This window comes from Hoplias malabaricus, chromosome 10, assembly GCF_029633855.1.
Source record: "Hoplias malabaricus isolate fHopMal1 chromosome 10, fHopMal1.hap1, whole genome shotgun sequence".
Lineage (NCBI taxonomy): Eukaryota > Metazoa > Chordata > Actinopteri > Characiformes > Erythrinidae > Hoplias > Hoplias malabaricus.
In genome coordinates this window covers 25,441,898-25,504,155 of record NC_089809.1, presented here as the reverse complement: position 1 = coordinate 25,504,155, position 62,258 = coordinate 25,441,898, and the positions used below count along the sequence as shown (strand labels likewise).

Here is a 62,258-nt window from a genome sequence, read left to right as displayed (position 1 = left end):
ATATGTGGTGGTCTGTGTGCTTTACATGGGATGATACAGTAATGCATAAATTGTGATGTAACTTAATAACAAAGCCTCTAAACCATAACCAAATGAACAGACAGGATATAAACCGCAAAGCATTAAGTCATCTCCTACTTCAGGAAAACATGCGCCATGTTATTAAACACACATTTTGGCATGAAGCAGTGTATTCAAGACTAGCGATAAGTCATGAGTTATAGAAGGTTTACATTCAACTCCACAAGATGAAAAAAAAACACAATTAACAGATGTCCATACAGTGTCCTGCAATTTATGATTGGCTACTTTTTCTAGCACGAATAAATGCAGTTTCTATTACACAAAATAAGACAGAAAGTTTCTTGTGTATTGCCAGATTCTTAGTTCCAGAGATTAAACCTGGGAGATGGTAATCTTTGAGGTATGAAGAAAAATACAGAGACACCAAAGGGGAAAAAAGGGGGAAAAAAAACCCTCTCTCTTGCATGAGGCTATGTTGGTTCTGTCAGCATTTTTCAGTATGTGCATTTGTGTGTGTGTGTCTGTGTGTGTGTGTCTGCTTGCAAGGTCACTGTCTGTTTCCTCTGGATGCTTCAGGATTAAGGTGTGGAGGAACAGAAGGATTAGTATAGAAAGAGTGCAGAAAGATAAAGATGCTTGACCTGTATGAACATGAAGATGTCTCCTGTTTACTGACAGCTGTTTTTCCCATCATCTGACTTTGAAGGAGTGGCCAAAGCTAATCAAATCCAGATTTAGCTGACTGCTACCATACTGACTGCTAGCAAAGGGATAATTTTATGCTACTGGGAAAAGGGCAGTATGTTCCAATGCAATATTTACATTAGATTATCTACTGTAGCTAAGTCAAAACAAGAAATTATTTGTCAGATTGTTTACCGTCTAGTAGTGTTCTGCATATGGCATCAATAGGTGAACTCCCTCCTCCCACAAAGCTTTAAGCCACCGTGTAGCCTCCAGACTCCTCCTTTCAATAGACAAAGAATCAGCTGAAAAAGGGTCAGGCAGAACACATGAGTGAGTTTAAAAAGCTAAGACCTTCCAGATAATGTCCCTACCCTGAATTCAATGAATACAACACTTGGAATTCTTGGCTGCCGCATTATGCAAAAGCAAAAATATAACATGAAAAAGATTTCTGACCCTAGTCATAAAGTAAATATATACAGCCTTAGCAACGTAACAGTCTTCGACTACATACAAAGACTATTATAGAGGAATGTGGTCTAGAATTCACAGTTAAAATATACTGCATAATTCTGCACTGCAGCTTTAAATCTCTCCATTTAATAGAATTCAACAAATTCTTTCTCCCTAAAAGAAAAAGCAGTGCTTAAAATGTTTTATTTTGCCAGTTTTGGTTTTAAATCTCAGGGACAATAAATTGTTTGAATCTCACAAAAACATCATCATCGTCATCAAGAAAAAAAAACCATAGAGCAGAACATCAACTTAACTTAGAACATACATACACAGAATACACAGAGCACTGTATAATTTATGTTAAATATGTTTTTAATAAAGGGCGGCACGGTGGCGCAGCAGGTAGGGACCTGGAGGTTGTGGGTTCGATTCCCGCTCCGGGTGACTGTCTGTGAGGGGTTGGTGTGTTCTCCCCGTGTCCGCGTGGGTTTCCTCCCACAGTCCAAAAACACACGTTAGTAGGTGGATTGGCGACTCAAAATTGTCCATAGGTTTGAGTGTGTGTGTCTGTGTTGCCCTGTGAAGGGCTCTGGACCCACCGCGACCCTGAACTGAATAAGCGCTTACAGATAATGAATGAATGAATGTTTTTAATAACAAGTATTAATTATGAACATATTTTCTCATTTAATTCTGAAGTTCCTTGCATAAGAATATCAGGCTAAAATGGAAAAAAGTCAGTAGATGTCATCTGAGGCCAGAACGTTGTGTCATACTGAGCCACAGCCAAAACTCCCCTTCTGTTTTTATATATAAAAACCTTTAAGGGCTGAATATAGGCTGCTTGTTCGCAGTGTGGCTATATCTTAGTCTCTATTCTCTCATTTGTCACACTATTTACATGTTAATTTTATGGCAAAACAATGTTTGTTTTTTAATGTAAATACTAGGTTTTAACAGTGTATAGCAGTTTTTTTAACAGAGAGGTATTGTAAACAAAAAGGTTCTTGAATGAAAAATTTACGTTTGCAAAAAAATAAAAACAAATAAATAAATAAATAAAATACTGCTATATTTTACACATTTCGATATATATTTACGGTGAAATTCTGTCAACCACAGCTGCCGTTTTTTTTTAACCGTAAATGGTAAAGGTAATATTGCGAACCATTCCTTTACGAGCCTTCAGTTTTGTAGGCTTTTTAATGTACACGTTGTGCCCTCTGGTGGACAGCAACAGTCATGTGAACCCTGAACTCTGGCAGGCCAGCAGGCAAGTTTAGCCTCAGGACTCTTGATTTTGGAGCAGAAATCTATCCCCTGACTTTGGAAGATTACAAGCGTAGTGTGAGGAAATACAGAGCAACGTGTATCTAAAAACACGGTTAGATGGAGTATTTTAAAAATAGCAGTCCCTCAGCACTGGTGCAGATGTTGACTTACAGTGTTCATGATCCTGTTTGTCCCATGTGGATATCTAACAGCTGTAACAAGGATACAAACAGGAGGTGCCCTCTCATGTGTCACTGAAACATGAGAATAGCACACACCTCACGTTTCCAAGAAGAAAATATGATGAGCTAGCTCGTGCTTATTTGCTGCATAGCAGATTTGTTTGATGATCATAGAATATTTTATTAAGAGACTAAGACTGTGGGTACTACTTCCATCTAGTGTATTCTCTCTCACCTTTACAACATTATTTAATGATCAAGCCCAGTATGAGCTGAATCAAGTGTACAAGCAGGAAAAAGTTATATGTGTGTAAAATATATATGAGAAAAATGTGTGTGTGTGTGTGTGAGTGAATTCCAGATTTAGAACTGGGAAGTGCTGCTTTAGGGCGGCACGGTGGTGCAGCAGGTAGTGTCGCAGTCACACAGCTCCAGGGACCTGGAGGTTGTGGGTTCGATTCCCGCTCCGGGTGACTGTCTGTGAGGAGTTGGTGTGTTCTACCCGTGTCTGCGTGGGTTTCTTCCGGGTGCTCCGGTTTCCTCCCACAGTCCAAAAACACATGTTGGTAGGTGGACAAAAGTGGCGACTCAAAAGTCTCCGTAGGTGTGAGTGAATGTGTGTCTGTGTTGCCCTGTGAAGGACTGGCGTCCCCTCCAGGGTGTATTCCCGCCTTGCGCCCGATGATTCCATGTAGGCTCTGGACCCCCTGTGACCCTAAAATTGGATAAGCGGTTACAGATAATGGATGGATGGAAGTGCTGCTTTAGAGAACTGTTGTCCTCATTTTGCAAGGATTTATAAATAAGTAATTATACTAGCACTGTAAGTATATCACAAGTCCATTTATAAATTTTGTGTGCTCACAGTATACTACGCAATCTCTCTCTTTCAAAAATGTTGTTTTTACTACAGTTTCAAATTTTCTCTTGCTCTTTCGCTGTGTACTATTGCTCAACCCTTTAAACCTTTGCGATGCAATTCAGGGAAATAACAGTTTTCTCTCTGTCATTTTCTCTGTAGCTATAGATACTAGATACTAATTATGTAAAGCTGCGTTGTGACAACATAAGTTAATTTCATTTGAATTAATTTGATTTTATTTGTTTTGATCCTAGTTTTCTCTCATTTTCTCTGTAATTTATTTACCTCCATTCTCCCCTTATGTTTATAATTGCTAGAAAATGAATCATCACTGCATACTCCTCAGTGTTTTGTTATTTCTGCCCCTACTTATAGCTTCTATCTCGGAACTATTTACGTGCAACACACACACACACACACACACACACACACACACACAGAGGAGAGAGAGAGAGAGAGAGAGAGAGAGAGAGAGAGAGAGAGAGAGAGAGAGAGAGAAAGATAGCTCCTTCAGGAATGTGGGCAGCTGTTGCTTTAAGAGTGAAAGTGAAATTTGAGTCTGAGAGCGAGGTGGAGAAGGAGGAGGAGGCGCTTTGCCCTGCAGTAACCTCCTCCAGCATTCTCTCTCTCTCTCTCTTGCTCTCTCTCCCCGCGTGTGTGTGTGCGCGCGTGTGAGACTGTGTGTGTCACCGCAGCATCCCGCTCTTAGCGCTGTCTGCTAACATCAGCTCCACTGCTCACAGAGCTATTATACCCGCGGAGAGATGTCGGAGACTCCTCCTCGCTGTGGATGGAGGAGGAAGAGAGACTAGAAGTGCCCTCTGAGGACATATTTAGTCTCGGTGTGGTGTTTTCATCCATCATCAACACCATGACCGACTAGCTAGACTACAGCAGCGCTGGAGCTAGCTCTCACTGTTGATGATTGACCGGAGGTGAGTTAACGTTTCTGTCTTCTGTTCATCTGTTTACCTCGCAGTAACCGTCTTTAAACCTTTATAGCGAATACTGTAGGGGCCGTTAGTCTAATGAAGCCCCAACGTTTTGGTAACGGAAGACCTAGGTTCTTTTATGGAGTGTGTTTACTGTTTGTCTTTACCTGGTATTTTGTTTATATGTGAGCATACATATAGCTTAAATGGACAACTTCCACATCGTAACATGTCGGCTGAGACTGGAGGAGCGAGTGCACCTGGACTCAGTCTCTATCGCGATATCCTCTGAATAGATCTCGGTCCGGTAACGTTACTGAAGACACTATAAACATATACAGAGTCGACCTGACATCAAAGTGGATGTTCTTTTTCTTATTGGTTCTTGTCCTGAGTTGTATTAAATCATTTTCATTGTGCCATGTAAGGGAAAACAAAGAATAAAAATATCTTCATCATTTTAAATTAAGGTGGAGCGATATTTTCTTATTGTAAAACTCCGGGGATGTAGTCTGCAAGATTCTGTGGGCGTGGAAACTTAAATCCACCAATAATGTCACTAAATGAAAATCCCGCTTTTCACCATCCAATCAAAAGATGGTAACTGAAATCTTGTCCCGCCCATTGTACCTGCCCAAATGTCCTCTTTCACTAGGAATTACACTATGTCATTTAAGTAATAAGCGTTCTGATCTCCGTAAGGATTTTTAAGTAAGTTTCCTAAAATAAATATTATTGACTTTTACACTATTACACACTATTGCATGTTTAAGGGAATGGTCTAAAGGAAAATGCTCATACTCTACATGGATAGAAACTATGTAAACCTTCTATCTACTAGAATATATCCAGGTTTTTGCTGATGGGATGTTAGTGTAAGTTTTTCTACTAAAAATATTCTGCCCCAGAGAATGTATATCTCTAATGGTAAATTTTTTTCTAATATCAATGTTATTGCATTTGTTTGTTAAAAGTATCTATCCCGAGGGGCACGTTGGCTCAGCAGTGCTCCGGTTTAGCAGGTAGTAGCTCCCTGGTCATTCATGACATCCATCACAAATATTACATCTATATCTACACCTGACCTAACGTATATTATTATTTTTATTTATTCACTTGATATTTTAGAAACCTATGGCCATCACTTTTATTTAACCCAAAATATAAGTATAACCACTGAAGTTTATGTTTTAAATATTGCTAGTTTAGTTTGAATTCACCATTTATTAAATGGAAAGCTTTCTAATTAAATTTACCTTTAGAAAATATGGAAGTCTTTCTTTTAATATATTCTACTTTATTTATACTGATGGCTTTAAAAATATTAGAGCCAATGTATTAGTGGTAACTATACCTTGAGTCTGGGTAGACTAATTTAAGATTACCCTCTACCCTAGATTGCTGTGTACAGCCATAAACAGTAAGGTCAACTTTTAGCCAAGGGTTCAATATAGATTTTTGAAAATTTTGAGTTGTCTGGTCAGAAACTGCTTATCAGACATGGGTTCCCAAATATTTAAAGGGAACTTCTATGATTGTGTGTAAATGAAGTTCTCTGTAATTGTTTAAATTCAGAATCTAAGCGTCTGTTAATGTGGAATTGTGTGTTTGAGGGGAAACGTTGACTAACGTTTAACTTGTCTGGAAGTTTTTATTCGCAGTTTAGTTTTGTAGCATCTTCTGTAATGCAGTTAGCTGTTTCTTGAAATTTGTAGACATTTCCAACTTAAGTGATCTGAAACAGCAAAAATAAATCAATATTAGCCACCTATGGAGCAGGAATAGAGCAACCCTCATTTCGGTTTATGCTTTTCAATGTTTTGAGTTTTTCTGTTGTCAAAAAATACTCCAGATGCCACTGTCAAGCGTTGAGAAATAGAGAGTGAAAGCCTAGCATACCAAACCACGACAGGCTGCTGTTTTACTCGTTTTCTGACACTGGCTTCATAAACACATTGGTCCAGTTTCCAGCACATAACCAGACTGGAGAGCTAACAAATGGTGAGGAATCTTTTGAATTTTATAAAAAAGTGTTGCTTTTACAAACCTTTTAACTTTAAAATGTAAACTTTTAATTAAAATGTGTTTTTGGTTAAATAACTAAAACAAAAATAGCATAAAATCTACAATAATGGGCACTTGGGGGTCATAATTATTGCCAATCATTAAACCTTTAATTTCCAACTGTAAGTTCTGTTGCCGTTAAAAACAAGTATGTTGAAACAAGGCAACCTTGTCTTAAACCTCTGCTAATTATCAGTTGTAAGTAACTTTTCCTACTGATAAACTCCAATTAATACTTTTATAAGTGTATGTGTTACGTTAATCTGTTGTTTCCAGAAAACAAAATTTGACTTACTATAGTTGCGCAGCAGGTAGTGTCGCAGTCACACAGCTCCAGGGACCTAGAAGTTGTGGGTTCAAGTCCCGCTCCGAGTGACTGTGAGGAGTTTGGTGTGTTCCTGCCTTTTGTTCAATGATTCCGGGTAGGCTCCGGACCCACCGCAACCCTGAACTGGATAAGCGGTTACAGATAATTAATGAATGAATGAATAATTATGATGGTTGCTGGTAAAAATTACCTAACAGCCAGCATGGTGTTTTTGAAACAAGTCACAGCTCATTACTTCTGAAATTACTGGTCTGTATGACAACTGTTTAACATACTTTGTTAATATGCTTACATTTGAGATATCCTTTTTTTATTTGTTGAAGAAGAAAAGGTATCAGTCCTGAATGATGTGATTAATTTATTAAGTATCACAGTTATAACTGCTGCTGAAAAGTCTTTTTACGTTGCTAGTAGAAGTAGTATTCATCTGGTAGGAAGTATACATATGCAGATTCCAGAGATTTCAGACTGCTAGCGTAGAAGTGTACTAAATGTTTTTTCCCTGTGCTCCTAACTCACACAGCACACAGAGAGAAGCCAGGACTGTGGTCTCAGTTCTGTGTTTTTTCCCTAGTTCATATTTATATTCAGTGACAGTCAGTCATGATAAATGAGTCACTTAACATATTTACTTAGGTTGCATTTTTTTGTAGCACATTTTGTGTTCAGTCATTGTTGACGAGATAAAATATGTTTAAATCCAGCTTTAAAGCTACACTTTAAGGAATCTGAGGGTGAAACTGAGACAATGCCCATTGGAATGACAATCTTTCAACTGAATCAAGGCTTACAGGTTCAGAAATCCAGACATCAGACACTGATATGTAATGTTTGCCCACGCATATACTTTCACATAATCGTGTGTTTAAGATACAACAGTTCTCCAGCATTTACTGTATACAAGTCACTTGAAAGATTAAGTCTATGTTGCATGACTGGTTTTAGATAATGTTTTACTCAACCGCAGCACTGCCTGCAGTGTGTTTCTCTGTATGTTGCTTTTTGACCTCTCTGGTTGCTTACCCTTGACAGATGGCATGTGTAGCCCTTTATAAGGAAAAACTTTAAATACTCCTTTTGTGGCACTAAACGGTGCACTTTAGGCAGCCTATAAAGCCTATATTAAATGGCCAGAAAAAGGATATGAAGTTGTGAGTTCTGTAAAACAGACACATTAGTCATATTTTGATGTTTTGTCAATGTCTTATTGAGGACAAATCTGCATATTTCAAGCCTATGACTTGACTCTCTTATTTGTAAACCTTTAAAAGCGTGTGAGTAGCATTTTCTGCTCACAGAACAAGTCGGAGCATGCAGGGAGAGTGATTAACAGTCTGAGCCACACATCACACGTGTAGGCGTAGAGATAAGGCTGTCTAACTGCTTGTCAAATCTGTGAAGAGTAAGGCACACAATAAAGACAGGTTGGGCTGGCCTGCGCCATCATAGGCTGGTGGAGTCAAGTCAGAATCTATGCAAATCTCTAAGTGCGACAGATTGCTTGCCCATGTCCTGGCTGCACACACTGCAGTGCTGTGGCGTGCTCTATTCATCCTCATGGTAAACACACAGCATGCCTCCACTGAATGCCTGTGCACTGTACTGCACTGAAGCTCTCTTGAATGAGTGATGGACTAGTGCAACATCCAGGTTGTGTTGTTGTTTTGTGCCCAGTGATTCTGAGCAGGCCTATGTTGGTAAATTTTAAAATTAATATATAATTAAAAAAAAAAAAAAAAAAAATATATATATATATATATATATATATAATATACATATATTTTTGAAGCATGAATTTAACTGTGAGACAGATAGGCTAAAGTACAGCTTCCAAACGATGGGGTTAGTCATATCACAGAGGAACATCTTATTTTATTTTGAAGAGATCTAAAAGGTTTAGGTTTATTTTGTTCTCTTCTACCACACCCTATACCAGGGCCATCACTACAGATTAATGATGGGGGGGCTAAGCTTTAACCAGGGTTTGTAGGGGTAATTAAATTAAAGCAACAAACGAGTTACAGATTATGTAAAACCACAAGGAGATGCTGCATTTACAAAAACAGTTTTGAATATCTATCTACAGGTAGAAAAACAAAACTGAGTAGTAAACAACTATTAACTCATTACATACAGGTATCTGTAAAATACACAGTCATAATGTCAGGAAAGAACATAACCATCAATTCAGTCTGCCCTAAATACTTCAATGTTTAATGCATGAACATTTTAACTGGATTTTTCAGCAGGCTTACTTTACGTTCATCAATAATCAGGTTTCCTCTGCTAGCATAATGCTATTTCAGCTAGTGCATCAGTGGTTTTTAAATTTGGTTAATTAAAGATTGCAACATGCATTTTTCTTTATTTTTGTCTTGAAATAACACTTGCTGTCAGGAAACTCAATACACCTTCTCCCCACATACATTGTGTGTGTATTATGTCAAGAAAGCAATACAGTCTGTTAGCCAACAGCGTCAAAGGGATATGCAGCAGGTTCCCCAGGTCTGCTAAAGAACATTTATGCTACAGCCCCACTAAAACAGGTCTAATGATGTCCATGCCCTATACACTGCATACAAACACTTTTGAGCACTTATAGTCCTAAGTAAGAACACTCTTAATGTTTTCCATTAGCTGTTTGTGGTTGTGGACCACAGGTTTGCAAACTAGGTCAGTCAAAAGTGTGTGTAAGTACAGAGGACTCAGACATCTGTGAGGAGTTTGGTGTGTTCTCCCTGTGTCTGTGTGGGTATCCTCTGGTCCAAAAACTAACATTTTGACCATGTTGGCAGGTGGATTGGTGACTCAAAAATTGCCCATAGTTGTTAATGTCTGAGTCCAGGGTGTGTTCCTGCCTTGCGCCCAGTGATTCAACCCCAAAAACATCTTTTCTGTTTACAAACACAAAAATGGCCCATTTACTACTGTAATGTATTTTACAATCAAATAAGCCCAATATATAAACTTAGCACAAAAAGTAAGGGAATTTGTGTTTGGTAGACTATGTCCTTGTTGCTTCTTGGCAATAAATCTTATACCGTTGGAAAGCCTGTTAATTTCCCTTTTAAATTGTGCCACATTTGGAAGGAACATACATTGGTGTGCAAACGGGCCTGAGGGTGAAAGGCAGTCATGGCAGGCCTCCTGGCAGCCCGATGAGACTGTAGATTGACTGCTTGCAGTCAGTTCCAGATTGTCTGGGCAGAGACCGGTCAGCCATATCATTCAGCAAACCTTGAGTACAAATCTGTGGAAGACAGATTTAGGAAATTATCTTCTTGGGGTGTCGTCTTCTTGGGACGCCCACTTCTCAGCCTGTCTCTGACATCTCCCATTATATGGAACTTGGCCTTCAATTTGGAGATGGTACTAGGGCTCGCTCCAAATAATGCTGAAACTTGGTTTTAGGGAATCCACATATTCAGCTCTACTGCTCATCCCACAAATGCATGTTTCTTACAAATGTGTTTCTTACAAATTGTCAGCGGTATGGGATATATTGGCAAGAAGCATTTTTTTACAACAAAAAATAATCTACCAAACACAAATTTCCTTACTTTATATGCTACGTTTAGTTACAGTTGCAATAGTCTCACAATGCCAGACACTCTAGGGAGAGTCTGGTGCTTTTTGCCACTTAACATGGTCAAGAACTACCTACTGCTGTAGGAAAAGAAGTTTGATTGACACACAGAAGGACCAATCACAAGTCTACTATTTTGGCATGACCAATACCAAAGCCAGTACACAATGATAAAAGGAAGTGCATATATGCATATGTACAGAGAGCCAATCAGAATGCAACTGTCAGAATCCTGACAGTGAAACCAAAAACCATTCATGCACCGAAGATATCAAACTCTCTGTCAACTTGTGGGCGGAGCATCTGTGGCAGTTGCAATAACCATGTAGAGAATGATGTTGATTTTAATTTTTGACTTTCAGAAATTAAACTAGAAATTATTAAGAAGTTATTAAGAAGTCTGTTCTTTTTTGGAAGCAAAACCCACATGTAGACTAGTCTGAAGCTATTCCCAGTTTTAATTTAATCTAAATCATTATTATACATTAATCAGATTAATTGACCATTGATTGGTCTGATGCCATTTTCTAAAGATGCCTTTGGGTACTTTCCTAAGCATCCAGCATCCACAGATTTGCCAGGACCAATTAAATTTTTAGTCTCTGAGTAATATGTGAGTATTAACCTGACCTTGATTTAAGTTTCCAATTCATTAAGTCATATGGCAGAAACAGTATAGCAATAAAGGCTGTCTAATTGCCATAGGCATGTGGTGGCCTAGAGAAAGCTGTCACTTGCATAGTCACTGACTTGCATAGTCAGACATTTGTGTGTCCTTCTTTCTTTCCCTCCCCTTTCTTAAAAAATGCATCAATAATTTTTGACAATGTCACCAAAATTATTTTCATTTTTTTTACCTAATTTTATATATTCAGGATCACTAGTTGCCCTATAGTTTGGTGTGGACATTTCATTTTATTTGTACAAATAGTAATGGTTAAAAAATTATGTGAAAATCAATCTTAACTACACCAAAGTTGTATAATCAATATTATATTACATACTAAAAATATTTTATTTATTCTTCTGAAAATTTAACTTACCACAGTTACAAGTGGCTCATTATAGAATATGTTCTCATAGTCTACTTGTTGTTAAAAGAGAGCAGCAACATTTTAATAGAGAGCTCCAGGGTCATCCTACAGAAAGGCATTAAGATGGAGGACTTAAGTACTGTCCGACTATGGTGAAGGTCAGATCCTCTGGCTCAGTGAACCCTCTCTGGAGGAAAAGAAATATCTGTCCAAGCAGATATTTAGTTGATCTTAAGCTACCTTTAAAGTTCAGCATGTCTCATTAGACACAAAATATATAATGTAAAACAAAACTATTTAACATACATATAAAGGGAAAATCTAAAACTTTGACATATATCAAAATACTAAAGAGAATTTGTTTTTGAAGAAACACTTTCTTTTCATGCAGATGAAATGGGTTTAGTGTAATATTTACTGAATGGAGCTCTGTGGCTCTCTAAATTGTGTTAAAGGTTTGTGTTCAGTTGAACTGGTATTTTGGATTCAGCTCAAGGCTGGAGTTCTGTGGGACGCTGTCTTCCAAATGTAGGTTAGTAGTAGACTGTTCCTGGGTGATTGACATCCAGTCATGAATAAATATTAGACTAGTTCCTGCGTCACACACTGGAGACTGGCTGATTGGCTAGATATCCTCACGCTAAATTTAAGGAGTACCTTTTGCAGATGATGAAAAAAGTAAATAGTTTCATTTTCGAAAAACAACAAAACGGCCCTGTTTAATCTGTGTCTTTGCTGGTGTTTGTGCACACTGGTGAGTTTAAAAAGCCTGAATCTTAAAATATATAGGCTTACTCTAATAAGCCAGTTGATGTGATTTGCTAACAAACTTGGGACCTTTGATATTATAGGTTGTGTAGAATAGAATAGCCTGTAATATCTAATTAAAACTTCATAGTGTATCAGGTAAGACTGACTTGCTTCATGAAAATATGTCTCTAATACTAATGTCATCTAATATGAAATATGTTTAGGTAAAATGCATGAGCCCAGAAAGAAGCTAGGTTATGACCATGTTTAATTGTATATTGCATGTTGGCAAAAATAAGAATTACTCGAAAATGCTAAGGGTAATTTTATTATATATATCTAATAAAAGAAATAGGGAATTTCACCCTTAAAAGGAAAGATTGAAATGTAAAGTTTTAGGCTTAATCCTCTCCAATCGACCAATTGTCAGCATGGACCAAGAAATTAGTGTTGTAATGGTTCCATTTCTATAGAAAAACCTAATATTAATAGTAATACATTACTGTAAAAACAAAATATTATAATAATTGTTTTTCAGAGGGTGAGTTTAGTTCTGCCTTGTGGTTTTGATTAAAAATATATCTGTGAGGATCACTGACCTCTGTCTCAGTATGTGTCGAAGTGGAAGGACTCTGTAAAATAAAATAATGGAGTTAATGACAGGAGGTTTCTGCATGCCTCTGATTTGTGATTTCAGATTCACACTTACTGGACCACCTTCCTGCACAAATATGTCATTGTGATTAATCTCAATCATTTCACCAGGAGTGGTGCAAAGATTATATTTTACTTATTTACTCCACCTCCATTCCTCCACTCAAATGAGCTTTTTTTTTTTTTTTGCTAGAGAGGCAAAGCTGTACTATAGGCCTCCATATAGGTTTATGGTTTTCAGTTGTCTAGCAGCCCACAGCATATTTTGGGACATACATGATCACAATCCCTAACCAGAGCTTTAAATAGTAAAGCGTCATAGCATGTCTGACTTGTTTATACAGTATACAGAACTGGATGTCCCCCAGGTGTATTTGTATAGCGTCTGCTGAGACTAGACTTCACTGCACATATTCCCTACTGCTAGAATTGTACAATCCAAAGGTGAAGCCTATTAAACATTTACTCTTCTCTTCCTCAGCAACTGTGTCATTAGGAAGAGCCTCCCGAGTGGTCTGTATTGGGCCACAGGCACTGTTATACTGTGTGCCACTGAATGGAGAGACTAATTTGCTCTGTTCTTTCTGTTAGTGGGCTTGGTTGGCCATGGATGCCTTCACCCAGCTGATTCTGCTCATCGCAGTGGTGAGTTTCTGCTTCTTCCAGTGGCTCTTCCACAGCGTGAGTCCTTGGATATCATCCAGAATCAGCTCTGGCTTCCAGAAACTCAGTCACAAACAGCAGATTGAGTGGAACTCAAGGTAATATAAACACACATTAATAAACTACTAACTCTGTCTGTTTTAAATAGGGTTCTTAGTCTGTAAGAAAAGTCTGTAAGGGTTTGACTTTAACCGTTCCTAGTTCCAGGATATGATAATTACTGGAATCCAAAGCTACACGGCAAGGCAAATCTGATAGCAGTAGAGGGCACACAAATAAGGCCACCCACACATTTGCCAGTGAATGTAGTACTGCAATTTGAATAATGAAGACGCTGAATCAAGCCACACTGATAAGACACAGTTTTGTTGAGTGCACACCTAAATCATAAAACTGTTTCCCAGCTATTTCAGGGAACATATTTAAACATTTTGAGGTCTGGTCCCTGAGATATTTTCAGAAGCAATTCTTACACCAGTCTTGATATTCTTTTAATAATTGTACTTATAGGTTGATCAGAATAAACGTACCTTCACATTAACACTATATCAAAACAGGGTGGTTCAGTTTTACAGTCTGAAACTTTGAATAAAATCTGGATGTGTGCATTTGTTTCATGTGAAAAATATGTGCTGGAAGCAAAAATATTGGGTCCCCTTTAGTTAGATGGATACATGGAAAATGAACCTATTGCTTGTTCTGATCATTTTAATTTTAAAACATGTAAAGCTCCATTTTTTTTTTAATTTTATGAATCATATGATTTGTGTACACAAACAACTGGTGTTCTGGAACACAAGGTTCAGGCGTTCAAGCCTCAAGAAAAAAGGGGGAAAAAAAATCTCCACCTGATTTGCTCCCAGTTTCATTTGTTTAGTTTTTTAAGCCAGCATATGCACAGAGAAAATCCTGGCAGTGTTGGGTCTCTCTTGTTGGTATATATGCCAAGATATCAGCTGTTGAGTTGGCTGTAAAATTGTATGGTTAAATAGCATAGTGCGAAGGGCATGTTATAGAATGTAATTTCCATGTTTCATCACATTAAAAAGAAACTTAACTCCTCATACACACCTTTGGTAGTACATGCTTTTAATGTACTTTACAGTTAACAAGATTCAGAGGCCACATACACAAATTTTTCCGTGAAGGAAAGTGTTTAATATTGAAGCCTTCATTCTGTCCTTGTCTTTTGGGTTGTGATCTGCCAATAATGAATCCTTATCACGTTAACTGCCTGCACCTTGTGTAATTGCAGTTTTAATTCTCACCACACTGTTAAAACAAATCATGGTTGTCAAAATATTGAACAGAAACTCTGGCATCTTTCTGCTGCTTTAAATGCTATCCTGCCAAATGTGTTAAAAGGACAGTGAAATACTCTTTCTCTCAGCTGTCTCAAGACGCCCAGATTACACAGAGTGAGCAGGCTGTAGACTGCCACTCAAACTTATGCGTAAGTGTGTGTGTTTTTTTAGCAACAGATTTCTTGTCTGTCAGATAGTAATGCAGGGGTTAAATTTGGATTTTGTTGGAAGCCGAGTGATATATTTCCACTAGTGTCAGGAATGTATTGCTGTTTTTCTTGAATGTGGAACATATATAGAATTTTCACTACAAATACCATAAAATCTGATTTTGCCATTATAACTTCTAGATCTGTCAGACCTACCATTAAAATTACAATAAATTATGATTCGTATCTGACCAAAGGAAATTTACAATAAAGCCTTAAAAAAGCAAAACAACTAATAATACAAATAATAATGCCACCTATCAAGTGTCAAGAACCTTTACTTATTACTTATTTTAACAGCTATTCTTGTTATTAGAGGTAACCTTTTTTCAGAATATGTTTAACCCTCTCCAATAATTTACAACCAAATAATCAAAGCCATTTAAACAAATTTGGAAATTTGGGAGTGAAATATTTTATATAATATACAAGACAAAAAAGACAACAAGTGTCAGCCAAGTGCTGCATAATAAAATCAACTAACAAACCATAAACAGATAAAGTTACAATTTTACAGTTGTACAATTACAATACTAACAAGATACTGCAATTTGCTTCGGCATCAATAAAGTGTTATCTTTTTTTTTTTTTTTTTTTTTAACCTTTAATTTAACCAGGCAAGTCATTAAGGACATATTCTTATTTACAATGGCAGCCTGTTACCCTATAAATCTGTTGATTTATTTTCATGATTTCTTTATTTGGCAAATTACATTACAATGTGAATTATTTATGCTTAGAATACCTACAATCCATGTTCTGAATTTTTTTTTTCATAAATTCAGTAGTTATTCGGTAGCTCTTTTAATGAATGTGATTACAGATTTTTTTTATAAACCACTTATGCCTTTCACATGTTTGTTTTTTTCTAGAACAGTGTCCACACTCCATGCGTTGCTGGTTGGGCTCTTCTGCCTCTACATCCTCTGCTTCGATGAGGCTGTAAATCAGGATCCTGTGTGGTGAGAGCACTCTGCTGTCAGGCCAGGACTATCACACTGCATGCAGAAAATGCTGGGAGGATGTTGTTCTGCAGGAATAAACATAGATGCAGTGTTGTCTCAATCTCACTACAAAGTCATGACAATCTTCATTTACAATATCTTTAACTCTACAGGGGGGATCCAACACTGGTGAAGATAAACGTGGGAATCACAACAGGCTACCTCATATCTGGTGAGAGTTCACACACATGCTTTTTTCATTAGATAAGGAAAACTCAAAGGGCATTTGAGTGTGCAGGAATTATCCCTTGTCAGCATTGTGTAAGTAAATGACATTCAGCAACATGGTAATTTATTTTTGAGCTTATAGAATAGTTATTGATTGTTATTGTACAACCCAATTTCCAGAAAAGTTGGGATGTTGAGCAAAATATAAATAAAAACAATGCAATTATGTGCAAATCATTGAAACCCTATGAAAATAGAACAATGACAATGTGTTGTAAAATGTTGAAACTGGGAAATTGTATTGTTTTTTGAAAAATGTTTGCCCATTCTGAATTTGATGTCAGCAACATGCTCCAAAAGGTTGGGACAGGGCAACAAATGCTGGTAAAGTTTTGTAATGCTACAAAAAAAACCCAAAACAAACAAAACAAAAAACAAAGCTAATTGGCAACAGGTAAATGACTGGGTTTAAAATGAGTGTGACAGAGAGGATGAGTCTTTTAAAAGTGAAGATGGGGAGGGATTTACCTCTCTGTGTAAGACTGAATGGGCAAACAGTGAAAAAGATTCAAGGATAAATTTTCTCATCTTAACACAGAAAAGAACTTTCATCAGGCAATTTCATCATGTACTGCACATAATACCTTTAAAAGTTTTAAAGATCCGGAGAAATATCTATAGGCAAGGACAATGAGTGGAAATCACCACATGGGCTCAGAAACACTTCACAAACCATATTCTGTGAACCGAGTTTGATGACGATGATTCCTAAGGGCTAAAGTGGAGAGGGATCCTCAGGCTTGTTATAGTGCATAGTTCAAAACAGAATCCATGGTGGAATGAGAGGGCCTTAGTGCATGACATGGGTGACTTGCATATCTGTGAAGGCACTGTTAATGCCGAATGATGTATACAGGTTTTGAAGCAACATGCTGCCATCCAGACAATGTCTTTTTCTGGAAAGGCCTTGTTTATTTCAGTAAGATAAGACCAGTCCTCTTTCTGCACGGATTACATCAGCATTGTTCCTTCCAGACCTGTCACCCGCAGAAAACAGCTGGATCTTTATGTAATGAAAAACATTATAGTGGAGACCACAAGCTGTTGAGTAGCTGAAATCCTATAACCAGCAATAATCAGAAAAAATATCACTTTCAAAAGTACAGCAACTGGTCTCCTCAGTTCCCAAACACTGAATGTTGTTAAAAGAAGAGATGATGCAGCACAGTGGTAAACTTGCCCCAGTCCGAACGTGTTGGGAAAATATATTTCAAAAAATAAACTCGATTTCAACATTCAAAATGTTGTTTTTGTAGTATTTTATATGATAGGCTTTGCACATTATTGGATTTTGTATTTATGTAGCTTCCACAAAGTGCCAAAATTTTTTGAAAAGTTCTATGTACATAATGCAAAATCTGAGTGGTTTAGAATTTACATTTTTCCCCTGTTCTTCTTTCTTTTTCAGATCTGCTGCTCATATTTTACTACTGGAGGGCGATAGGGGACAAGTTTTTTGTAATTCATCACCTGGCAGCATTGTATGCTTACTACTATGTACTGGTGAGTTCCCTATTGTCCAATAGCAGAATGTGCAGGCAAGATGGGAAAGAGATGGCAAAGGGTGAACAGCAGTGCCGCACAATGGGAAGTTGTGGCTCGAGAGGTGTAAAGTTGCTGTTAAAAGCTCTCTATTTTCCACTAATGCTTCGAAGTGTTACCAGCTGGAGTGTTCAGCATGGTGTTAATTCATTGTAGTGCAGTAGAGGCAATGTAATATCTGTGAACTACTACTCTTACAAAAGTGTAGCAGCTAAAGAGGAGAAATAATTTGAAAGTTAAAGCTTTTGGCAGAGGGTTAATGAAATTCCTGAACACTAGGGGTCTGCAGTGACACAAGCTTGATTAGTAATGCCCACTCTAACCATGCCATGCCCACTTACATTATATCTATTTTTGGCTGTGGTCCTTGTCCACACTCGTATTTAGCCTTTGTAATCAACACCACTTCCTTACAGCATGCCCATGTAGCCACTTTGATACAGTGAAATATCCTTCAGACCCACTGTATCTCCACAATCTCTGCATCAGATACATTTTGTGCCTAGATTATTACATAGGGAATATGTAGCTTCCACAAACATGCCTTTAATTTTCCAAGCTTTCATAACTAAGAAAGCCAAAATATCCACCCATTTGAGCTTTCCACCTGCTGACTGTTTCCTCACTGTTACTGCAGTGACTTAAAAATGCATCTCACCTGCAAATCCTGATCTTCATTATATGCGGACCTATACATTTGAGGTGTTGCAATAACTTTGAAAAATATATTTTCAGAATAGAAACACTAATCCTCACCTCTTATAGAACATTCTTGTGAGTCAATACCTCACCATTCATAAAACATCCTTGTGTCACAGGAGTGCTGCATTAATTAGGGACTGGGTAGAGAAGCGGTGTTCAGACGTGGTCCTGGAGGCCAGTCAGTTTGGTGATTTCGGTTTGAACAAACCTATTTAAAAACCAGTTGAATCACTAAGCTGTATTGGATACCAGCTTTCCAGAACTGGGATTAAATGGCCCTGGAGTATTCAGCTTAGATGCTGGTGTAGAAGTGCTGCCGATAGAGTTCTGTAGTTAGCTTTAGTTAATTTTACAGGGCCGCACACTCTGAAGGTTGCAGCTGTTCACCTTTGGCTATGTTGGTCTGTAAGTCTCTAGATGTCAAGGGTTTCTAAGCTGTATATGGCTATAATGATAATGGTACTTTTTGCATGGAATGCTCATTGATGGTAATGGCAGAAGCCCCCTTCCTTGTCCCCTTTCCCCCTCCACCCTGCTTCTCTCTCACAGCGCTCTCAGTAAGTGCTCTTGCTCTGGTGCTGAGGCAGGCTGGGCTGGGTGCATGCAGAGCCAGCCTGCAGCTCTAGTACTGCTGCTGGTGGAGGGGCTGCTGTCTGCATGCTCTGATTACCTTCCACTCCTTTGTGCCAGAGCTGAGCTCTCTTTTTTTATTCTTTTCTCTATCTTTGTGCAATGTTTCCGCCTTTCACTATTTCTTGTGCATCTATTTCAAAACCTAATAGCCACATCCTGGCAGGCAGGGCTGACTTTACTGCAGCATAGCCTGAAATAATCTGAGATCACTTTGCTCTAGTTTTTGAAAAAAAAAGGATGAAAATAAGCATGCAGTCCTTGAGGAGATTGATATTTTCATTGTTTTTGCTCTGGAGAGAATGCATTTCCATGCTTTATTTGGATGCAGTGTGATGCAAGCTGCCCACACTCAAAACTTGCACAGAATATGCATTATATTTTCATTCCAGGAAAAAAACACATATGATTTTGGGACTGTGGCTGAGAACGGGCTTGATGTTATTGATCTGTCAGGACACCTGAACAGAAATGTTAAGCCGCACACTTCAATTGTACTCCGACAAGCAGTGAAAACTGCATGAGAGGAATTGCTTAGTCTGTCAGAAACCTCTTGCTCAAAATAAAGATGCGCTTACATAAGGAGTGCTCAGCTCTGTGGCATAATGGTTTTGCTTTTCATCAGTTGTTCCTAGGGAGGATTAAAAGTTCTGTTTATAGAAAGCAGCAGAGCGTAAACATTGGTAGGTAAAAAAAAAACAAAACAATGTTGTAATCTACGTTTGAGTCCAAATATATTCTGAAAATCTGAAAATCCTCCAGAAACATAAAGTGAATGTTGTTGTAGGGCCATACTGTCACTGGACACATTCATGACTGCCAACCCAAGCCAAGTAGAACATGAAATCCCTAAAAATGGATTCATCCTCAAGGTTTTAGTTATTCAAATTTGTTTTCATTTCTGTCGGTATGAGAATATGTTGTTCGAAAAGTCATAAGCGTTATTTGTTGTTAATGTTTCCTGTGTTATTTATGAGAGTTTGTCAGTGTTACAGTGTTGAACAGATTTGAAATTGACGTAAGGCTGTATTGTTATGTATTTTTTTGAGTATGTATTTAATTTCCCAGTGGGCCAGTTAATATTAATAATCATTTATCCCATACCCTTATTATTGTGAGTTATTCATTTTTGTATCTTTGATATATATAATTAATTGCCATGGTGGACCTTGATAAGGACAAGTTCAAATTAAACACAGGCCTCATGGCCTTTAAATAGCTAGTGTCCTGTTACCTATAGTTATTAGCTTATGTGTGTTGTGTGTTTTTTATCCATAGTGCATGTCCAACCAAACTTTAATGTTGGTGTTGCAGCTTTTCTGTTGTTGTTTTTGCTTTCAATCTGCACTTTTTTTCAAGAATCTGTCTGTCTGTCTCTGTCCTCACCTAACATGACTTCTTGAATAATGCAGTCCCAATTCTTCTGACCAACAACCTTCATGCAAAAACTACCAGTTTACTACCTAAGTTAGTTATATATTTTTTTAAGTATAAAGGGCCAGGATTTAATGTAGATGGACTCCTTCCTGTCTTGTCTGCTGTTGTGCTGTTGCAGAACCCTGAGCAGCTATGAAGCCCAGTTACAGTATGGACTTACCAGTGCCTAGGGGTACTAGCATGCATATGCTGGTGTATTTCTTTTTTTTTCTCTTTTTTTTGTCCTCTGTATTCATTCTTCAGTAAGTATTCTAAACTGTATTTCTTTTCAGTCCCAAAGGTAAGTATGGTGTTGATATTTGCCAGTGTTTTACCAAGAATTATGTGTTATGTGACACAGACAGCCAATAGAATTATGGGCCAAAAATGCAAGAATCCAACCATATCCCATTTCCTAATTGCTCTTAATCATAGGCCTTTAGCCAAGACTGTATTTTTATGTGAAAAAACTTGGCAGTGTTCTGTTCCTCTCTCTTTAATCAAATCTGAAGCACAGCAGAGTTGAAGGCAGATTTGAACTTAAGTAAATAACTGGCCAAAAGTGTATGCAAATTCATGCTTCTTTTCTTTTTTTGTTTGTGTGCAGTTTTAGAGTAAATATAGATTGTGGATCCTTATAGATGTTTCTGATTATTAACAATATATTTGCTTATTACATGATAAGTAAGCCCACCCTTCTCCTAACAAGGGCACACGCCTCTTTGATGTGAATCACGTAAACGCCCCCCTTGTGGAGCAGTCCTTAAATGTAAGTTAGTGGCGACACCTTGTGGAGAATTTTAGGCTTACACTGTTGGAGTGAATGAGTTATAAGACAATTCAGTGAGATTCTTTGCATCTAAAGACATAAGCTGGTATAAAATTGATATTACATTTCAGGTGTGAAATTTTGTTACAATGTTAAATACAATTATCTGAGGTATAGTGTTACATTAAATAACAATCTGAATTGTCAGTCAAGTAAACTGTCTGTTCATATTTGTTGATTTATGTCAATTACTCGGGCTTGGATCACTCTGTCTTTTTTATTTACATTATGCAAGTTCTTGCAAACATTGTTGGTTTTGTATATGTTCATGTTGTAAAACATATCTATGAACTTATTAAATAAAGGCACAGGAAAAAAGAGAGCTAAGACAAAGACAAGACATAATTTAGGTTTTTGTGGATTCTAAATTCATTTTGATCTGAAAATGAGACCCATATTTAGACTGCTTCACATACAAAATGGTGCATGTTCAAATGTAGGATCAGGATTTTCATTTGGGTTTCTTTAAAGCTAGACCTATTTTGTGTGTTGGTGTCGACATGATGAGGCTCAGGCTGTGTTTTATTTTTTCTGTCATTGTCTGTTTTTTCTTCACTTTTGTTTTTCCAGGGTCAAGGAATGTTGCCTTATTTTGCTAACTTCCGTCTGCTTGCAGAGTTTTCCACCCCATGTGTGAACCAGCGGTAGGTGTTCCGCTGGTTCAATTTAAGAACCCTGTAGCCCATTTCAGCTAATTATTGTTATATATAACATATAATTATGTTCATAAATATTTTTATATGTATAAAAATATAGGACTGGTTACATATTTAAAAAGTGCAAGAATACTGCTTACTGCATACTGTACATTTACAATTTTTAAAATAATTATAGTTACTTTCTTAGTGTTTTATATAAATCGTCTGGTTTGAAGACAGTTCCTGTGCTGTGTCATGTCATCATGCTTGCCTGTGTTTTACAGCTGGTTCTTTGAAGTGTTAGGTTACCCTAAAACCTCCAGGCCCAACCTTGCCAATGGGGTGCTGATGGCGGCTGTGTTTTTCATGGTACGGATTGCGGTCATGCCTGTTTACTACAGTCGTATGTACTCTGTATATGGTACGGAAGCATTCTACCGCGTCCCGTTTGGTGGCCGTTGTGCCTGGATATTCTCCAGCATCTGTTTGGACATTATGAACATCATGTGGATGCATAAGATCGCTCGCGGCTGCTACAAGGTCCTGCGCTCCAGCCAGCGGCTCAAAACCCAGATTCAGGAGAATGGAAAAACTGACTAAGTGTGATGAGACATTCACTCTGCAGTGGGTGGGAATCAAGGAAGTCTCTTTGTTTTTCAGTGCACTCTGATGTTGTTTTTTTTTGTTTTTTGTTTTTTTTCCCCCCCACTTACAATTTCTGAGTCAGCCAACAGAAGCGTGTGCTACTGTCAGATGTTTGGACGAAGCATGTAAATGAAGCTGGACATCATGTGACAGCAAAGTTAAGTGACTACCCTTGAGCAATACTTACAAACATGGCCAACACTTTGAGCAAGATTTATGCTGTAACAGGACCACTGATGTCACAATGAAGCTGACCACTGCTGGGAAATTCACTGAGCTTGTGTCCCATGGTGATTTACTCACTGTAGTACAATAAATTGCTGTCCAGGTGCTGAAGTATTCTTTTCTGGAAAAAAAAATGTGCCACATGATTCTATTTTATTCATCAGAGTCACTGCCTCTCTGTAAAGTGGCAAAGAGAAATGTTCAGAGTGTCAATGAGCCACCCTGTTTACTTTGAAGATAAAATTTGAACGCTGACTTTGAGAGATTGATCCTCTCATCTGCACTGCACTAAACCTGGACTCGCTCAGATCACAAGCCAGACCTGAACAGGACCCAGGATGCCCTCCATGTGTCAGGATGACGTTTGGAAGGTTTAACTGTGTATCTGCACGCACATTTTACATTTACATAAAGTATTTTATACAAAGATTGTAGTGATCAAGAAGAGAAGTGCACTTTGCTGGTGTGCTGGAGGACACACTGCAGATATTTGCAGGCAACGAAAATCATGTCTAAAGGAACTTTGCGTAATGTTTGTTAACTAGCCAAGCTATTTTCACCACAGTTTTGGTTTGTCGATGTTAGATGTAACTGGACAGTTTCTCACTTCACCGTGCCATGACGATTACAATATGGTTTAGATTTTTAAATTTTTTTGTCTGAGATCGGGATGTGGTTTACATGTAGGACAATTATATTTGAAAGTTGTACAGTCGACAGGTGCACACTGCAGCGTGGTTCTCTGAATGTTTGTAATGTAACTAGAGATGTTATTGGAAATACAAAAGTACTCATTTGAATAATTTTATGTACAGTATATCCAATGTAGAATTTAAATGATCTAATGTTTTGGAAAGGGATTTTTGGATGTCTGTGATTTTTTTTATTTTTTATTTTTTGTTAGGGATGGTTAAAAGTTTTTGTGCACACACACACACACACACACACAAGCAGGAGTTGAGAACTCTTTCTGAATCATATTTATTTATTTGAACCTGTCCAGCACTGTAACAGCATGTACCTGCATATTTATTCTTTTTAATGGAAACTTATGATAAGTGGATAAAAGCTGTCTATCTAAGTAGATATATACAGAACCAAGAAGGAGTGTAAAACACAAGGACATGTATAACAATCAGTTTAGTCTGCATCATGTATCACTTTGTAGGACATTTTAGTACATTTAGTAGAATGTTCATAATATATGCACTCTTGCATCCAATGGCAACTCACCGTCACAAATAATAGAAGTAGTGTATGCCACACGTTATTGTCTGTTTCATAAAGTAAAAAAAAGTATTTATTATGTATGGATGTGAGTAGAATGGTGTGAGATTTATGAGAATGATTTACTCTTTTAAAAATTGCCAGAAGTTCTATTTTTAAATTAAATATACTACTTGAATACTTGCTGTACCTTTATTGTAAAAGGCAGGCACAGTGAATTGTTTTAATTACAGTATGTGCAAGATGATTCCAGTCATAACATTTTGCCTTTACTTGCTTTGCATTTACTTGTTTTGCAGACATTTGTTCCAGATGCCTTTTCTAGGAATGTTTCTTTTCTATTTCTACCACTTTCCCTCGGTGTATGGTTATCATATCTTCTTTGATCACAATATGCTTGCATGTCAGTTCTTCCTCTTTTAAAAATAATGTGCTTGCCATAGCCCTAATCTTGGAACGTTGACCTGAAATTTTGCCTTGGGTGTTTTTAGTGTGCAAATGCATATTCAGGTACACCAGCATAAGGCATGGTTTAACATAATTTTAAACCCTTGCCAAATGATTACAAGTTTGCCATTCTATTACATGTATAGAGGCCATTGTAGCAGATCCTTTCTTTGTTCGTCCTCTTATAAAACATGAACCGTTTTCAAGTAAGATGGCATTGTAGAAATTATACTTTTTATATATATATATATATATATATAATGAGCTTATCTGGCTCCTTAAGACCAAGTTTTCATGTGAAACCTGAGAAGGTATTTAATTACTCTGAAAATGAGTCCTCAATGTGTAGTCTATTAATAAAAACATGGCTTGTAATTTGTTTTTCCACTCTGGGACTATAAATTACTAATTACATCTTAATTTCTGGACATTGTAGACATCTTAATGGATTGATTGAGCTCTTGAAATCTAGTAACCTACTGAAAATCACATTTAATATGTTTATTTGTGTTGGCCCGTCTAATGAGCTGTTTGGCTTTTGGTGTAATCTCCATAGAGCAAACAAACTCAGCATGTGATAAGGCGCCCAGCCACCTCTGTATTACATTTGTCACATGTTCACCTCTCCTTTCTTCATATTTCACATTTCTTCAGGTGTAATGTTTGAATCTGTTGACCAAAGTGTGTAGAACTTGTACTCATTGATAAGGGATTTAGGAAGAAGGCCCAGGAATTTTATTTATGAGTGTGAAATATATTTATTTTTAAAATCTTCACATCTGTCTTAATTTTCATCTGTCATAATGCTATTTGCCTCAATAAAGCAATACATTCATTTTGATTCAGCAAATACTTTCTCAAGTGGTGATCATTTTTCACGGTTTAAAAAGTCACTCATTAAAGTTACAACAGGTACCTCAGAAACTAAAGCAAGTATTGAGTTTCCCCCCACAGTATATATTTTAGTTTAGTTTATTTGCTGATCTTGGGTGGTTTTGAGGAGTCCCCTTTAATATTTTAAATAACGTTTTGAATTCCAGTTTGGGAACCTTCAGTTTTTATCCTCTTAATATTATAAAATGTATATCATCTCTTTAAAGAAAGAAAAACAGCCTGGTATCCAATGGCTTTTGACTGGCAATTAAAAAATTGAAGGATAGTACCTGATCTTAGTACTCTACACACATGGTATTCATGTGGAAACCATACCATTTAAATGTCATATTGCTTATAAAAGTTATTTAAATTCAGTGCTAAATTGTCATCATATTTTAGTAGTATTTTTTTGAACATTTATGAATTGTGAAATGTGAAGCGACATGGTTAACGTATAGCTGTCATGGCAACTCAGATTTTGATGGTCAAAAATGTCAACATACTTTGCCCATTATCCTTTAAGGAACACTAGGTACGATTTGCAGTTTTGCTCCTGGGCTTCCCCCACAGCTGCAGACTGTAACTTGTGCAGTACTGTACGGAAATCAAGGAGGATTGGGGAAGGAGAGGTAGTGGTTTCCTACCCCCTTCCAAAACGTACATAAAGCAGTTTCTGCAGTGCTGACTCTGGCATAGCAATGGCAATCCCCTTAACACAGTGTATTTTAATAAATCACCTGTTCCTAACATTATAATTCATTCATTCATATAAAAAAGCAAACCATTCAAATCATGAGTAATCATTTTCCCTGACCTTTAATATGCGATTTATGTTCATCTGGTTCGGTCTCGTTAATGAATTGTGTGTTAAACTTGGGAAAAACTATATTTTATACCTTGTAAAATGTTCTGTTGTATTTCCCAGTCGGAAAAGATGTGCTTGTAGTCCTGAAGTCCACATTTTGATGCTGAAGTGGGTATTACTGATCCCTAGGAAAATCTTACGCAAACTCAGTGTGACCTTCAGCAGTGGCACTTTACACAAAATTTGAGCTACAGGTGAGAATAAATCAGAATAGACAAAATAGGTTTTGTTAACAGAGAGTGACCATATGCCCCCTTTTTCTGGACATGTCCAGTTTTTTGGGATGTAAAAAAAAGCATCTGCCTGGGATTTCGCATTGATTTATGCCAGGATTTTCTTCCATCTTCTGTGTGTGGATTTACACAACACCACAGACAGAGCAGGGCCCAAACCAACAACCCCAGGACCCTGGAGCCGTGTGACTACACTTCCTGTTGTGCCACCGTGCCCCCCTCAAACATTAATATAATGCTGTTATTTCATTTCACATTTCAACAACCGTATTAAAACTTGCTTGTATACTACTTAGGCTACAATAATTAGGCTAACAACATGTCTAATGTATTTAGGTTTTTTTCACTGTCAGAAAAACTCACTGTAGGTGGTACCCCCAAGTGTACATATTCAGTACTTTTAATCAGGGAACATCGTTTTATCATAATTGTGGACATAAGGAAATTACAAATATTCACATCTCCCTCTGGAGAAGAGAATGTAATGTACGTTTAGGGAACCCAACTAGACTTTAAAATCATTGCTGTACTTTTAAAGGACATTTACACAGTTTGTACCTAAAAATAATGTTCCTCTACTGTGCCTTTTTTCAGAGAGTGTACATTTTAATTTGCATTATTGTTATAATGCATATAACGGTAAATCAATTGTCACAGCTGTCTTGTCCCACACTGTGTCATAGCAACACTAAATAGTATTGAAGTAAACATTTGGAAGTAGAACAACTGAACAATTTTCCCTTTGTCTTAGTTTTATAACAGGTACTGATGAAAGCAACCGCGAACCTGAAATGGAAAAGCGGAAAAGAAAATATATGTATGTATGTGATAAAAGCAAACTGTAATATAACTTAAATAATTATTTTCAGTAGCTTGCACAACTCTACTTACTACTGAGCTGTTTTATAGTTGTCACCTAAATTAACACGCTCTAAATTCAGCTGATCTCAATAACCACTGCGACCAGTTTCAGAGTCTGCACAGGAACCAAGGTTCTTGACGTCACCGTATGTATGTACTTTGAAGAGAGTCAGGGCTAATTTGACCAACTATATTTCTTTGCAGACCGGAAGCCAGCAAGTGGGAGGGGCGTACGCAGCAAGGGGGCGGAAACCAGCAAGTTTTTATATAGTTCATTTATTCAGTTTAATTTATTTCAGAAATACACCATATGTACAAATATGAGGACAGTTTTTTAATGAATGTATTCTACATTAAGTTGCACCCATTACTAACACAGATGTGCAGACGTGCACACACTGCCTCTCTAATCCCTGCAGAGAAATACCGGCAATAGAATAGATGCTCTGGAGTAGAGAAACATGAACCTAATGCCAGGTGAAGAATATATAGCACCCCAGCACTGGGCTGTGCAGATGAACCCATATTTACTGTCATGGCTCTTGTTAGGAAGTGAGTAGTAGCCTGTATGTAAGCAAACATTATCATTCTCAGTACATGTCTCAGTTAAATGGTTATTCTCTTTTTATTGCAAGAATTTCACATATTGAGCCAACCACAAACAAGTCTGTAAATCACATAATGCTGAAAATGTAAATAATAAAATAACTAGGATACCTATTTTGTGCATGGCATTTTATGCAAAGCAGGACATCACAGTTTACCTGACAGCCTAGGTTTCTAAAAGTATCAAACTATACACACTGTCTGAACTGTGGTGTTTACGGGGCCCTGCAGTCTACTATCTGTGCCTTCTATCTGACCAACTCTCTGTACTGAGGTGAGGGGCCAGCTACAGGCCAGTTTTCATGTCTTAAAAATTCTGGGGTGAGGGGCATGGCGTAACCACAAACATCACATTGACCCTGAGACCCTGCTCATCAACACAAGCTTTTCAAAAACAAATAAAAAGGGTTCTTTAGCCTCTGGGTCATCTCCAGAGCTTTTATGCCAACTCCATATCTCGAAGCCAGCGACGTGCTTGAGTCGTGCTTAAAATGTTCTTCCGCGCTCACTCGAGCTGCACGGCCCGAATTTGTGAATTAGACTTGGGATGTGGTATATTTCACATGTAGGGGGCAGTAGTGCGGGTCGGTGCGGCGTATGATTTAAATCCACCTTCGAGGAAGAAGCTGCACGTTGACATTGGGGGAGAAACTGATATCAAATAGAAGCTGAAGTAAGACTTTTTTGTTTTAGATTTCACACACAAATATTCATCGCATGTTTGTGCTCCTAGGACATATGATACAGATTTAATGGGTATAGTTTCCCTGTTAGTAACATAGGGGTATCAGTCAGAGCCGAATAAAAAGGCGCTTGCCTGAAACATCATCCTTTCATATGGGGAAATGAGGGGCATTGTGTACTAGTTTAACACATCAGTGAAGGTGTTCGCACACACCTTGCTTGTACACAAAATGCTTGTGTATGACTGCTTAACCTGTGAGACAATGTGAATCTGTTTGTATGAATTGTCCTCACTGAACTTCATCAAAGTCATGATTTGAAAAAACCCCTCCAGGGAAAGTCGTTTTTTTCTCTTCATTTTAAACCTTTAACGTGCACATGGTGTTTATGCTGGAAGAACAACATGCGCAAAGGAAGCAGTATGAGGCTTTTACCAAAGACAGGCTTAAACATATGGATTCAGACAGCTAAGTTTTCTAACGTCACAAACCTAAGGACCCCATGCTGTCAACTTGTAGGAATGTTTTCCATGGGTTGATTTTTCTTGAAAATAACTTCAGGTCAGCAGAGATTAGTTTTTATGTGTTTTTAAAAGATGACTGGATGGGGGACTTAAGACTTGGAAAGGCTGAATATATTTGAGTGACGTTTGATATTTATCTCACTGTTTCTTATTCAATGGAAGGGACAGAGAAAGCAACCATCTGATGTCACAGTACATGTGATACATTAGATATATAAACAAATAGGGAATCCATTTTCCTAATTTTCAGAGTTGCTGCCCATCTCTTTTGAAATGTATTCTAACAAGTAAAGAAGGGATGCAGGGAAGCATATTTCAGAATTTAAAAATATTTTATAATATACAACATTCAAACATAAAAAGTGAACTCCAAGATGTGATTAAATTTAGAGAACACTTGTGGATTATTCACACTTCATGGTGCTAATCTGGCCCTGGTGCTAATTTCTTTAATTATATGACAAACCCTAATTATTTGGCAACATTCATCATTCTGCAAGAAGGCAAGTTGCACCAAGATGTCTGAAAGGTTGTTCAGACGAAGTTTGATAAAATGACCCTTTCAGCCATTGAAAGAGAGGCTGGTTCCAAGTGGTGATTTGTAACATATTGAAGCTTTACAAGGCCAGTTCTTCACTCATGTCATTAAAAAAGTTGGTTGTCCAAGTAATAAAAATGTGAGAGAACAGACTCTCACTAGAGAAACGATTCGACACTGCAGCTGCATTTGCTCACCAGTTCAGTAGTGAATGGACAACTTTCTGTCTCAGCATACAGTGTCTCACTGTCTGAGAGAATTCCCTCTGAAATCTCACTCTGCAGTGACCTCTTATACAGTTACATGGCAACGTGAATACTGTGGAGGAAGCTGAAGTAACAGTGGAACAACATCAGACAAGCAGGGTGAGAAATTGATGTCCTGCAGGAGCGGATGTGCGAAAGTCTTTTTAGAGAAAGGACCTCTACATTCCTTACTTATTTCCCTAAAGAATTTCATTTGTAAGCAACTAATAATTTCAGATTTAAGTTTTATGCTGTGGTAAAGAATACTACTAATTGTTAGAAAAACTTTAAACTGTGATAAACAGTGACTTTGAAATTTAGGAAAATGTCAGTTATCTATTTTTTTCCCAATGTTGTACAAGTAAAATTGTTTACTAATAAATATCATTGGCTTATTTGAAAATTAAGATAACTGTATTCAGGAGTACTAATTATTTCAGATCTGCTGCTAAAAAATGTATTCATAAAAGCAGGGAAAAAACACCTTGTTTTTACAACATAAATATATTTATATAAGTGTGATATGACTTGATTAAAAATGAATTTCAAAGGCTCTTGCTGTTATTGTACTTAAATGATTGTAAAACACATTACTATGTATGTTTTCCATTATATTAGTCACTGTCTTTATGGTCAAGAATGTCTTAGGTCTATGTGGTTTGTTTATTAGTCTCCCTACATTTTCTGATATATATTTTTTAATCTGTTATTATTATTCATTTTTATTTATTTTATTTTTATTTTTTATTTTTTATTTTTTATAATTCAATTTTTTTTTTACTGTGATCACAAAGGAGGAGCATTCAGGATGGGTGCTTCTGTCTCTACTCCCGCTACCACTGTGAAAGCAGATGCAGTGACGGTTCCTTCTCAATTTGGTAATGCCTCACCTCCACAGGGCTGCCCAATGCACCAGGAAAGCCAGAAAGGTAATGTTACATTTCAAATTTGACTTTAATAGTACTTCTCCCTGGTTATATTACATCAAATGGGTGAATGGTTAGAGACTGATATCATGTCACCACCATTCCCAGGTATCATTGAGCACAGGTGCTTATTTTGCCGGAAAATTCATCAGTGAATAATTTTTTATCCAATTTGCTGTTTGTCCTTTTTATAATTATTTGAAATCATCTATTTATGATAGATATTTATGATATATAATATCATCTATTGTCACTTTAAATCTTAAGGTTCATATCCATCTGAGTGCCCCATGCATACAGCTGAATCTCCTGCTCCAGCTTCTACTGGTCCAATCCACCAAGACCGGGCCTATGAGTTTGTGGAGTGCCCAATGAGGGCTGCCAAAGCAGACACACAGGGATCAACTGACATTGATCCAACAAACATGGTACACAACCTCTTGCTATTAGATTCTCATTTATTTGTTTACACTTTTAAATTGCAAATTAACTGACCTCTCTCACTAACCTTTCTTTCTTTCTTTCTTTCTTTCTTTCTTTCTTTCTTTCTTTCTCATATTTTAGATGCCACCCCCTAACCAAATGCCAGCTCCTGACCAGCCTTTCCCTTTACCTGTTAACAGAGAGGAATCCTCGATCCCTAGAGCTGGCTCAGATAAAAACTGGGTTTATCCTTCAGAACAAATGTTCTGGAATGCCATGTTGAGAAAAGGGTAAGGTGTTATATGTTTTGCTATGCTTTAATCAAATTTATAGGTTTTAACTTTATCCGAAGTATTTTTTAAAAAATTTCCAGCAGTAGCAAGAACATGGCATTCTTTAACCACACATTAGGGTATAACAACATTTGTAATTAATGATCAAATAATCATTCGTCAGAAAATCTGATTTAAATGTGCCTCATCCATTTAAAATAATGCTGAATGTGTTTTATCTTTTGCACAGATGGCGTTGGAAAGATGATGAACTTTCCCAACCTGACATGACAAACATCATCAAGATCCACAATCGCAACAATGAACAAGCTTGGGAGGAGATCCTTAAGTGGGAAGCACAGCATGCTGGGTGAATAAATCTCCACTTAGCTTAGACAGACATTTGTTTTCTGCTACAGTGCCAGTAATGATGAATTGGAGAGCTAATCCTATTACCTTCTCTGGCATTCTTGTGAACTTGTATGTGTAGCTGGGCTTTAGAATTTTTTTCATATTTTTAACCACTATGGTTTGTGTTTCTGTTTTCTAGTGAATGTCCTTGTGGTCCATCTCTGAAAAGGTTTGGTGGTAAAGCAAAGGAATTTTCACCCAGAGCAAGGATACGTCATTGGATGGGGTATGACATTGATCGGTCATAAATACATTTCTGGAAACTAGCTTGATTTGTGTAACTGCATCTGTGTCATTTTTTTTCTCCCTTTTTATTTTGTAGGTATGAGCTGCCTTTTGACCGGCATGACTGGATAGTAGATCGCTGTGGAAAAGAAGTTCGTTATGTGATTGACTACTATGAAGGAGACATTGACAAGGACTCGTATCAGTTCTCCATCTTGGACGTGCGTCCAGCTTTGGACTCTCTCGGTGCGGTATGGGATAGAGTAAAGGTGGCCTGGTGGCGTTGGACATCTTAAACTTCCCAGAATCTAATAGGTAGAATGTAAATAGGAAGAATATACATATACAATCGCAATTTCTGAAAAAGTTGGGATGTTTATTTTTGTAAAAAAACTAAAATCTGATTTGTCCTGCCTGTCTCCAAAGGGTACATGGTGTAGTTTCTGCAGTGCTGAGCACAGAGTAGCAATGACAGAAGCTATATTCTCCACATTACAGGCCAGTGAATCATCACAATGATTTTGAAGCTGTAATTTCAAGTTAAAAATACTACTGCTACCTATTGATGCTTTAGTACTTTGAAAAGGTTTAGGGAATTGAAATCTGTGTTTAGAGAAAAGCTGGAACCCACTGATGAATATGATGAATGTGATCCAAAAGACTGCACCGAATGAGAAACTGAATTTCCATCGTCAGAAACATAAGTGAGCAGCTGCATCAAGAAAATATGGACCATTTACTGATATGAGTTGTGATTAGTGAGACTTGCATATCTGTGGAGGTATAGTTTGGAATGTAAGAGAGACATGCTGTCAATGTCAGAGTCTTTCCTGATGAGTCAGTGGTTATTTCACCAAGACAATTCCAGGATTTGTTCCGCACATGCTACAATAGTGTGGCTTTGTAGACACGGTGGGTGTGTGTTTAACTGGCCTGTCCAGATCTGTCTCCTGTGGTGCATTGTGAAACGAAGGATCAGACAGCAGCCACAATGGACAGTTGAGCTTAAATCTTGTCTTGCAGGAATGAGAGAAAACTCTATTTTCAAAAGTGCAGTTAGCATCCTTCGTTCCCAAATGACTGAAAAGTGATGTAACACAGTGATACAAAATTACGCTGTCCCAACTTCTTTTGTGTCTGTTGCAGGCATCATATTCTACTTTTATTAATATTTACAGAATGCAATTAAATTGGTTGTGAAACATGGGGAAAATATATCTTTGTAAGTTTCAGTTAAATAAAGTTTAAATAGAATTAACTAATCACAGAATCTTGGTTTTATTGCATTTTAACCAAAATCCCGACTTTTCCAGAAATGGCTTTTGAACATAAAAACAGTGTTTTTGAGCATTACGCTGATATTGATGTACGGTGATAAAGCAGATTTTAATTCATACAGATTGCTTGCTGGAGATGAAGGTGTTTGCTTAACTCTGTCATTATTATTTTAGTTCTGTCCAATTTTGGAATATACTTTACATACACTCAGTTTTCTAAATTGTAAATGCAAGTTTTTTGAGAATGTTTTTTTGTGCCGTTTAGGACACAGATTAAGAGAACATCAAGCCCAAATGCTCTTTGTTAGTCATGAATTAAAATACTACATTATTGATTTTGTTTGAATGAAGACAGCACATGTCACATTTGGTTGTGTTGAAGCTATTTATAATGGTTGTTATAAATGCAAAACATAGTAGTATTTCAATTTATAAAAAGCTACACTTCCTGCTTTTAATTAGAAAAGAACACAATGTTTTCCTTTTCATTTTTTTCTTCTTAATATTATGAAGCTTGGATTATATCTTCATTTTAACCAGGCACTGTTCGGTAAGGACATTTGAACTAGTGTTTCCCCTTTAGTATTATTATTGAAATTATAAAAGTGAAAAATACTGTGACACAGTGGAACGTATCATAAAGGAATGACTTTTTCATTCTGAAGGAACAAAATGTTCTGTGTGATTTTATTTCCAGATTAGCAGTTTAGACATTCACTCTGCTTTTCACACAACTGCTGATATCTGTTGGTATTATAAATTAAACCATAAAAAATAAACATTTAAAATAATAAAAAGAATAATAATGTATACTGATTGCTTTAACTTATTGTTTGTGAGGTCACTATGGCCTGAGGTGTCTGTTCAAAATGTGTTTTTCTATGACTTTTATTTTGTTTCCCTGAATTTCCACTGAAGTAAACAAACATGCGATGGACTCTTGGTCTCTTTCATTTAGTTGTACCTAAGATTTTTATATAGATATTTATATTTGAAATCACTGTGTATACAGTTTCTTATTCTTTATCTGTGGGTTTTTGCGGAGTTCGAATATGAAATCACCTTCCAACAAAATAATTGAATTGTTTAAGCCACCACCAGATGGCATCCTTTCCACATGCAATTTTCTCCGTGGTCATTTTCTTAGTATTTCAGATGTCTAGATAGAGTGGTAGGATTGTGTAGGACAAGATATTTTTGTTCTAGTCATGTCTATATAAAACAAAAAGCCACTGTAGGGTAGCATGCATAAGCCCAACATGACAAAAGACCTACCTTATTCTAACAAAGTGTCAGTTACTACACAGGGGGACTGATTTCTCCCAGTGTTTTATGACAACACATATGTTGTAATACACCTTTATACACGATTGTGTGTGTTTATGTTCATATATATTTTATGAAATACTTTTGAAGGTGCCATATAGCTTTATGAACGTTAGTGAATTGTCAGGAATAAACAGGGTAGCAGTCACAAACTCTGGAATCGAAACTGAAAATAACATACTTGGTCAGAAGAGAGAAGACTCTGAAATGACCTGAGACGAGGGTGGCTGCTGGGGTATCAGGTGGTTGTGTACTTGTACTGAGTGGGTGTGGGAAAGAGCTTTTCTCACAGCAAGATTAAGCCTTGAGTTCTGTCTTGCAGCCCACTTAGCATGTGGGGTTTGGTGTGGTTTTGAGCTTCCTGGAAGCCCTGCTCTTATTGGTCAGTGAAGCTACAGTGTTTGTGATTATACTTAGGCATGTGTTGAATACCTTGCAAACTCACAACTTGCTTATCTTTTGTAAATATTAAAAAATATGTGAATTTGAGGCATGCAACTCAACAACAAATTTGGGACTAAGGCATTTTTATCACTGTGTCACATCTTTCCTCCATTTTTTTTGTACATATGACTCAATGAATGACTCATCCCATATTTCAGAGGGCTTAAAGTTCACACACATTTAACAGTTGTATCATGCATTGCCTTACACAATTTTTTTACACAAATTTTTCTCTGGATTCCTTGAATCATGTCAGAATATTATGGTAAAGGACCTAAATTATTGTTCCAAATTTTGCAGTGTGTTGCAAACATCATAGAAAATAATTATTAATTATTTAATTATTAATTAATACTTAATTACTTCATATTTTTTATTTATTTATTGCACAAACAAGGCAAATCATACAATCAGATTTGTCACTGAAAACACTAGAAATCCATGTATGTTTGTTAAAAAGTAAAGAAAATGAACAAATCACAGATTTGTTTTTTTTTTTATTGCATTTAAGAAAAAGAGGTTTGTTCTTGTTACATTTCCAGCCGCATTGCTGCTAGGCACAGAGCAGATATACAAACAGGCTGTAACAATTCAGTGTAGATTATCCCCTACACCACACCAACAACACCCTACCAACTCACCGCCACCAGACCACTTCTCTTCAGCCTGCTTTTATTCACATGTCTGAACCTAGTACCTAGTACAATAACCAGGCTTTGTGTACTTGTCACAACTGTATTCATAATTAGAACACCCACTGCAATATGTGATCATCATTATTGTTTGTGTACATATGTGAGAGTGAGTTTCAGACTTAGAAACAGTTGTGGACTGAGTAATGTACCACAAAACCTGACCTATTCTACACCGATCAGCCATAAAATTATGTCCACCTCCTTGTTTCTACACTCACTGTCCATTCTCTTAGCTCCACTGACCATACAGGAGCATTTGGTAGTTCTGCAATAACAGACGTTAGTCCAGCTGTTGTTCTGCATAATCTGTATACCTCTTTAACACTGTTCTTCAGTTGTCAGGACCACCATGGAGCAGGTATGGTTTGGCTGGTGGATCATTCTCAGCGCTGCAGTGACAGGAATGTAGTGGGTGTGTTGGTATGAGTGGATCAGACTCACTCACTCTCCACTCTCTTAGACACATATTGTTGTTCCACCTTGTAGATGTAAAGTCCGAAACAGTAACTCATCTGGTGCTGCATAGTTTGTGTTGGTGGTCATCTTGTCCTTCATCAAATGGTTATTAGACACTGACCACAGGAAACTGTTGGCTGGATATTTAAAATTCTCAGTCTAGCAGTGACACTGAGGGATTTAAATATCTAGCAGCACTGTTGTGTCTGATCCACTCATGGTCAAAAAAAGGGGAGGGAGGGGAAGAAGCCACGAAAATGGAAAGGAATAGACGTGAGGAAGAGAGATTAAGAAGGAGAAAGTTAAGAGGAGGAGTAAAGAAAAGGGGATGATGGAAAAGAGGGAGGAGTAGTAGGAGAAGAGAGAAGAAATGAAAGGGGGTTGAAAAGGAACAGATGGAAGGAAAAGTGAGAAGGAAGAAAGAATTAGGAGGACAGAAAGGAGGAAGGAAGAGACAGGAGGAAGAGGAGGGTTGGTTACAAACGAGGAGAAGAGATCCAAAAGAAAGAGAAGGGATAAGAAATTACAGGAGGAAAGACGTCTCTAAATGTGGTTTCAAACTCAAGTTCCACATTGACATAGCACAGGTGAGAGTTCTGCCCGTCCACAGTGAAAGGATAAAAGCTGTTTCTGAGTTGTAAGTGGTAAATGCAGAAGGATATATTTAAAATAAACCATGCATTCAAGCAAAAAAAAAATAAATCCTCAGCAGCACACAATCCATCATATTTCTCTTGAATGAAGAGGTGTATGGGATGGAGACTGTTTTCTCTCCACCCTGAAAAGTAGCATTATTAAAATATCACTGATTAAATACAGTGGTTAAATACTGTCAAGAGCATGGCAAACCAGCAGGCAGCAACAAAACATTAACCATGCAGCCATCTTGGCAAATCAGAAACCTTATATAACCATACACTCTTAAAAACCACGTTTCTATATGGGTTTTTTATTAAAGGAAATGGTTCAATATAGAACCCCAAAGACTTGAAGAACATTTTGCATGATTAAAGTGTTCTATGCATCATGAAAGTATTCTTCAGATCAATGGAGAATGTGCTCCATTGAGATGGTTCCAATAGCCTACTTTAGAAAAGGGTTCTATATGCCATCAAACGTACTTTTTTTGTCACAATGTCAGGCTTGTTCCAATAGAAGAACTGATTTTTGTTCCATACACTAGCCTTTTTAAAAAGGTGCTATGCAGAACCATCTATAGCACATTCTACATCAATCAATGTAATGATGCAAAGTACCCTTTAATCATGCAAAAGGTTTCTTCAAGTGTTCAGGGCTGCTGTGCCTGCCATGCACATAATCATCTTATGTAAACCAAGGGGCGCGTACACACTCTGACATCAAAAAAAGGAGATATGCTTGACGTCACAAGCCCAAATCTCAGTTTATCCTGTCTACATGACAAGGCTGAAAATTGAGTTTCCTAAAATGTCGATTTTCAGGACCCAGTTTAAATGTGGACTAACTGAAGTACATGAAAGCAATGTAAGACAGAAGAAGAGGAAATGGGTAGCCAACAGAGATCAATGTTTGCGCAGTTGCTGGGCTAATGGTCAGAACTTGCCGAACGACTGGTGGGTTGCTCTAGAAAGTTCACCAGACATATTGAATAATTACAACTGGGAGACTCATTAGTCATTTATTCCACTGCAACAGTAGACTTATTATGTAGCTTATTGCTGCCTATGATATAATTTTGGGTATCAGCAGCCAAGAGAGTCAAAATCTGGCATTTGTTGAATCTAATATGGGTGCATGGTCACATGAAGAACATTTTGCTTCAGTCATGAAATATTCTAGATATTATGCTTGTTTTTGCTGAAGAGTATTATACCACTATTTACCGTGCCTCGAGTTAAAAAAAATATTTGATGAAAACAAATGTCCCCACAAAGTTCATGTGTGTGTTTATATATTTATTTGTGTTTATATTAAATACTACATAAACTACTTAAAGGGGACGTCTACGATTGTAGGGAAAATTGTTCTATCTGGTTTATATTCAAACTCTGTGTCTTTTATGGTACATCATTTTAAGGTACATCAAATATGTTTGTTTGAGGATGAAAAACTGACTGTTGTTTGTATGTGGCTGAAGTTTAACTTGCCGGTAAGTTTTTATTTACTGTTGAATTACCACAGAAACTCATTTGTAACTAAAGTTATTTGTAACACGTTTGGTAATGCACTTATCCATCTCCTGAACGTGGAGACATTTAACGTTAAGTAATACGTAACAGCAAAAATAAGTCAATATTACCCACCTGTCTAGCACACAAACAGATTTGGGACCTAGCAAATAGTTTGGAAACATTCTCAGACTTTTTATAAAAAGTGGTTTTGATTAAAACCATGAAAGTAGCCTTTAAGAGCATGGTTTGTTAATAACCTAAAGTTTCTACTGCGATGCAAGCACAACAAACTCTCTTGAAATGAACACATTTGCAATTGAGGAACTCCTGGTGGTCATGTGTTAAAATTATTCATTCATTCATTATCTGTAACTGCTTGTTCAGTTCAGGGTCGCGGTGGGTCCGGAGCCTACCCGGAATCACTCGGCACAAGGTGGAGGAGGCGCCAGTCCTTTGCAGGGCAAAACACACTCTCACATTCACTCACACCTATGGACATTTTGAGTCGCCTATCCACCTGCCAACGTGTGTTTTTGGACTGTGGGAGCAGATCTGAGTTGGAGGAACCGGAGGAAACCAACACAGACACAGGGAGAACACACCAAACGACATTGATATCGCCTCACTATCAGCCATTGCCACAGTCAAGCTTTTATTATTTTTTTAAAGAAGCAGTTTGTACAAATATGCGTATGTAAAACGAGACGTTTCCCGTGTAGCAAACCCTTTCCAAACGCATTATTTCAGTTAAAAAGCAGCAGTAACGTGAACTTTCTTGGCAGTGTGTTGGATATGTGAATGCTTTTCATGTTTGCTGGTGATTTTCATTTCCATGTGTTATATAATTATTTTGTTATAACCAAATCAGATGCGCGTGAGACTTAAAGTTAAAGACACTGCCTATGCGTGGGTTAAAGGGGTACAAGCTCCTGGGCATTGGTAAAAAGTGCCCATATATTTACCTGAATTCTTCCCCAGGAAAAAATGACGAAGGTGATTTTCTCATTATCTGTACAGACAACTCAGAATGACAGCAAGTGCTCAGACTTTATTTGGCCTTATCAACCACGATTGATTGCCCCACTTTCTACAGCACAAAGTCTGACTTGCCTTCATCTCATCTAATCAATAAACAAACAAACACAAAAGGTGGAGATAACCCTCTCTTTTCCTCAGCTGGTTTCATGCCTTTTTTTTTTTTTTTTTTTGCGGTGGGGGCAGGGTTTTGTTCTTCCAAACAAGCTCTGTTTACTAGTCTTGATGGCATTTTTCTTATGACATTTCCATATACATCATATGAAGACATTAGAGAGTAGAAAGACCTATATCATATTTCTCTTCCTTTGTTTATGGCAGTACCATAACGTGCTTTGTGTAATGATCATATGAAACTTAAGAACTCATGGTTCTTTCATTAAATCTGGCCAGTAATCTAGTTAAAGTACCAGTGGGATTATCCATTAAAGTCCTGCTATAAAATAAATTAGAGTACATACATAGTATTAGATACAAAAAAAAGGTCAACAGTTTTTTCAGATATATTTCAGTTGTAATTTGTCATGATACAATGAATAACAAAATCAGAATAATAAGAAATGCAGCCTAAGCATTGAGTTAGCCATCACCAGTTAATGAAATTGTAATTGTTTGCAAGGTGCTGTCTACTATAACTCATGTGTTGTCTCGCAGTGTCAGTACAGCAACCCTCCAGCCGTATTTTTCTGTTGGAGAAACCTACTTATGTTAGCATTCAACAACAACGCTGTTTAATTCCCTTGCTCTACTTAATTTATGCACACACCATGCTGCCTGGGGGCTTTTAAATACTTCAGGATTTGTGAGTGGACCTCACACTGTCAGTTTGTCATGCATATGTGTGTATGTGTGTGTGTGAGCACCTCACAGGTCAAGGTCTGAAAGGGTCTTGCAGAGACTTGGCTGCAGCTTTTATTGAGGCTCCTGCTTAAAGTCCTGCTGGAGGACAGAAAAAGAGTGTGAGAAAGGCAGAGGTGTTGAGGGTTTTTTTTTTTAACAGCAAGGGATAATCGAACCAGTTCCAATTTGTGTGTGGGCTTATCACTCAATTGGGAGTGATGAGGTCCTGACTTTTATGGTGCAGTCAACCAGCAAACAGCAAGATAGGCTCACTCCAGCATTGTTTTTTAATGAGCCCTGATGAAAACATGAAGCTGCTAAGTGAGGGGGGATATCAGTCTGTGCATAATCACTATGGCAGCGATCGTGGCATCTCTTCCTGCTCTACTGGATCAATACAGGACCCTGCCCTCATCTGACTCACCAAGTTACCCTGAGCTCATTCTGCAGTGATACCTCAGAAGAGAACTGAATTTTCAAAATCATTTCTTTGCTGTCCAATTAAAAAATTTTATCTCCACTCTTAGTTTAATAACTCACTTGAATGCAGCAGCTGTCCTTCACACTGTGTGAAAATTTCATGATGAATGAACCAATAGAAATGCTCCAAAATTATTTGGAATATAATATTTTTACTTTGACTTCCATTGAAGTTTAGAAGGTTTTTCCTTCACCTGTAAAGGTACTATTTTGGGAGACACACATTTTTTATTGGACAGCGTGGATTTGAAGATGTATACATATAATGAAACTTCTAACTACCATGTAAGACCTGGTAGACTACCAGAACTGGCACTGGCATGCAAACAGTACCTATGACTTTCATTTTGAAAGGTAAGAGGAAAATGAAGCTATGACAATTACCATTTTGAGGATATGGAGATGTCAAAAGCCATTACTAAGAAACATTATTATAAAATTACTCAGATGAAACAAAGCAGCTGCTGGTGTTCTTAGGAAAATAGAATATTGTCTGGTTTGTTCTCTGATAAATTGAAAGCATTTGTCATAAAAATATTCAAATTTGTAGGCAAATAAGGGCAAAGGATGAACATTCATTCATTCACTGTCTGTCATCACTTATCCATTTCAGGATCACTGTGGGTCCGGAGCCTACCCAGAATAAGGATGAAAATAAATTTTGAAAATAACAGTACATTCCTGTGTAATACTCTGTTAAACAGTTGACTCTTAATGCTGAAGTTAAGTTGCTTTAAAAGGCAGTTTAGACTCTAAATGTCATTATACAGAATACAGGTATTGCTGTCAATAAACAATCATGATTTATAGTGTTACCTCTATTTATGTTTAATTGCATTGGACACATAACATGCCATGTAGTAACAGCATTTCTCAACATCAAATATCACATGCTCTGCTGGAAAAATATGGAACTCAATCACTTTTTACCGTGCCCTGTATATCATTGTGAAAGTGTATGCATGTGTGTGTATCAGCTGTATGTCTTCTTATCACAGTTTAGTGGAACATCAGCAGCTGCACTTCAATGCAAGCAATGCATGCAAAACCTTCAATTATTTGTAGCCTATGCGACCTCATTTGCTGCTGTTGAATGCTCTAAGAAATATTTGCATGTGCATGTCCCCTTGCATCATTGTTACTCATTGTTCCTGCTGAACTGGAAGGCACTTGCCTTGCAAACACTAATTGTTTTCCAGATTAGTTGCTGAAGCAATTAATGAATGTTTGAAGCATGGGTTGTGAACCTTGTCCACCCCCCCCCCACACACACACCACCACCCACCCCAACCAGCTTCTCCACAACTGTTGAACCTCTCGTCCATGTGACCAGGCATTTGAAACTAATGCAGACTGAAATGGACTCACATCATAAACCTCTGATTTTCTCAAGTGCTGCAGAGATGAGCAGCCTTCTAACTTAATTTGGCTGCAGCTGTAACAAGCATTTGCATTCAGACAGCCCCAAAATGTGTGTTCATTTAACCTGTGGATTCACTGCACCGTTGCTGAGAGCAGTGGAGAGCTGTGAAAGTGGTTTGTAATTTTAGTTAGTTCTCAGAAAGCTGTTGTTTGTCAAGTAGTGTTTTAATCCAGGCCTGCTTTAGATCAGTGATGCTTCTATCCAGTTATAAGGGAGATTTTTATGATAAATTACTGAGATTGATTAAATAACATTCATGAAACATTCACTAGTGAGAGCAAGAGAACCACGAGGGTGATGACATGAGGGTGATGCAGGAAACCCCATTTTTAAAGAGGGTCAAAGTGGTATATTCAATCTTCCTGCAGCTAGTTCTAAACCAGTGTGTCTTAAGTGATCTGAACCAAATTAATCAAAACAGTAATATCAATTGCCGCTATGAGACACCACACAAATCTTGCTGTGTGGATCTTTTCAGGGAAGAAATTTAAGCAACTGCAAATCACTGAATTTTAAATGAGTACTCCTGGTCTATGTCTTTTCTATTTGATTTAACTGAAACATGGCATTCATAGCGTATTCGTAACTATTATGCCCACATAATTCTGGTTGTGATATCAGTCAAGAACATCAGTAGATCTAATTAATTAAACAGAATGACTTTTTTTCTAATACAAATTTGTTTCTGACAAGATCACTGTACTACTTTTGTGTAACTGGAATTCCACAGCTAATATTTAGTGATCTGATTAAACTGAGAGCAGAAGACTTTCAGTTTAGTGTGCAGTTGGGAAGATGCCTATAAGTTTCCTTTTCCGTTTGTCTCCACACATGGCCATAAATCTAATCACACTGAGCCTTGCTTTCCTGCTCCACAAGTGTTTTAGTGCAAATTAATTCTTAATGTTGAATTAAAATGAGCTCTTTTGGGCATCTGAAGTGTGCCGCAGCTTAATTATGCACATCTCATGGTGATGGCTCGGCCATGATTTTTCATATCAGGCCATGTGTGGTAATGGCTTTTGAGGATTATCTTTTATCCAATTACAAGCGTGTGACCTGGGAGGCCCACCTGTGTTTGCGGGCTCAGACTGGGTTCATTAGTGGGCTAAACCCTCTCCTCTACTGTTGGATTGGGTTGGATTTTGGGGCATGGAGGCAGTGGCTCTCTGAAGCAGTAGGGGCAAGAGAATGTTAGATTGACCCCTGCATGTTCTAGTTGCTGGGGTCTTGTGACGGATGATGGTGGGTGAAGGAGCCCATGGCCTGATATGAAGAGGAATAAACCAGAGGGACAGATTGATTCTGAGCCACTAAAATACAAACACAGAACGTGAGCAGAAATGCCCTCTCGTTCACCTGCTCCCTCTCTTGCTGTTTATCTTTTTCCATGAGCCACTGTTGCCAAGGGGGAAAACGAATGCTCAGATAGTGATTTCTTAGCATGCCTGTGATTATCGCGGCAGGTTTCTAATAATAACGGTTTGTGTGTGTGAGGAAGAGCGGGTATAAATGATAGTAATCAGGAGGTACAGTAGATAAATAGACTCCTTGCGGCAGGTCGGCATGTGGCATGCAAAATGGATGCTGTGTACCAGGAGGTTTCAAACCCAAACAGTTCTGCTGAGATGAAACACACACTGCAAGAGAAACCCAATCAGTCATCTCCCAGATGAACTGACTGTCATGTGCAATCGAGCATGTGCACCCTGAGACTCCTCATTCATAAATCAAGGTTTTTACATGGAATTTTACCTAAAGTTGACTTGTTTCTCTCTTGTATGCTTAAGGCCTAGAATATGTGATTTTATTGAGCTGCTTCTTATGCTTTTTAGTTGAGTTTTATATTTGCGTGAATCAAAAACAGTAATTGTCATAACAATCTGATACCTGAAGACATTTTTCTCTCTGTTTTTAAAGGTTCAGCACAGGGCTGAAGTTTAAGTTAATGTTAAAATAGCATATATTTCTAGTTAAAAAACTGTATAGGACAGCCATTGGTGTCACTGTTTTATTTATGTGACTTATCCATAATGCACAACCTAAAACAAAGCTCAGTTCACATTATTGTGAATGAACCATTACTAGAATCATTTTACACTGACTAGCAAACCTCCTAGCCACAAATGTTTCCAGCACTGCATGTTCTGTAAAATCTAAATAGCCGTAATGAGGAGAGGTTCTGGGGAGTGACAGTTCCAGCCACCTTTCCGAAACAGCTTGGCATTCACATTCTGTCCTCCATTACTGCATGTACTCTCTTAATTGCAACGGCAGCAAGAATGCATTAACTCATTAGCATGCGTGCTCACATGCTCTTGAATTATGTATTAGAAACATGCAGTCTTTACTTTAATTGCAAAGGAGTAGCAGGGTTTAACATAAGAAATAAGACTGGTTTTGGAAGAGCCAAATAAAGACACCATGCCATAAACTAGAGCCATTCTGTTCTCTGTTATTCTCACTGAGCTAAATAAACACATAAACAAACACACCCGCAGCTGGTGGATCCAATTATGCAACTGGAAAAAACCATCCCACCTCCTCTGTTATTATCATGGGCTATGTTAGCTACAGAAGCTAAACAGATGAGCTTTACAGATAGAAGCAGCTGGTTAACTGCCCAACTTGACAGTAGAAAAGTTTAGCTGTCTAAACAAATCTCTACCTCATACCTCCATGTGGGTCAATAACAGCGACAGCCCTATGAATCAATTGAAATGTAGTCTGGTCTAGGATGTAGGTTTTGACAGCACTGGTCTGTCTACAGTTATGGTACCAGGACCTTCCAAATTTCTATGAAAAGTCCCATATCTCAGAAGTGTTTTGAATTTATTTAAAAATCATCAAAACGTGTATTTTACATGAATATAATTCACAAATGCAAAATATGTCCTGAGAAGTGTGTTTTGGCTTACAACATTTATTTATTTATTTAAAGCAAAGTACATTTATTTCTGTATTGGCAACAGTCCCTCACTATTATTAGACTTTGGAATTGAATTGTTGGTGCAAGGGTTGGGCGGTATAATGATAATAACTTAAACCACTGTATTTAAAAATGTAAATGGTATTTCAAAATAAGGGCGGTGTTTCAAAATAAGGGCAGTATTTCAAAATCATGACGTGTGTGGTGTCTCAAATTTCTATTGTGTGTCTAACTAATTACAAGGCCAAAGTCTTAATTCATGTGCATTTAAGAGAGCCACAGGGAGGGGGCACTCTGGGAGCTCACAGACTGTTGATGTTACACTCTGAAAACAGGTGGCGGAAAAAAACATAAGCCCAGTAGCCCTCTGCAGTTGTGGGTTTAGCACTGAGTTTGGGTTAAAAGAGAGTGGAATGAAGCTGAAAACAGAAAATACACAGAAGACCATTCACTCTACTTTATGCTCACAGGTATGAGGCTTTATCCTCTAAATATGTGTGTTTTGAAGTGGAGTTAGCTGGAAAATCATCTGCAGTTGTGTGCTAAGCCACAAATGGCTTATTATTTTGCTTAGTTTTTAGCTGCACGTTGCTCTCTCAGAAACAGGGTTAACACGTGTCGATGTGCACTGTTGAGCTTAATTGCACAGCACAAACATGCAGAAAGCCTTTCACTCGACTTTGTGCTCACAGATATGAGGCTCAGTGCAGCCTGACAGTGTCCCCCACAACTCACCATGGTAATATTGTATACCAAGTTGTATTTTCAGACGGTATGAAAAACATGGATACCTCCCATCCCTAGTTGGTGCCCATAAATTTCATATCTGGTCAGTTTTACAAAAAAAGGCTATATATTCCCACCAAAACCACTTGGAATGTTTTTATGATAAAGACATGGGGAAGCAAAAACATAATTAAGAGCATCACAAAGGCATCACAGGAGCATTGGTTTGCCTAGAAACTTTCAAATCAGCTGAACATTTTCAGTTGAACATATCAGTTGAACTAATAGACTAACTTGCTCCCACTCATGACCACAGTTCTTCAGTTCCAGGGTCCTGACTGTGTCAAGTTTGCGTCCTGAACATGCAAATATTTAGTGGAATTCATTGGTTTGTCTACCTGTGCTGTCTATGTTTCCAGTGGCACTGGCTGCAGCACAACCCCAAAGTGTAATAGATCAGTTCAGTCATCAACAGACTGTGTAACTGCTCAACTATTATTAATAATATAAATGTACACACCATATACAGGACTATGCAGACAAATGCCACAATCTCTTACCTCAAACCGATCATTGTCCACTCTAGCCTTGTATCACCTCAACAGCTCTAACTGCTGTAGAACTACAAAATAATAGAACTACAAAAAGGGTTCACCAAAGTTTTACACATTAGCCCTAGTTTTTACACACTTTGAATCTCACTACTCCGGGCTGAGGACTACATCCTTAAAGAAAGTGCATCCTCCATTCATTGCACTTATGTTAAAAGAAGCCACCAATGTCCCTTTTCTAATGTTGAGAGAGAGAGAGAGAGAGAGAGAGAGAGAGAGAGAGAGAGAGAGAGAGAGAGAGAGAGAGAGAGAGAGAGAGAGAGAGAGATCTATAGTATTTTCTATAGATACGCCTAATTTTCTAAAACAAACATGTCCTCTATTCTCTGCTTTGCGACAGATTCACAGTAGGCATTTTTAAAAGGCCAGGGAAATGCATTTCGCATGTGGACTGGATTTTGTTAATCTGTTTAGCTGTATGGAAGAAAGGCAACACAAGTAATGTTGCCACTACAAAGCATTTATTCAGCAGCTTGAAAGCAAGAGGCAATATTGGCGTTCCTCTTAGTTTCCTTCTGTGGGAAGAGCAGCCAGACACCAGAGAGCGCTGTTGCCCTACTCAAGAACACACACCTCCGTGTGTGCAAACTCTTGTCACTCCTCATCCGAAGTTCCTTTAAATATAAACTCAAGTTAATGAAAGTGGATAGACAGATTATGTTGAGAATTATGCATAATTGGACTTCTTTAAATAACACTTACTGTCAGAGCATGTTTAAAGAGACGGAGAGAGGGAGAGAGTGAATGCTTGTGCTTTCCTTTGCTCTTGCATCAAGCCATGATTTCACCACAGGGAGCTTAGCATGCTGACACATTGCTCCTTACCACTTACTGCCTTTCTGAGAAGTATAGGTTTACAGCTTTATTTTTTTCCCCTGAGATCTAAAAAATGTGTCCTAATTTTCCTGGAGGATTTATTTCATAGTTAATTTGTTTCTTTTCCCACTTGTGCTTGAACCAATTTAAACTTTGAGCAATGCACTATTACATGGTGAATTTCTAAAACTGGACTCTATTCCCCGAGTCGAACACTGCCTGTGCAAAAGTGAATGGATTTTTTTTATATATAATTTACATAATTTAAATGTTTTTACATTTTTAATATAAGGAGAAATTGTGCATAATTGTGTTCCCTGAAGAGGATTTTTATTTTTTGAGAAATTCACTTTTCTTTGTGAAAATATCTCATTTGAAATTTCACTTTTGACCGCTGGTGCATGCTCAACATCTGCAACTTGCTCCCTGAGTTTTTCCACTTTGCTCTTACTCCTCCAGTCCTGTACTCTTTGTGCCCTCTCATGGCTTGTATGGGTGATGGCCTCTGGTAACTTGGCATGGTGCCGTCCTCAGCTCTGGACATGTTCTGACTCTGTTGTGTTTGAGGAGTTCTGTAACAGCCTGCAGCTGTGACTGGGCCAAAACGAGCAGCTCTCCCAGCTAAAGCCTCCCTGTTCTAAAGCCTTTCCCCTTTCTCCTGCTGCTGCTTGTCCTCATCCTGCGCTCTCTTTCTTAGCAGACGGCCCTGTTCAGTCTGGGCCTGTAGCTGTGGGGGGGTTCAGTATTAGGGTGCAAAGGCTAGCAAGAGAATTTGGAAATCACTGCTGGGACAAAGGGAGATGCATAATCACAGACCCATTCTGATTTATATTCAACTGCATGAGGAATGCTGAAAAAAGCTCCAAATGTTTCCATCATCACCAACACTAGCCAGCACATGATACGCAATTTATTTTTTCCTGTTTGGCAAAATCACATAAACGTACAGCAGTTGTACATGCAGTGCACTTTTAAACATAAATGTTCTTTGAAGAGTACCTTGATGCAGTACTGAAGAAGAGCCAGTTTGGTCTTCTTTTTTTTTCAGGAAATCTGAAATTTGTAGATTTGTCTTACAAAACCATCTACAGTACTACTACTACTACTACTACTACTACTACTACTACTACAGAAACAACAACTTACAACATGTATATGTGTTTGTATGACACATGGACAACAAGCCTGTATTTAATGTGTTTTGTAGGCTTTTTATTACTTGGGAAATATTGCAGAAGAGCACATTACTCTCTTGTAAGGGAAAATTGTAAACCGAATCATTTCCCCTATAACATTACTATAAATCTCTTGCACAGTGCCAGATATGAAGGTGCTATATCATTTAACATTTTATTCTTGGAACTGTATGTCCAAATTATAAGGAAATTAAGAGCAATCTAAATAATCTAATAAAAATCTGGAGAGGTTTCCTCACCATGTGCTAGCTCTCCAGTCTCTCTCAGTGCTTGAAATTGGTCTAATGTGTTTATGAAGCCCGAGTGTCTGTAAATGGGTAAAAAAATAAAGTGTCTCGGTCCGGTATGCTAAGCTCTCTCTCTCCCTCTGCTCATGGGAGATAAATGGCATCTGGAGGTTTTTAAAGGCCTCCAAATGTTGAAAAAACATAAACCGAGAGGAGTTATTTTTGCTGTAGATGGAACTGATTGTAAATTTGGAAGAGTGCTAACTGCATGAAAGTAAACACAGTTAAAGCATAGAGATACCAAACCTGCACAATCGAATTTATTCAAAAACCGTATCACTTGCTGAAAATCTTACAGGTCTAATCATCCTTTTTTTTTTGCCCTTTTCTGTTAACCCAGACTGATGGTCCCAGCTTGTGGGGTCAGCATCCTTTCCATCATGCATCAACCACCAGGCAGAGAGCTGCTGAAATAATCAATCACAATCCAATCAGGCCTGCTTCATTTGACTATATTGCTGGCATTTTGCCTGTACTAAACTGGCACTCCCAAAGGCTACATAACTTTCATACAAAAAAAGCATTCTAAATGGTTCTTTGGTTTAGTACACAGTTGTAGGACAAAGCTTTAGCTAGTGCAGAATCTTTGCACTATGTGGAGGAGTTCACATAGAGTTTAGAGTAAATCAAAGAGAAGTGAGAATGTCTGGGATGATGATATAAAGTTGGTTAAAGCTACCTTTCTTCCACTAAAAAATTCTTTACAGAATCATGAATGGTTCTTTGGTGCCAAAAATCCCAAAAACTACTATGGTACCTTTATTTTTAAAAGTGTATCTACTTCATATGCTCATTGATTACACAATCCCTGCTCTGGAACCTACTGTAAATACAAATGTGTGCACTCGCCAAAGTAATCCTGAGACGTCCAAATTGTTGATGCTTTGTATGGAAAACACACACACACACACACACATTATACAGAAACATAGCACAAAAAGAAAGGAAATTTGTGTTTGGTAGATTATTTCTTTGTTGTAACTATGCTTCTTCACAATAAATCTTATACCATTGGAAAGTCTTAATTTCCCTTTTAAATGGTGCCACATGTGTAAGGACCATGCATTTGTGGTATGAGCAGTAGAGCTGAGTTATATGGGTTAAATTCATGTAAAATTTGCCAAATTCTCTCTGCCTATGCCAAACAGCTTATCCTGCCATTGACTCATTTGGTGTTTGCTGGACTGGATGATTGAAGTTTGAAGAAACAAGACATATTGGCAATTTAACAATTTATTCATTTAACAAACAGGAGACTCAGTAGCGTGTGGAAGAACCATACACAGTCACAACAGCCTGGCACCTCCTCCTCATGCTGGTCACCACCCTGGTCACACACTGCTGTGGTATGGCATCCCATTCTTCAACCAGCATATGTCGCAAGTCAGACAACGTGGTTGTGTTGTTCACTGTGGCACGAATAGCACGCCCAAGCTGATCCCACAAGTGTTCAATGGGGTTCAGGTCAGGAGCTGGCAGGCCATTCCATCCTCTCCACTCCCAAATTCTGGAGGTAGTCTCTTATAAACCTTGCTCTGTGGCGGCGAGCATTGTCATCCTGGAGAGATCCATAGTTTCCAGTGAGGGAGATTCCACCCCACATCATCACACTGTCTCCACCAAAAGATGTTTTTCTATCGGTGCAGCAATCAGCACAGCATTCTCTGCATCTTCTCCACACTTTGACCCTACAATCCAACTGCCGTAAGCAGAATCTGGACTCATCACTGAACATAACGTTCCTCCTCATGTTCAGGTTCCAGTGCATGTGTTGCAGACACCAGCGCAAATGGGCCTGAGGGTGGAGGGCAGTCATGGCAGGCCTCCTGGCAGCACGATGAGACTGGAGATTGGCTGCGTGCAATCAATTCCAGATTGTCTGGGCAGAGAGCCGTCGGCCATGTCGTCCAGCAAACCTTGAGCGCAAATCTGTAGAAGACAGCCTATGGTACATAAGTGCTGACAGGGTGAGGAAATGATCTTCTTGGGGTGTCGTCTTCTTGGGACACCCACTTTGCGGCCTGTCTCTGACATCCCCCATTATATGGAACTTGGCCTTCAATTTGGAGATGGTACTAGGGCTCACTCCAAATAACTTGGTTTTACAGAACACCAGCTTGAAGTTGCCCTATCACAGACAATCAGACAATTGTAGAATACCGATTCTTGGAGCAGACACTTACTGACCATGGTAGGAGGGCCCATGCTCACAGGTGCTGCCAGTCAGGTGCATATCAGGTACCAGAAGCCCAAGCCCAAATGTCAATAGCAACAGCAATATAAGCTGTTTGGCAATGGCAGAAAAGATTTGGCAAATATGGGTGCAGCCCACATACTCAACTTGCTGCTCATCCCACAAATACATGTTCCTTACAAATGTGGCACCATTCAAAAGGGAAATTAACAGGCTTTCCAGCAGTATAAGCATTATCGCCAATAAGCATTGTTACTACAAAGAAATAATCATCCAAACACAAATTTCCTTACTTTTGTGCTAAGTTTATATGTTTTTACTCCAATTATATTGAACAAAGGATGTCTCTACTTTCACTTAGATACAGATGTTTTATACATTGTTCTCCATTGTATAACACCATTGTATCTATTGTTGGTCCAACCATCCTAATAGCATGTGCCAACCAATCCCATAATATTTGGTCATGAATGCATTAATTCTAGGACATATGTTCTGTTTTGCCATGAGATTGCGTGAGGAGTATTTTAAAACTGTACTGTTATCTTTACTCCCAAGTAAATTTTATATAGTAAATCTGAGACCTCCTAAGAATTACTGCTCTGTTTAAATCACGCACTTGCCCTGCTACCCCTTCCCTTTTCGTTCTACAGCCTTCAGATATACAAGTTGTTTATTTTTCAGCGCCAGATTCATTACTTGTCCCAGCATAGAGGTAAAGAGCAGGGTGCGTGCGGCTTTGTAACCCTGGTAGCGTGGTTTATAGTGGAGCGTGCCTGTGGCTGCTTGAACAAAGCGTGAGAGTGTGTTCTAAGCAGGAGTGTGTGTGTGTGTGTGTGTGCTGTGTTTCAGGAGCGCTACTGCAGAGCTTGATTAATCAGCCAGCAGATTGTAAGAGCTCCCATTATCCTGCCGCTCCGCTCCGCTCTGGCTGCACCCTCCCAGACCTCGCCGCTTTATTTCCTTGGCTCTACATTATCTAGCTAACAAGCTTATTCTGAATAGCACGTTGTTAATTCCAGAATGAATAACACATCTCGTTGTCGACTTTCTCTCTCTCTCTCTCTCTCCCTGTGTGTGTGTGTGTGTGTGTGTTTCCTTTTCTCTCTCTGTACTCTCTCTCTCTCTCTCTCTCTCCCTGTGTGTGTGTGTGTGTGTTTCCTTTTCTCTCTCTCTCTCTCTCTCTCTCTCTCTCCCTGTGTGTGTGTGTGTGTGTGTGTTTCCTTTTCTCTCTCTGTACTCTCAACCTCTAGTGCCACCTCAGGCACCTCATGCTCCAGCTATGCAGGACGAGACTGGATTCTTAGAGCCAAACACTATTGACCCATACTAAACAGACAACAGAAACAGATTAAACCACTGCCAGAAGTCTACTGAAGAGATCATAAGTATAAAAGTTTTAGAATTATTAGCTTATATATATATATATATGTATTTGTGTGGAGGGTGAGTGGTTGTGTAGGGGAGGGGATGCAAGTGATTGCTGAATAGGGTTGGTTTTGGGGAAAATCTAAGGCAATTTAAAGTGCCTGGAGGAAGCAAGGACCAACGATTTTTTTTTATTGCATGTGACTTTAAGGTTAACTAAAAGTTTCTTAATTAAAACACTTCATTAATTAAGTTTAAAGTTTTAGACATAGTGCCTGCAGCAAAGCATGTTGCACTGCTATAGTGATACCCCTCCTTCAAGCTCAGTGGTTTATTCTGATCACAACATGAGCATGAGAGACTCATTTTTAATTTAGTTTTCACTTCCCTGCCTGGGAAAGCAAACCTTGCTACATTTTATTCCTTATGCAAGACTCCTTACACTATACAGTTATTTCATTTGGCAAATGATTTAAGTTCCAGGGGTTCCAAAATTACTGTTCACTTTCTGGGTGCTAAATATGTAGGTGCCACAAAGCCTGTCTTAAGTCATTTTCTCATATTATAGCTGTTCAAAATAAAAATATGTATCTCCAAAATAGTAACTTTATGGGAGAAATGGGAGAAGGGGGAGGGGGGAAGGGGTGATCTTACATTATAATTAAAAAGTCAATGTAAAAAGATTCTATTTCTATTGGTCTACTAAAAAAACTTTCACACAATGTGAAGGAGAGCGGTTCACAAAAAAATGGACAAAAACTGAGAGTTAAATGGTTTGTTTGGAGAATGACAATATGCACTCTAGAAACACTCAGGTCCAGAAATGTTCTGGAGTTGTCCTTTCAGATAAATAGTACACAACAGGAGATTTTTTGTGTGTGTGTCAGGCGTATTCTCTCAGCTGGAAACATGCAGCATGCTTTTGACATGGGGCCGCACCTGGTCAGCATATACAAGAGATACAGCCAGATTCTCTGAAACACTATCAGCTCTATCAGACACTTGCAGGATAAAGTCTGGATAATATCTGGGACAAATGTTATGGATATTTGCACTTACACATACAGCTCCTATGGGTAACGTCTGGAGCATATATATTAAAATATATATTAAGAGTCTTATTTGGAAGCAATATTCTTTCAAACTTTTGTAAAATATATGTTTGTGTATAAAGACTCGTTTAAAGGTATACATAATGTAAAGGTACACACTTAAAAAAAAAATGCTAAATTGTCATTTGTTATGGGTTGGTGTCCTAAATGGAGCACCAGAGAAGCTTTCGGAATTTGCACTGGAGTGACACTACTCCAACACTGGCAGAAAAGCACTGTTATGTGAATGAGAAGAGGAAGAATTTTATGACTGGGTATGACATCATTTTTATTAGCCTAGGTTGGGCAGTAAAATAATACCACAATCTTCCAGGGTTTTTTTGTGAAAATGATGTACACTTAAAAATATTGAAATATATTTAAGAACATACTATTGCAACAAAACAAATAGTTTTAGTATAAATTTATCAGTTTCAAATATTCAGTAGTATATATAGTGTATATATAACAAATGTAACTTACCAAGAATCTGATTTTCTATAAAATAATGTAACAAAACCACAGAAATAAGTTGATTCTCCTCTTCTTGATGTGCCTTAGGAGACATGTCTGGACTGTAGTCTGGACTACAGTCAATCTGGCCTGTGAGTCAAGCACCCAATCTGTCAAGGAAGCAGTGTTGTTGATTGGACAAAACGAGGCTTGGCATTTTCTTGCTGAAATAACCATGTACTTCCCAGGAAAAGATGTCAACTTGATAATGTCTTTAAATACCCAATATTTGCCTCACACCATGACAGATGTTTGCATTTACACCTCTCACTGATAACAGGATGGTTCCTTTTAGCATCAACATAGACAATTTTCTTGTTTTATGAATACAAGCTGAAACACAGAGTCCTCTGATCACAGCACATATGTATTGTGGACCACTTGATAGGAACTTGGGCCCTTTCTGCAAAGAGGTGATGTATTACTTTCTGTTTGCATAATAGTCTCCATTTGCATTTCTTGATGCAGTAGGTGACAACAGTTTGCAGTTAAGCATTAAGTAACATTTCACACAGTTAAGTGACAACAGTTTGTTAAAGAACTCCCAAACCCCTGTGGCTATATTTATCATGACATGACATGTAACATGACAATGTCTTATGAGGTGTCATCTCAGGGCTTGAAGGTCATTCCCTTTCAACATTAGTGCCCAGCCTTATCCTACATGGGCTGGTATTTCTCCAGATTTCCTGAAGCATTTCACAATATTAAGTACAATAGATGATAATATACATAATTATTTTCCAATCTTGCATTGAAAAATGTTGTTTGAACTCTTTGACAATTATCTCATAAAACATAGCATTAAAGGATAAACAACAGCTTTTCTTTGCCTTCAGGATTGACACTATAATGATTGATCATTTTATAACTTTAATATTCACCTGCTTATAGTGTATTTTTCTATATATAGTGTAGATTTCTATAAAATATTCACTATTTTGCTTCTGTCCCAAACTGGAATTTGTTGCAGGCATCAAATTATATATATTTAGAAATAGAATATATTTAGAAATCTTTTGTTAGAAATGTACCCTTTAATTATTGAGGGTCACATGATGTATAGTATATTACCTATGTCTACAATTGTCTATAAATGTTGTTCAATGGTTTGTTTATGTTCAGAAGCTCTATATTTATTTATTTATTTTTTTATTTATGTGGAACAGTATGTTTGAGGGGAAAGGTTTTGTAGTCTGTAAGTTTTTATTCATTGTTTGAATTACCACAAAACCCATTTGGAACTTGAGTTGTTTAGTTTTGTAGAAATTTAGCATTCACATGCAGTTAGCGCTCTCCAGAATGTAGAGTTAGTTCCATCTGTAGTAAAAAAAAAAATCTATATTAAGCACCTATGGAGCAAAAATAGAGCAATAACCTAATCACAGTTCAAGTTCTGTCTAAATTGCCTAAAATCCTCCAAAATGCCTTTTTTTTACCATGGGAAGACAGGGAATGCCTAGCGTACCAGACACTAGGGCTCTGTAAACACATTAGATCAGTTTCAAGCATGCAAACAGACTGGAGAGCTAGGGAATGGTGAGGAAATATCCTCAGAACTTTTTTGTAAAATTGTGAATATCGCCAAAGGACATTAAGAAAGAGGATGTGTACTTTACACCTCTATGAATTACTTTACTGAAATGTCTGTAACACCTGAGTAGCAAATGCTTTGCAGCTGAAGGCTATGCAGCACAATTAGACTTGCCTGGCCTTGTTAAAGCTAATTTAAAGCTAATTTTCTAAACCAGAATTTTTTTTTAAGCTTGTCCTCATCCCTGCAGAAAATTCACATATTTTTGGTCTGTCCCTCAGTCTGTCCTTTGCATTATGAGGCAACATTTTACTTTTTAAAATTGAGGGTTTTTTTTACAACAACTCACACTTTTATTTAAAATTCTTACAGAACTCTTACAGAAATATTGTGCTCGGCATTTACTCACAAATCTATTTAAATGTATTTGTACTTTTGAACTTTGAACTTTTTAAAGGTCAATATTATCAGTTAATTTTTTAATGGTATTTTGTAAATTAATTTTTCTTATGGTATAGCGACAGAACGTCTGCTTGCGACTTTGTTTACTCATGAGGCAGGCTGACGATGGAAGCTATTATTCATTTCCTAATTACTCATCCTCACCCCAGATAGACGCCACCAAACGAAAAGTTTTCTGCCTGTGCGTATTTACTGAGTGCTTATTTTTGGCAGAGCTCTTGAAGATGTGCCGTGTTTAATTGGCGTAAAAAGAAATAATGGCACTCTACACCCACCTGCTTAATGGCATGCTGGCGTCTGTCCTGTTTGCCTTGTCGTATGCAGAAAAATCTCTTGATTATAGTGGTGGATAAGAATGAGGTGTTTTGTATGTTCAAAGCTGATTTCAGTAAAAAAAATATATATATATATATATATATATATATATATTGCTAAAATTAATTTAGTTTTCCATTGTTGTATGGGTCAGAGCAAGAAAGCAGCCAGAGACTGAAGGTTTTCAGTGGTTGTAGAGTTTTTATTTTTGAGAATAAATATGGGTATAAATGTGGTGTATGGCCTTTAAATATATTGTTTCTGGAGGTCTGTCCTGGGCTTCTCTTGACTGCTCTACATTTTCTGTCAACAGGCCTATCTACTGGCAGAACTGGTGGTGGTGGGCCTCATTATTTAGTGTCTCGGCCCATAAACAGAGGTTCACCTAGGCAGTTAAGGGAAGCTCCTTGAGATATGAGGAAAAACCTCCATATGACAACAGCCAAGAGAACCAAGAACACCTACTAGCACCATCAGCACCAGTGCTAGATATCCACTAGGGTTTGCTGCCTGTCCAGTGCATTCATTATGCATCCCAGAACGGAGATGAGCTCAATGCCAACCATATGTATTTATGGATTTCTATTTATACGTTTTATGTATTTGTGAAGCAGGGAGGCTGAATTCTACACTCATCCCTGATATAAATGGGCACTCAACTATTACAACACACACACACACACACACATGTACAGATACAGGTATAAAGGGTTTACTCTACACACTGCATGATATTCTCTTTTTCCATCCTTTACACTTTTTTTCAGGAAAAGTGTTTGCCATCTATGTTTAGCTCACATGAATAGCTCACATGTGTGTGTGTGTGTGTGTGTGTGTGTTTGAGAGAGAGAGAGAATGAATTATAGGGAGGGAGCAGGGAGGGAGGGAGAAAGAGCAGGATGTGTCAGCTGTGCAGTACCGTAGCTGTGTTCCCCCCTCCCCTGCATGTAAAGATGATGGATTTTGATTATGATTGGGTGAGACTGGCGCAGAATGAAGCTCTCTCGCTGCACTGTGACATGTGTGAGAGGAGGCCGATCTGCAGTCCTCACTGATCTAACAAATGAAAACTTGACCTTCCCGTTCAGCCCCGACAGGAGATGTATGTGCTATGGATGGGGGCTATATGACTTTGGGATATGCATGGATGGATTTCCTTACCCAAAACAAAAGCCACAAGATTGATCTGAATATTCATGGAAATGCATCTCCCATGAAGCGCAATTATTTGCATAAATTTTTGTCAGTGTGGGGTGGTGGGGTTCAGTTTCTGCCACCATCTAGAATCACTTTCTGTTTCCCTTTTTTCATAGTATATTTTTGATTAATGTTGACAGGCTTATGTGTTTATCTGTTTATGTGTTTGTGTGTTTGTGTGTGTGTATATATATATATATATATATATATATATATATATATATATATATATATATATATATATATATATATATATATATATATATATATATATATATATATATATACACAATTCTCACACACATGTACCATGCAGTTTACAGTACAATTACAGACTGTAATCCAATTGTTTCCCTGCACACACTAGCCCCCCTTTCACCCAGGGTGAGAATTATACAATGGCAATTGGAGGGGTCAACATTTTCTTCACGTCATAATGGGGAAACCAGTACAGCTCAGGTGCAAGTCTCACAATCCTTATAGAGGCTTACATGTTTACAGTAATGTCTGCAGTACATTAATGATAAATCCATTACACCAGCTTATGTGTCACATACCACACAATAGCCTTTGTAGTCAGGGGTCACCAACAATATATTATAGAGCAAAATCACACAATGCTATTGGTTACTACCATATAAAATTTAGGTCTGTACCTGACTAACATTAAAGGCATAGACCGCCCAATAATCAAAATCTGCCAGCAGTTTTCTTGTCCTGAAAATGAAATACATATTATGCAGAATCTCTTCAACAGGAACCATGTGTTAATTAATTCTGAATAAATGGGAATAATGTCAATGAATGTCACTGTAGCTATAGGCCTTTGTCTTGTCTCATCCATTCATACTGGGACCAGTACAGCATCTACAGTGTGAAATGTTAAGAGGAGGGTGGTTGAATAATGCCTTTATAGTGAAGCTTGGCTATTGTTAGTCACCAAAGTAAACACTCTCTTATTATTATAAAGTTATTTTATTTATTTATTTACACCTGTATTTCACTTCTGCACTTATTTGACTTTTCTGTACAGCTTATATTGTTTATATTGATTTTAATTACCACAACACACAAACATGCCATCGCCAAGTCAGTGTCACTGCAGTGCTGAGAATGATCCATTCTGTGCAGCTGGTAGTGCCACAGTCACATAGCTCCAGGGACCTAGAGGTTGTGGGTTCAAGTCCTGCTCTGTCTGTCTGTCTGTGAGGAGTTTGATGTGTTCTCTCTGTTTCCACATGGGTTTCCCCTGGGTGCACCGATTTCTTCCCATGGTCCAAAACACACGTTGGCAGGTGGATTGGCAACTCAAAAGTGACTGTAGGTGTGAATGTGTGAGTGAGTATCTGTCACCCTGTGAAGGACTGGTGTCCCCCCTGGGTGTTTTCCCGCCTTGTGCCCAGTGATTTCAGATAAGCTCTGGACCCACCCCAACCCTGAATTAGACAAGCAGTTTACAGACAATGAATGAATGAAAAGTGAATAAAAAGTGGGGAGAAGATACAGTGTGTGTGTATGTGGTGGAGGAACAGGGGGGTTGTGTGTGGTGTCTCAGCTGGCCTCATCACTGAGCTGCAGCTAAATAGATACATCCCCATGAATTAGTGTTAGAGACACCACCCAATGTCTAAATGGTGCAACTGGCACTGCCCTCCTACTGTCTGATTATGAAGACTTCCAGAATAACAGAGGGCAGAAAATGATAATATATAAACAAAAGCAAACAGAAAAAGGAAGATGGAGGATGGACAGACACAAAAGCAATCAAAAAACAAAACAAAAACAGATCACAGTCTGAGAGTGTAAAAAAAGGAGAGAGAAAAGGATACAAAAAACAAAGAGAGAGTGAAAGGAATTTAAAGAGTGAAGAATACAGATGGATCTTTAGTCCCAGAGCCGAGGTAGCTGGCAGTTTCCATTTCCCTCTCTCTAACTGGTCATCTGGCACTGAGATCTCTAAACAGTTTGAGACTACAACCACCAGTTGGGGGAGGAGGAGGAGAGGGGATTAAGCCAGAGTATAATCCATTTCTTAGTCGTGCATAGCTCTGTGTGTTAGAGGTGTGAATGTGTGTATTTCGAGAGGCTATCTGTGTGTGTCTGTGTGTGTTTGTGCATTGAGGGGGGTGGGGATTACCACACTTTTTCAATTTCCTACTTGAAGCATCATAAGCTATTTCTGAAAGCACACATGGGCCGCTTGAGGATGCAGGCTTCGGGGAGGCCAGCCTTTGCCAGGTTGAATAGCAATCAGGCCAGGCCCCCCTCTGCCTGCTGCCACTGCTGCATTAGGACTTCCAGGGGAGCCGGCTGGAGAGAACTGCTCATGTAAACACACTGTGTGCTGCTCAGCTCCTTATTACACATTGCCTATTACCGCAGACAAAGCCGTCCTTAGGGTCAACAGCACACGACAGCTGCCGAGCCAAAGCCGCAGAGAATAGGGCCATAGAGGGGAGAACATCCACCAGAGAGCAGGCATTGGATTATGAACAACAGGCTTGAATGTCACGATAATGGTCTTATTTACAGTGTGCTTGCACAACATAACATGCTGTTTCTATCTGTGGGTGCTACCCCTGATCTAAGTCTATAATGAGCACTCCATATAATAGTGCATTGGTTATGATGTGTGATGTTGGCCTTGTTTGACCCTTTTGTATTAGGTTTGTTTTCTATACAAATAAGTAAACAAAAACATTCAGCAATCTTAAAAATAGTTAAAAATGGTTGCTGTTGGCTCCCAAAGATGTTTTACAATGGAACATTATTTTAGCAATGACACGTGCCCCTGTGAAGAACCTGTATATGAAGTTACTATAATACACTCCAAGATGAATGTTTTAGAGGATGCAATTATCAAAAGCTTCTTGCATGGAAGGTGTCTGTAAGTGAAGTACGAGAGAAAAATAAACCTTTATGCAGAGATCCCAGGAAAATCTGTTAAATCAGTACAGAGCCTCTTTGGTATTTGAATGACCTTGTACCTTTAAAAACACTGTGTGCAAGTAACACATGGTGCCCCCCCCTCTTCTATGTTTAAAGGAAAATAGGTATGTACATGTAAGTTTAGTAAATCAGTTGGTGTAGACCCTAGGGAAACGTCAGCTCTCATGATGGATTGATTTAGAGAGGAAAGAGAGATAGAGATAAAGATGTAGGAGAAGATAGCAGTACATCTCTCAGCTTTATGTGTCACATTCATTTTAGAATTTATTTGTAGTAGCCACATCATCTTGTGTCATCCGTTCTGTAGCCCAGTGGTTCCCTTGGCAGAAAGTGACCTCTCACCCCTGGAGACGGAACGGTTATGAGTGTGACAATACGACACACTTAAGAGACTTCCCCTAACCTGAGGAACCCCGCAACTCTGTTTCAAAACCCAGCCAAGGCTGACATTTGAGCTAGAGCTCTTAGCAAGCTAACTACATGCGGTTCACCCTCAGCAGGAACTGTACACAACAACACCAAACAAGATTCATCATTGTTCTGTGCTGTGATCAAAGTGGGACACATCCCACACTGCAGTAGCTTTGATGAGTCTCTGCCTGAGTGAGTATGTTTGCATCTTGCTAACTATGATCAGAATCTCTTTTGATTGCTGCCTTCCCCTTATTACTTCACTATTACTCTGTATTTGACCCAGTCCAAATCTGTCATCCACCACCTAGTTATAATAGATACAAGTTGCAAGATACAAGATACATTAACTGAACACCAGGCTTCAAGGCCTTTACACACTGAGCTTTATAAAGATTTTGTAGTGTGATTTATTTGGACATCTTTGAATTAACTGGAACGAGTATAATTGATGTCTTCTATACCAAATATGATTGTTCAGACAGGGAATATTAAACATTATTGTATTCACACTCTGTCGTGAACTCATTAAACACACACGGTTGTCTCTGCTGTTGACAAGGCAACAGCTAAAATGACTGATCAACTGATCACACTTTCTCCAAGTTCAAAAGGATTTGTTAGCGCTCTGCTTTGGCACAGATAGTGTGAGATGTTATTTGATGAAGTATTTGAGTTATATGTAAATGTTCTCATGGAATTCCAGCTCTTGAATGAAGTGCTTCTTTCTTTTAATTTAATTTTGCTAGGATTTTCAGAGAGAGCACCTTCTGTGTGTACTTTTAGCCAAGTGGTGTTTCATGTGTGAAGACAACCTTTAAATCTTGGTGATGGTTTGGTTAAATGTGTGTAAATATAATTATACATTTTTTATGTAGTGCTTACAATCTGTTCTATGACTCATATCTGTAGTGAAACTTTTGGATGTTGTATACAATCATTTTAAAAAACTTGTATAAAGTAAATAATACTTCAAATAATTACCATTCCTCAAGGTACAAACAAGGCATTGCTAAAATTAAATCTCAATGCTTCTCCATGATTTAAATATTTCAGACCTGGATGGATTTTCAAATTTAAATTATCTCACATTTGCTGTAATGACTGAATACACCCTGCAGTGTGGCATATATCTTCCATGAACTGAATGGACAAAACTAATTATTGTATTTTGTACACTGATAACTGTACTCCTACTCCTGTAAATGAGATCTGAGATCAGTGAGTAGGTGCTTCAATTACATGTGCATTTTTAGATGTTAATTGAATGGAGTAGGATGTTTTGTAATTGCACATATGAATACA

General features: G+C 38.0%; 2 protein-coding genes across 3 annotated transcripts; both read left to right on the top strand.

Annotated features, from left to right (window-relative positions):
- The first annotated feature begins 4,100 nt into the window (after positions 1-4,100).
- tlcd4a (TLC domain containing 4a) lies at positions 4,101-25,381 on the top strand. Of its 2 annotated transcripts, none has more exons than XM_066683426.1 (7): positions 4,101-4,418; positions 13,423-13,592; positions 15,880-15,969; positions 16,125-16,183; positions 17,648-17,742; positions 21,929-22,002; positions 22,281-25,381. In XM_066683426.1, exons 2-7 carry the CDS (start codon positions 13,438-13,440, stop codon positions 22,594-22,596), a joined length of 789 nt encoding a protein of 262 aa, XP_066539523.1. In that variant the 5' UTR covers positions 4,101-4,418; positions 13,423-13,437; the 3' UTR covers positions 22,597-25,381. The 2 variants fall into 2 exon arrangements, with proteins under 2 accessions (XP_066539523.1, XP_066539524.1); XM_066683427.1 differs by lacking the exon at positions 4,101-4,418 and adding an exon at positions 12,139-12,181.
- Positions 25,382-28,556: 3,175 nt separating this feature from the next.
- Positions 28,557-34,427, top strand: hccsb (holocytochrome c synthase b). Its single transcript, XM_066683135.1, has 7 exons — positions 28,557-28,654; positions 30,766-30,900; positions 31,165-31,325; positions 31,462-31,610; positions 31,843-31,962; positions 32,143-32,229; positions 32,326-34,427. The coding sequence occupies exons 2-7, from the start codon at positions 30,780-30,782 to the stop codon at positions 32,522-32,524; spliced, it is 837 nt and encodes a 278-aa protein (XP_066539232.1). The 5' UTR covers positions 28,557-28,654; positions 30,766-30,779; the 3' UTR covers positions 32,525-34,427.
- Positions 34,428-62,258: the final 27,831 nt, after the last annotated feature.

Excerpts from the sequence above, each read along its gene's own strand:
- tlcd4a (XM_066683426.1), top strand. The coding sequence starts at position 13,438 with ATGGATGCCTTCACCCAGCTGATTCTGCTCATCGCAGTGGTGAGTTTC. Across the intron at positions 13,593-15,879 it reads CAGATTGAGTGGAACTCAAG|AACAGTGTCCACACTCCATG; the intron begins GTAATATAAACA and ends GTTTTTTTCTAG. Across the intron at positions 17,743-21,928 it reads ATGCTTACTACTATGTACTG|GGTCAAGGAATGTTGCCTTA; the intron begins GTGAGTTCCCTA and ends TTGTTTTTCCAG.
- hccsb (XM_066683135.1), top strand. The coding sequence starts at position 30,780 with ATGGGTGCTTCTGTCTCTACTCCCGCTACCACTGTGAAAGCAGATGCA. Across the intron at positions 31,326-31,461 it reads ACATTGATCCAACAAACATG|ATGCCACCCCCTAACCAAAT; the intron begins GTACACAACCTC and ends CTCATATTTTAG. Across the intron at positions 31,963-32,142 it reads TGGGAAGCACAGCATGCTGG|TGAATGTCCTTGTGGTCCAT; the intron begins GTGAATAAATCT and ends TCTGTTTTCTAG.